The 63,556-nt window shown below is 38.5% G+C and overlaps 5 protein-coding genes across 20 annotated transcripts; 2 read left to right on the forward strand and 3 right to left on the reverse strand.

The window, feature by feature from the left end:
* Positions 1-7,206: 7,206 nt before the first annotated feature.
* On the reverse strand, positions 7,207-20,011 carry LOC131324585 (phosphoribosylaminoimidazole carboxylase, chloroplastic-like). Of its 8 annotated transcripts, none has more exons than XM_058356596.1 (16): positions 19,652-20,008; positions 18,409-18,624; positions 18,164-18,275; positions 17,629-17,691; positions 17,383-17,521; positions 14,184-14,272; positions 12,655-12,728; positions 12,380-12,527; positions 12,105-12,278; positions 11,743-11,830; positions 11,534-11,650; positions 10,403-10,500; positions 9,221-9,338; positions 9,044-9,138; positions 8,383-8,489; positions 7,207-7,809 (listed from the first exon to the last, which is right to left on the reverse strand). In XM_058356596.1, exons 1-16 carry the CDS (start codon positions 19,876-19,878, stop codon positions 7,716-7,718), a joined length of 1,959 nt encoding a protein of 652 aa, XP_058212579.1. In that variant the 5' UTR covers positions 19,879-20,008; the 3' UTR covers positions 7,207-7,715. The 8 variants fall into 8 exon arrangements, with proteins under 8 accessions (XP_058212579.1, XP_058212587.1, XP_058212622.1 ...); XM_058356604.1 differs by having other exon boundaries at positions 14,184-14,239; positions 19,652-20,007; XM_058356639.1 differs by lacking the exon at positions 19,652-20,008 and having other exon boundaries at positions 18,164-18,267; positions 18,409-18,542.
* Positions 20,012-21,340: 1,329 nt separating this feature from the next.
* Positions 21,341-26,308, reverse strand: LOC131325967 (non-structural maintenance of chromosomes element 4 homolog A-like). Its single transcript, XM_058358494.1, has 7 exons — positions 26,093-26,308; positions 25,875-25,955; positions 24,159-24,411; positions 23,952-24,042; positions 22,910-23,123; positions 22,506-22,597; positions 21,341-21,895 (listed from the first exon to the last, which is right to left on the reverse strand). The coding sequence occupies exons 1-7, from the start codon at positions 26,205-26,207 to the stop codon at positions 21,677-21,679; spliced, it is 1,065 nt and encodes a 354-aa protein (XP_058214477.1). The 5' UTR covers positions 26,208-26,308; the 3' UTR covers positions 21,341-21,676.
* A 958-nt stretch (positions 26,309-27,266) lies between these two features.
* On the reverse strand, positions 27,267-39,565 carry LOC131325929 (protein EMSY-LIKE 3-like). 8 transcript variants are annotated; one of them, XM_058358486.1, is made up of 11 exons: positions 39,409-39,565; positions 39,213-39,292; positions 30,767-30,966; positions 30,570-30,679; positions 30,267-30,487; positions 29,664-29,836; positions 29,505-29,573; positions 28,372-28,605; positions 28,229-28,297; positions 27,975-28,038; positions 27,267-27,673 (listed from the first exon to the last, which is right to left on the reverse strand). In XM_058358486.1, exons 2-11 carry the CDS (start codon positions 39,238-39,240, stop codon positions 27,603-27,605), a joined length of 1,239 nt encoding a protein of 412 aa, XP_058214469.1. In that variant the 5' UTR covers positions 39,241-39,292; positions 39,409-39,565; the 3' UTR covers positions 27,267-27,602. The 8 variants fall into 8 exon arrangements, with proteins under 8 accessions (XP_058214469.1, XP_058214423.1, XP_058214437.1 ...); XM_058358440.1 differs by having other exon boundaries at positions 27,267-27,666; positions 29,664-29,849; positions 30,250-30,487; XM_058358454.1 differs by having other exon boundaries at positions 29,664-29,849; positions 30,250-30,487.
* Positions 39,566-45,523: 5,958 nt separating this feature from the next.
* Positions 45,524-55,159, forward strand: LOC131317557 (uncharacterized). The gene is made up of 8 exons (XM_058347099.1): positions 45,524-45,947; positions 49,531-49,640; positions 50,165-50,221; positions 50,311-50,610; positions 51,299-51,546; positions 52,166-52,472; positions 52,549-52,822; positions 54,662-55,159. The coding sequence occupies exons 1-8, from the start codon at positions 45,582-45,584 to the stop codon at positions 54,914-54,916; spliced, it is 1,917 nt and encodes a 638-aa protein (XP_058203082.1). The 5' UTR covers positions 45,524-45,581; the 3' UTR covers positions 54,917-55,159.
* Positions 55,160-56,622: 1,463 nt separating this feature from the next.
* On the forward strand, positions 56,623-59,485 carry LOC131317565 (octanoyltransferase LIP2, mitochondrial). Of its 2 annotated transcripts, none has more exons than XM_058347104.1 (2): positions 56,623-56,737; positions 58,543-59,485. In XM_058347104.1, exons 1-2 carry the CDS (start codon positions 56,636-56,638, stop codon positions 59,251-59,253), a joined length of 813 nt encoding a protein of 270 aa, XP_058203087.1. In that variant the 5' UTR covers positions 56,623-56,635; the 3' UTR covers positions 59,254-59,485. The 2 variants fall into 2 exon arrangements, with proteins under 2 accessions (XP_058203087.1, XP_058203091.1); XM_058347108.1 differs by lacking the exon at positions 56,623-56,737 and adding an exon at positions 57,035-57,167.
* Positions 59,486-63,556: the final 4,071 nt, after the last annotated feature.

Genomic DNA, 63,556 nt, shown 5'->3' on the forward strand with positions numbered 1-63,556 from the left:
CCTAAGGGCAAAGCAGGCATTCAGTAAAAATGCAAATAACCTCTGACATTAGAAATCAATAAATACAGTCAAGAAAGAAGAACATGCATGTGAAATAGGCAACATCCGCCCAATGAGCGGACAGTAGAAGGATAGAAAGTTAGAGTGAACATCCTCTCATGCCACGATCTATTTCATGATTTAAAATGTTCATGTAATAATTCTTGATGTTGATGTGTTTAATGTTAATGTCAAATATCATGTTTATCTGACTATCTTTTTTTATTGTAACAAATATGATTCGTTCACATGAATACCGATGTCCAATGAACGTGATTTTTGACGTGAACATTAAACACATTGAGACTTACAAAATAAACTGTTCGGATTGTTTTTTTTTTGGCATCAAAGAAGAACATCATATATATTAATGAGAAGAAGATTACAAGCGTTTAGCAAACACAAAACAAAACACAACACAACTGTGCTATCGTCTAAAATATAGGACGCCGACGACATGTGAAGGCCGAGAGGCCTAAGGAACAGAACACAGAATGAATACACGAAAAAACAATAAAAAGAAAAAAGAAGAAATAGAACAACCAAACAATACCCATTGCCACCGCCACGAGCAGCCCCAAGACAGGCGCTGGCCTGTCTTGGGGCTGCTCGGATTGTTAAAACACACACTTTACCACCAAACTACAACTTGTCGGTTTGTGAAATACTTGACATATATTCCACTTTTGGAGCCTTATTATTGGGCCAAAAATTGGAGGCCCAAAGCGCTCGTTTTGTGAGCCTATATCCAGGGTCGGGTGTCGATAATAATTTGGTATATGTCTGGAACAGCCAAACATATGAAGCGAGAAATTTGCAAAAAAATATGCCCAAAGCGCTCGTCTTGTGGGCCTTTGCCTAAGCCTGGGCCTGTCCATAATAATTTGAACGGCCAAACATATGAATCAAGAAATTTGCAAAAAAATATGCCCCAAAATAGTAATTTTGATCCGTGTTGACTTGTGAGCTAAACCTAGGAAACAAATGGACAAGCACTTAATGAAGGGAATAATAAGTGGAAGATGATATTGGGGGAGGAATATATTTGTAAATTTGATGAAATGTTCTGGTCTATATTCCACTGTTGGACATGACTTATCATATCATCACAACCAAAAGTGAAAAGACAATAGACTTATCAGAAAAGGAGAAGCTGTCTTCAACATTCTTCAACATTGGCATTTTATTTGAATTTGAATAAAATTCTATTTGTTGGTATGATAATTTTTATTAAACAAAGTCAAATCTCCATTCAAAACTTGAGGGGAAAAAATCATCATCGGCAAAGTTACAAATTTGAGGTGCGAAAGTTAGAGTGACCATTCATGTGACGATCCTTTCATGTGATCTCTCATGTAACGTAAAACGAGAATCATCGGTCTACTTCACGATCTAAAACATTCATGTAGTAATTTTTGATGTGTTTAAAGTTCATGCCAAATATCAAGTTTATCTTACTATCTTTTCGTATTGTAACAAATATGATTCGTTCAGATGCATAGATACTGATGTCCAATGAACTTGATTTTTGACATGAACATTAAATACATTGAGACTTACAAAATAAACTGTTCGGATCGTCAAATAAACTAATGATCGGTCCTATTTTGCATCACATGAAGGATTATCATATGAGAAGATCCTGATACCAAAAATTAGCCTCATTAAATTTGAAAGGTTTGAGTAAAAATTTTGATAGAACGAAATTTGGTATTGATTTTTTGTAATGATTTTAATCAAGAGTTGGAGTGATTTTAAGGTGTTGAGTTTGGAAAAAAATTGTAGAGGATGAAAATGGTCAAAGGAAACAAAATGGTTAGAGCATCCACATTGTAATAAGCAAATTGGTATGGATAAGCAAACTTAACAACAATGCTAAAAAAACACCTCACATTGTAATAAGCAAAGTTACAAGTCTTTTAGCAAATAATCAAATTCCACCCATTTCATAACCAAATTTAATAACTTTTACCAATAACCAAAACTCAATAACCAAACCCAATAACCAAATTCAAAACTAAAAAATTAAAAAACACCTCACATTAGAATCGTCTCATCAAGACGAATAATTTGGTGTGGTCGGGTGCGTGATTGAAACTCGTTTACAATTGGACATAGGTGCATTGCGTATTGTGGGATTTTTTTTATAGGGATACAAAAAAAATCAATGTGGAGGTCAAGTTTGATTATGAACTAAATGGATAATCACATGCTGATGTGGCACATTTTGGTTAATTGATTTTGATTATTCCCATTGCAGATGCTCTTATTTGAACAGTTGAACCGACGAATAGAAATGGAAAAAAAAAATGAAAGGAAAACTAAGAATCCAGTAAGAAAGAAAAGACTCTGAAGATTCATGTCCACTATGTTCCCCCTTATCTCTCACTCATTGTAAATATTCACCTCTTCCTCAACCTCCATCTAATAATGCCCTTCGGCTCAACCTAGTGGTGTTTTATGTTCACCTTACTCTTTTTCTGGACTGAAGCAGATTTTCTTCCTTTGGAGTTCCATAGTTCTCAAGAAAGGACTGTAACGCCCCGATTTCTCAAGGGACTTCGGAAACATTAACCCTAAAATACACTGAATTTTACAAACTATTAGGCCCTTATTTATCCTTATACAAAAATTACAATTTCAAAATAATACAAAAATCTATGTACATTTATTTAACAAAAGCAACTCCAGAACGACTCTAGTTTTGACACGAAATTTCAAGCAATGTTGGCCCAGACTCCGTTTCAAGGGTCCCACCTGTATCAACTGCTCCACTATGAAAGTCTGCACACTCCGGCAAATTGAACGCCGAAGCAAACGATTTGCCAGGATACAAACGTATCCTGAGTGATAATTCACTAAGTAGAAATCCTAAAACCCAATACCACAATATGCAGATCAACAGTATAATAATTCATAATACACCGATGGTACAAAATAATAACACATCGTCTTTTTCTTTACTATCCATCATCTTACATGTAATCTAAGGATTCTCTCCGCGAGATCCTTTCCTCCCACATCCACTAACTACAATCGTCTCATGGGTCCACCCTTCCTCTTGCTTGTCCTGCACCAGGGTCCTAGGTGAGCGCACCTAAGTTATGTACCGAGTATGTTCTCACTTAAGACCATAACAGGAGGATCGAGTCATCCCATGACGTATCGTACATTAGGGTCGGACATCCACTACCCCACGCCAACTATAACCGTCTCATGGGACCCATTCTCTTCCTCAAAGAGAAACTTCCCATGACGTATCATACATTAACGTCTCACTAACTATAACCGTCTCATGGGACCCATTCTCTTCCTTGAAGAGAAACTTTCCATGACGTATCATACATTAGCGTCACAATACTGGGCCCCGCAGGTAACCCATTTCAACACAGGGCCCCATAGGTTACCCTTGCCATTGCCATGACTCAATTCACAATCCACACAGTACTCACACCTTCAACACTTTACCATTTTTCATTTACTTATCATTGTCTACATGATTCACTACTCGTAACCACCCCGGGAACCTATTTGTCCAATCTACAGCCGCAACAGAATATCACACGGTTCAACATTTCAACTAAAAGTACTAATAACACATAACCATGCGATAAAATTAATCATGCGAGTAACAAAATAATATTCAGTCAAACAATTAATTATTACACTTAAAATTAAGTCTATTTCTCTCGTTTAGAAATTTTATAAAACATTTCTATTATTTATACATTTTCTTTAACTCTCATATTATTCATAGATTTTACAAACTAATTTTTATTGGAAAATACTTATTGCTAAATTTAGTATTTACTAACTATATTAAATATTAATATGAGATTTTCATAACAATAAAATTATGCGAGGCTATTCTAGTCAATATTTATTAGAGTTAAAGATTAACTAATATATAATCTAAAATATTTCTTGTTTACAATCTAAATAAATTTTTACTAGTAAAATATTCTTGTGAATATTTCATAAACATTTATTTACCCCAATAATTTATTAAACACGTAAACGTTCACTCAAATACAAATTAACAATGCAACATCAATAATAATTTCACAATCAAACACTTGTTAAACGATCATAAATTTTCACAGGGAATAACACTAATCATTCCAGCACAACCGGACTGAATTTTAATATAAACAGGACTAAAAATAAAGTAACAATTTAACAGCAGATCATCATCTTCAATAAACTTTAAATCTAAGTAACTCCATTAAAATGCAGATAAAGGTTTCGGGTTTCCGAAAAACTACCTCAAACGCGATTCTAAGTCTGAATAAGTGTTATACGATGTCCATAGATCATCATGGTGGTTTTGAAATCTCGAGGCAGCGTCCGGCGGCACTCTGATAGGGTCAGCAGCAGCGGTGTGCCCACGAAACTCACGGTATGCACACACCTATGGCCACAACTCTCTCTCTCTCTCTCTCTCTCTCTAGACTCAACAATAGAATTGGGAATAAAATAATATATTGGTGTTCAATTTTTGGATTTATGTGGGTATGTATAATGAGAGAGAATAAGGTAGTGAGAATGTGAGAGGATAAGTGTAGAAGTGGTGGAATGAAGAAGGAGAGTGATACTGATAATGATAAAAAGATAGGGGACAAGTGCCACATTTGGGGGGGTTTTCAATTTTAATGTATGTGGACGCATGTATGTACATGGTGAGAATGTATCTGGACGCTTTTATATATAGAATGAGAGAGAGAAATGGAGAGTTAGTTTGAATAGAGTTTTACTTAGGGTTTAGATAGGAAAGATAAGAGATGAATATGAATCACTGATTCCCTGTATATCTAAAGTTTAAATACATATCTTATTCAATAGTGCAAATAATATCAATTGTACACAAAATAATATATTTTAATTATTCAATCTAATTAATTATTGAATTAGAAATTTAACAATATAAATTTGTATTAAAAAAAATTGGGTCAAAAATCCGGGTCGTTACAAGGACGACCCACCGTCATAAAATTTCAAACTCCACTACCATTCTCCCTGATGATAGCACCAAGGCAGTGTCAGCGGCGGAAACAGCAATAAATTGGCAGTCAACAAATTCTCTAGCTCAAAACAAAATTCTCCAAATATTGGATTTTACTATTCCACTTGTGACTCTCATAATTCACCCATTCTGGAAAGGAATGATATGACTAGCATTATTTTTACTTTATTTCACTTCACACTTTATATTACATCACACAAAAAGAAACAGCTGGCATGAGTACACCCAAAAAAGACCCACATTTTTAGAGAGGCCAAACAGGGCCTCAGTCTAACAAACGTAGCTTTTGTTTGAATGCAACTATGAAACTTGGCTCTACAATTTACAAAATGCGGTGGTAAAATAGAACTTTTGATGATTTTAAACAAGAGGTTTGCTATTAACACAATACTTAATGCAACAATATGCACATAACATTTAGCAGCGACGGTGGCGGTGTTTGCAGCTAGGGCTGTAAATGAACTGAGCCATTCGCGAACTGTTCGAGGCTCGGTTCGATAAAAGCTCGTTCGAGTTCGATTCGTCTGCTAAACGAACTGAACTTGAACCTCAATTCTAGGCTCGTTCCGTAAATGAGCCGAACCTGAGCCTAACGGTATTCGACTCGGTTAGGTTCGCGAACCTATACTTAAATTTAATTAATAATTCAATAGGGGTCTATTTGTAAATGTAAAATTTTTTAAGGTTGTATGTATAATTCAATACTTATTTTTCTCCCAAATTCTATACGATTAATGAGAGAGTTTGGGTTCGCTTGAGTTTAATGAGCTAAATAGAATCAAACCTGAGTCTTGACGAGCTCAATTCGAGTTTAGATTCGGCTTGGCTCGATTCATTTGAGTTTAACGAACCAAACTTGAGCCAAGATGTTCAAGTTCGAATCGAACCCGAGCCGAATCCAAGCCGAACTTGAGCCAGACTAGTATCTTAACGAACCCAACCGAGCCGAACCCGAGCCTTGAAAAATTTTAACGAGCCGAACTCGAGCCAAGTTGTTCAGGCTCGAATCGAACTCGAGCCGAACCCGAGCCGAACTCATACCTTAATGAACCCGAGCCGAACTTAACAGGGTTCGGCTTGATTCGGTTCGTTTACAGCCCTATCTGCAGCAGCTTCAGCCTTCAGTCTGCAGTGGAAACAAGCTCAAGTTGGTGCAGTAGATCCATCCAAGAGAGTTTGCTCTGTGTCTATTCCTGGTCACTCCATATTTGACCACTCCAACCCTCATTCACGAGTGTGATCGACGAGTCCGACTCCGACGTCTTGGCTCCAAGCGGCTTTTCTTTTTTGTTTTGTTTTGTTTGTTATTTTATGTATTTTCGGACCGGTAGTATTACTGTATTGTGTTTTTTTTATATATAATATTTGGGATGATCTGGTTAAAAAAAAACCATTCAGAATAAAACATATTTATCTAAATTATAAAAATCCTTAATTGACCGATAAGAAATATATTTACATTTGAAAAACTCATATAACTACCTTTTGAGTAACCTTTTTTCTTTACGGAAAGAGTACTCAATTTTATTTTTTTGAATAAATGTATAGACTCCACATGTATGTGAAAGGGGTGTAGTTGAAGTATGATAAATTGATGTGTCTTTAGCATTACTGATTGTGTAATTACTTTCTTTCAACCATATTATTGTTTTCCTAGATTTTCGTCTTCTCTTTACAATCAACTGCATAAATGATTCTCCTGAACTATTTCAATACAAAATCATTTGCCTCTATTTTGCTGCTGTATACATAACCATGAAAACTAGATATGATCTTTTTTCCTTTTTTTACCATAAATGACACCAATTAATCTTCTAAATTTTGTGTACTTGCCATTATGCATATGAAGGCTGTAAACAAACCAAGTTGCTCACAAGCAGCTCGAGACTCAGGCTCGTTTGAACTTTGCTCAGCTCAACTCAAGTAGTAATCATGCCAAGGTCAAGCTCGAGTTGTAGTCTCATTCAGTAACTGAGCAGAGCTCGGCTCATTTGTATAGGCTAATTCGTTTACCTGCTCATTTCGAAAATGAATGGGCTTGGTTCGTTTATTTAACGAGCCTAAAACTCAAACACGACAAGGCTCAGCTCGGCTGCACCCCTCACAGCATAACCAAACCATCGAATATTTGTCAGCCAACTAAATAAAGTACCAAAAGGAGATGAAGCCCGATTCAAGACGAAAATCAGTTAAATCAGCTACAGACCATCTGGAACCATCACAGTATTTGTAAACTTGAGCAAAAGAAAATGCTAAAAAGAACTGCACGCTCGACCAAAAAAATGCCTCTCGATTAATGAGGTTATTTGCGATAACAAACTCCACTGTCCGATGAAGTTTTTCTCAGCATTTGGTTTGACAAGATTTCAGGATTCCACTCTCTGATCATCCCCGGTACCCATTACTCCCGTCTGCAACCCTTGACACAGGCCTAAAGCTATGTAAGATGAGGGTACTGACTATTCCTTTTCATGAGCATTACTGTGTTTGGTAGAACCCTCTCAATGTCTATGGTATATAATGTAAATCTCTCTCAATCTCTTGTTGAGAAGACTGAAGAAATATTTGTCAGAATTCCCTCCAAACTCGCAGCAAGAGCACCAAGAAACCCGTCAAAAGAGGCTAAAATAAACCAGATGTGTTTGGGGGGAAGCTAAGAATTTAAGTATGCTTCCCAACCATCTTCTTCTAGCTTCTCTGCTTTCACAAGGACATCATTTTTGGTGTCTTCAAGGTATTGGGACATTCTGCACAAAACGTAAAGCATTCATTATAAATGGATACAAACTAAGAAATGCAGACACTTCCTAAGAGGTGTGTTGTGTCAGACACATGTTCAAACGCATGTAGGTCTGTCTTTCACGATACAATTCTTATTGTGTGGTGAATTAGTCATCTAGGTATTGTATCTAGCATCCTTTTAATGCCAACCAATGTTATGACGCATTTACCGAATATAGCATTCATATATGAGATATAAAATCATCTACACACTTTATCTTACGAGGGGTGTTGTGTCTAGCATTTTTTTATTAAGGTTGCATCGGAGTGTCAGTGTCGTGTAGCATTTTTGTGCTTCTTAGGATGCAAACAGTCCACCAAAGTAATCATCTCACCAGGAAACTTATAGGCATATTTGCTTTCATTATCCATCTCTCTTTCGAGGGAGGATAAGCAACAATGAAAGTGACTTTTTGATAGCTTTGTCCAACAAAGAAAAACAGAGAGTGTAAACATGGCAGAAAAGCTAAACATGAGAGAGAGAGAGAGAGAGAGAGAGAGAGAGAGAGAGAGAGAGAGAGAGAGAGAGAGAGAGAGACCTTGCTTGTAGATCAGCATCACCAACCCCCAACATCCTTACCGCCAACAAACCTGCATTGGTGGCATTGTTTATTGCAACTGTTGCAACAGGAACTCCCCTTGGCATCTGCATATTGAAACAAAAATTACTATTTGCGGGGATTTTAACTTAGTGTTCTAAAAAAACCCATACACTACAGTTGATATACACAAACCCATACATTGACTTGAAGAAGATACTAACGTGATACCAGTTGGACTGCATGTGAGAATGACAGTGAGATACGAATGAGAAAGCAAAACAAGAACCACGTATCGCAGGTTGCATAATCATCGCATCTGGTTGTCGTCAATAATTAATTAATTATCCCCCTCCCCAATCTATACATGCTGTCAATTAGTTATGCTATTAGAGTTGCAGATTCAAGAGAAAAGAGATAGTACCAGGCAACACATCCCTTTAAAGGCTCGGAAAATTAGTAGCCATAGACAATGGAAAATTGTTATGCTCACTAGTTACTATCAATTCTCACAAAAGTATCAAGTCCATGAAATAAAGATCTCAACTTTAGCCTCCATTTCAAGAAATGACCTACGACTAGTGCAAATTCTCAACATTCTTCCAACATTACATTGCAAAACGCCAAAACCTACTTCAGGAAAAGTTGGCATAAAATATACCTGCACAATTGACAAGAGAGAATCAAGTCCATCGAGTGATGAGGCGCGTACAGGAACACCAATAACAGGCAACGGTGTTAGGGCAGCAACCATGCCTAAACAAGGAGAAAGAGGATGTCAATGCCCACCTGATGTTGAAAGAATTGTAAAATGAACATACAATTCATGAATTCCAACCTGGCAAGTGGGCAGCACCCCCAGCACCAGCAATGATAACCTGGATCCCTCGCTCCCCAGCAGATGATGCATAAGAAAACATGATATCAGGAGTCCGATGTGCTGAGACTATTCTCACCTGCACAACTTAATCCGTCAATACAAATTTCTTTTTTGCTGTTAAAAACAAATACAAATGTCACCCATAAGTGACATTTTCACTTGTGATTTAAGAAAAATGTAAAATATTTACTTGCCCCTTCAACTATCCAATTTTTGTTTACTTCGTCCTTTTACTGTCAATTGAACACGCATGCCCCTTTAACTACCCAAACGTTACTTACTTCATCCAATTAACACATTCCATCCATTTGTTGGACGGAAAAGTTATAACTGAGGGTTGTTAAGTCTTTCACCTGCCAATATATGTATATCTATATCCCTTCTCCCTCCCTCACCAGTCATCGTCCTCATCTCTCTCTCTCTCTCTCTCTCTCTCTCTGTGCACAATGGCAAAGAGCAACGCCAGCAAAAAAAAGTGAAACATTTTTTAATCTGTAAACTGGTAGGTTGGAGAATGGGAGCACAGATTCACAAACACAGCAAGAAACTAGGATTATTATATAGAAACCAGCATTAACACATAAACAAACCCATATTTTAATCCGTAAAGGAAAGGATTATTACATACAAAGTGGATTATTATATATAAAGTGGATCATTTCGCTTTTCTTCCATTTCGGTTTTCTCAAATTCAAAAAAAAAAAGACTTAAATTTCGGTTTCCTTCAATTTGGAGCTCTCAAGATCCATTTCATCCTTAATCATTCACCAAAGCAGTTGTTTCGGTTTCCTTCCATTTGGAGCTCTCTGTGATTGAGTATGTTTCAGTGGTTAGGGTTTGCGGCTAAAGCCCCCAAACCATTTCATCAGATTTTGTTCTTAGGGTTTTGGAGTAAATGTCCAAACTACCCTTCTTTTGGCGCCAAAAAAAGCTAGGGTCAGGTCATAACTTTTCCATCCAACAAATGGATGGAATGTGGTAATTGGATGAAGTAACGTTTAAGTAGTTAAAGGGGGATTTGTGTTCAATTGATAGTTAAAAGACTAAGTAAACAAAAGTTGGATGGTTAAAGGGGCAAGTACATATTTCACCCTTTAAGAAAACAAATTCGAATGAGTACAAGTTATACTAAAATGTGACCTCATTAGGAATGTCAAACATATTCAATATCCTTGCTGCATCCTTCATGACAGGAAGATCTGAATCAGAACCCATAATGATCCCAACACGTGGTGTGACTGTCAAGAAAAAAAGGAGAGCAGCGTGAATGCAAACTTCATGTATCAGAATGATTAATGGAGGCAAAAAATCGAATGAAGTAAGAATGGATAACAGCTTTGTATTTGAATCTCATTTTGGTGAACATGTGACTAGAATCAGCCATGCCGCCAACACTACAAATTACCCCCAAGATCACACAACTTTGTGGCTTAGACTAGGGCAAGTGCTTTACATGCAATCCAGATGTCAAATTTATCTAATCACAAGATCAATTTTTCTGCTAAACAAGTTCCACTGCGATTTAGACTTGAGAAGTGTTTCACATGCATGTGCAGATCCAGATACACAATTCATCCAATCACAAAAGAGTTAATTCTGTGTTAAAAAAAATTCCAATCTTGGGATACAATGACAGATGTGTTGGGCCTCTCTGCATTTTTCCACTCCCTTCCTAGTGGTACTGCAAAATGCACTGCCTCTTTACACCTTTGTTACTCGCTAACATATGTGTAGGAAGAGGAATATGAAGGAGGAGGAGCAAGAGGAATAGGAAGGAGGAGGAGGAGAGGAGGAGCAAGAGTCATTTCAGAGTCTCAGACAAGCATCGGGACCATGCGAGGTAGTAGGCATTTGAGGCACGTCTTCTTAACTTGCAGATGACAAGTTATTTAACGACTGAAGAGCACACTTCGTGCCAATTGAAGTCTCTGTCCACCCAGAAACTGCCAGGAAATGGGCCAAGTGGCTAACAATTGTATAGCAATTGATCTCATATTGTTATTAGATGACAATCATATGGCAATTGATTTCTTATAGTCCTTATCAGATCAAAAAGATGGGTTTTATAATAAATAGAATTTGACTAGTCATGTTATCAACCATTATGCATTTGTAGAATTGTACTTGCGCTATAATAGTTGAAAAAATGCAACTGCCTATCTTCTTACCTGTTTCTGAAGTCATACTATGCCAAACAACATGCAGATTCTCCTAATGTGACACAACTATCAGAATGCATTAGACTTCTAAAATACTATCTAGACAACTGACCTGCTGTATGCCCATCCAATAATTTTGGGTTAAGCATTAACTTGAGTCGTGTTTCCACAATGGCCATAGAAGGGCCAACTATCGTGATGTGACCCATCTTTCGTTGCTTTCTCATTTCTGCAAATACCATTCGAAGAAGCAAGACAGTATTGGGAGAGAAGTGGAAGAACCAACATGATGAACAACTGAATAGTTCTACCTAATCTAACCTGGCTTATCATACCAATGAACAGTCGCCCCTGAAATGCCTAATGCCCTTCCAATAAGTTGATAAGCCAGAAGAAAACCTGGTTCTCCCTAGAGGCATGACAACCGGTAACATATCCAACCTGTTAGTTGCTACCTATCAAGAAGTATAAAAGAAAAGCAGAAAAGATGACACTATGGCTGCTTGGAAGTTCACTGATGCAAACAAAGATACTTTTCCACAGAGAAAATAAGTAACAGGATATGTTTCAAGGAACCCATCTTTCAGCTGTAATGTAACTGTTTCTGAGAAGTCAGCTTTGATGAACTTGTTTTCTAATTGCGACTCTAATGGGGAAAGTTCACAACGCAAAATGTATTTCACCTTGTCTTCACCCAGTATGTTGTACATAATAGCAGCTTGAGTTTTCATTGATGGATCACCTAGTTGAAGACCAAGAATTGCCCGTAAATGCTGCTCATATTGTGAAGTGAAGCATGATTCAATTGTGTGATGGCCACTATTGTGAGGTCTAGGAGCTACTTCATTTAGCAAAATCTGCACACAAGAATAACTTAGATGAGAACATACCATCAGGAAATCTTTTCTGGAACAACCAACAAACAATTGCACAAACAATTGAAACAACATAACGCAACCTGACCATCTTCTGTCAAGAACAACTCCACTGCAAATACTCCAGCACCCTCCAAGGAACAAACTGCTTTATAGGCAACATCAGTAGCAAGTTTCCTGATCTTCAATGGCACATTAGCAGGTGCCTTAACAATGTGACAAATGTTTTCCCTGCAACATCATAAAGATCCACAGGCATATGCATTACATTCAATGATGAGAGAGGTCACAAACAATATGTCATCAGAGGTTGCAATAAGAAACAGGCTGGGTAAACTAGTGAAGCTGAAATATTTACCTGTGAATGGTTTCAACGACAGGATAACATAGGATAGATTTATCACGCCCTCTAGCCACAATTACAGCTAGCTCCTACCCAAAAAAAAATAAAAAATTTGTAATCAGTGACTCTTCCACCATATAACAGATACCTAAATAACAAGACATGACAATGTTGCAAATATACTACCATCAAAAAGAGATTCCAAAAGGAAAAGATTAAGAACAGGAAGCAACAAATTGCATTGGATTAAAGCATAACTGCTACAGGAACTGACTGAAGTGTTCAAACTGAAATTGCAAGCTTTGGTGTGATGGTGCCATAGTATCATGGGTACTTTCAACTTTGTGGACATATAAGCTAAGTGCACTACAGGATTTATTTACTTTTTATTACCAAGCATAACAATTGTGTAAGCTTTACCTCTATCATGCCCTACTTAAAAGTTAAGAACATGCTAGATATTATTTGGTCATTCCTGAAAAGATGTTCTAAACTACCATGACGGAAAAAAAACGGAAAAAAAGTGAGAATTTCTAACATTCTGGAAAACACTCATTTAAAGCTCAAATAAGTAACAGAATATTCCAAAGATCTACTCATCCCTTTGTACCTCACAAGCACACAAAAAATACCAGTTTTGACCTAGAAATTTTGATAAACAAAAATGTAGTTCCATCCCAAACCTTGGAAAGGAGGAGAAAAGCAAAAAAAAGAAAAATGTTTCTAACTTCTAAGGCACTCCATGTGGTAGCAAATGTTTGGTACACCATACTTACCTACAATTAATGGCGTTAGTCAAATTTTAGTTTCTATGTAAAAGTAGCTAAAGAAAACCTTATGCCTCTGTTGAACAGTTACTTTTCAATATTAGTAGGCCTCCAGAGTGAACAGTTTACATATGAGGAACTACTAAACTCCATTAGCTGTCGTTACTTTTCAGTTTTCTGTTGAGGTATCCTTTAGAGGTACTAAAATAGGATGAGTGTAACGCCCTAACTTTTCTTATGCCCCACTAAACCCCTTTCTTTGATAAAGTGCAGACATTGTGTCAATAGCACTAAAGTATCCCATAAAGAGATTCTACTATAGACATTATGTAAGAAGTTAAAAATCTTTGTTCACGTGAGCATATTCACTTCTAGAACTTCAAGAGTAAAATTCTTGATAAAGGTGATCACCACTGTTTTCAGTTCTCAAGCATGAATTGGCCGTCATATGTTGCCACGTGAAAAAATCATGAAGCATCCCAAATGTGACTGCAAAGTCAACAGTTACTTGTCACAACCATAAACTATGTTTTGACAGAGTTGAAAACTAGAGTGGTGTTTGAAATTTCCAAGCTTCTTCCCAAATCAACCACTAAAACTGTTTGTTTGGAACTCATAGTAGCTGAACTCTTGTGCGTCTTACCTTTTTAATGTGCGACTCAACATCAAAAATCACACAAGCAAACAGAAAACAAGCAGAGTTTTTAGGGATACAAAGTAGATGTATGGACCACATGACAAATAGTACTAAGCAAATGGCACCTAGTTGAAACCAACCTTCACAAATGGAGCCCATTGCTCAACATATAACCCATGATCATATCCTCCAAGGGCTGCGAAGAGAGTAGCCCAGATAATTAGGGGAACTGGAAGCAATATATACAATAGAACAGAGGGAAGTTTGTTAATCCACATCAATAGAATATTCTATGGTAGAGATATGACAAAACAAGCTTCTTCATTTTTGAATTTTTTAGTTACTAATTCACTCCCACAAAGAACCCAACTAAAAATAAATGAAAAGAAAATTAGTTCTACATAATCAATAGATCGTCTATCTACAAATAGAAATAAAAGAAAAATCAATAGGCAGTAAGAATGTAATATCCCACCACTAATTAAACGCCATAAATACAAGACATTGTCCGGCAACAATTCAGAAGAACTAAATATGAAAAAATCAGTGACATCGAACATTAAATAGGTTTAGAACTAGGGTAAATCAAGCATTCAACTACTCAGACATAACCTATGGTGCAACCATTTGCTATGGAGCAAGAGAGAATGAACTGATGAGATTTCCAAGGAGACCAGAGAGAGAGGTATTGAGTATTTCGATCAAGTAGAGTTTCGTCCAATCTAATGTTTTTTCATTTAGAAACTTCGCCATTTTTAGCATCACATAGGCAATTTGACTCCCAAAACAAGTTTGTTTTGAACTAGGAAACAACCCCTACCGTGTCCTCTATCATGTCCAACTTGTGATGCGCATGTCCCAAACATGTCCAACTCAAAAAAAAAAATAGTATGTAATCAAATGGACCGGCCACCTGCCATATCCCACAGTATTTTCTTGTGTACATGCTTTGTCCATGCCCGATAACTATTCGAGATGCATCCAACGACCAATAAGGCATGTTAGTTCTTCATAGCATTCATGTGTTACTAATTAAGTATCAACTTGAAAATCTAGTGCAAGTGCAAAAAAAGGATGCAATTATAATGCTTTGAATTTATTGAGACTTGGCAGAAAATTTTATATGGACGAAATACCATAAAATGTTTATGACTTGATTTGAATAATGTCCACCATAAAGTACATCATCAAAAGCATCATTGAGCACTTAAATCGGAAATGCTTTTCTATAAACCCATAATATACTGATTAATATAATATCAGTGTTCTAAAAGAAGGATTTAATCGCCGATTAATTGGAAATTTGGCCTAACCGATTAGATTAATGCCTAGAAGGTTGAATTAGTAGGTCAGGAGGTTAATCGGAGTTAGTCGGCGATTAACCGGCGATTAGTCAGTCGGCGTCTAGCGGCGATAAGTCGATTAATCAGTTAATGGGCGATTAGTCAGCTATCGGCGATTAATAGAGGTAAAATCTATAATTTTGGAAAATCAAGGGGTGTGACTGTTATATACTCATACCAGTTTAAGGGCTTTGAATCACAGTTTTTAGGGCTTGTTCAACACCCAGTCATCGATTGATCGATCTCGGAGTCACCTATCATATCTCTGTGTAAAACACGAGATCTCCGAGCCGCCCATCGCCTCTCTCTCTCTCAAATTCGAGATCTCCTCTCACTCCACGTCTCCACCAACCTCGAACATTAGTGTTTTTTTTTTTTAAAGCCCATACCCATATTGACACGTTAGTGATTTTGGTAACAAAGTGTAGTAATATTTTTTATTAAATCTTAACACGAAGTGTAGTATTGTTTGGTGTATATAAATAAAGTTATTATAATTGGTAAGTGACTAATAAATGAACGGCCCATACCCAGTACCAGCTGGTGTTATAATCATGTTAACAGTTTTCTGTAAAGGAGAGATTTCTATGTCATATTTGAAAAACAATTGATGTCGTTGGATTGATAGATGAATGTTCAATATTTTATGAGAGTTGTCACTGGGGAGTATTTATATATAATATATAAATAAATAAAAACCCGAATAATTGCTACAAGCCGATTAATCGGCGATTAATAGGTCTTGAAGCTCGAAGGTGGTCGACCGAGCGACGAACGCCAAGCGACTTTTAGAACATTGTATAATATATGTAAAACAACATCTACGGATTTAAATACTAACACTACATAAGTATGATAATTCTAGGCACAAAACAACGAAAATCTTGAGAATGATGATAATGTCATCTACTAGTTACGATGCTAGCTTCTATTGTGAGGGGTGGGTTCAAGGTGTGATTGAGGATCCTTTATAACCCAATTGACTGATTATCATAGATGATTCAGAGGAAAGAAGAATTCAAAAGAAAATTTGATTTATTCGTAATATTCAAAGATATGTACTCACATATATAGTTTCTCTTGATTTCATATTGAGTATTATACTCAACAAGATTCACGACTTCTTAAACTTATTTTAAGAACATAGCATCCTGATTCGATCCATATCATATTAAACTATCATATTCCACGAAAATGGAGACAAAAAATCTATGTTTTTAAGTTGTTATAGCCTTAAACACCTTTACATGTATTGTGACATGTGAAGAAAAAGAACGGAAAGAATGGGTCAAAGAACCTGATTTGGATTCTATTAAATACTCTAATCAGGGTTTGATCAATAAATCATGGAAGAGTAAAGAGGTTATTTTTTCACAAAACACTGTGAAATTGTTTTCTTGCTTTTTAGTAACAAAGTTAAGAACGGTTTTGAATCAACTATTACAAATCGCATGAAAAGTAAATATGAAGTGTATCTTTGCACCGCAAATAGTAAGATTTATCCTCCAAAAGGATGGCATGAATCGAGTATTAGTAAGACTTTGACAATTTCATACTTGAGAACCATTAACTACCCCAGCGTATATAACCCAAAGGCTACAATATTAGATGGCCAGAGTAAGAAGACTGATCTTAAACTTTTGTTGCAAAGCAGTCAGGGATAACAAACTTAGAGCTCATGAATCAACCAAAAGTTCGATGCTCCAAAATAGGGAGTCAAGATTCTGTGTGTCAGAACTCAGAATCACATGGAATCTGGTAGGGACTTTAACAACAATAAAACAAATAGTGGAAACGACAAAATAAAAAATACATAGCTAATTAACTACATACTGAGTCTGGAGTAAAATCATGGATGTCTATTCCTTACCAAAATATTACCATATCATTTTTTCCAACTGTGGAAAGCAAATTACTGGATCATTTGCATGGATGGAACTCACCAGAAAAGTATTATGATTAAGTTTCAAATTGTATACAGAAGCAAAGATCTTACCTTGTACTGCAGAAGAGATCTCCTCTTCCCTCTTAGCAACAGCATTTCCACGCCCATCATAAGCAAGCCTTTTGCTCTTTATCATAAAAGGATACCCAAATAGGTCACCTGCCTTCTTGGCACTTTCAGGATCATCTATCTGTCTAAGCCATAGTTTTCTATCAAACACAGGGATATTCTCCACTACCATTTTCAGAAAAAAAGAAAATAATAATGTTCTCGTGACATGGTGAATTGGTGACTAACCTTCATAAACTTAGGAAGTGGGATGCCATGGCGAGAAAAATGAACCTTTTGGAGATATTTATCCTGAGACGGTAAAACCCAAACCAGAAGCAAAGTTCCATCAATAGAGTTGTTGATTTTTAACAACCATTCAGGATATCTATACATCTACTTTCTCATAAACCACTTCTTGGATAGAGTAACTAATAGAACTAACCATGTCCGCATTCAACATAGATCAATATGTCACAATCAAAATTTTGGCATTTCGCAATATATATCTAAGTATAATTAACTTGATTTCTCAAATGGCAAACAACAAAATAAAATCCCCAACAGACAATGGATGCTACTAGTAGCACAAAATTTATGCAAAAGATATGGTTGATCATTGATGTAAATATAGTCAGAACCACGACCACATCGTTATAAAGTCATAGATGCATCCCACAGATTAGTTCAGATGCCTTCGATGACTACTTAATTATTGAGGTCATAATGTAATATCCTATTTGCCCAGTGGTATCCAGATTCGAATTCGAGTCCAGCAACATACCTGTATAATTCGAATCGTAGAGGCTTTAGGTTGGACATTTAGCCCTCGTTGTTCAAGCTTCTCCAGTGTTTCCACGTTAACATGCTCTATTTCAAAGGTCAAAACTGAACACCTAGATACCAAACTTAATCAGCAACCTACAAAAGCAGGTTCTGTTGAATGGTGTAAGTAATACTGCCATCAAGAGAACACGTGAATAGGGAGGAAAAAAACATTAGCTCGCAAGACTCTCATTCAAACCCAACCTTTTTGCAAACTCTTTAACTGTCACACTATCATCATAGCTCCCCACCACATGACAATGTGACAATGCACCAGCTGGGCAGTTCTCCTCTGGGTCCAAAACAATCACCTTGATTGCCATTTGGGATGCGGCTTGACATAGCATCCGACCTAGTTGCCCTCCTCCCAACACACCGACGATGGTCTCTGACACCCCATGTATGGGTAAATCATTCTTCCTACGCAAACATCATTCGGAATCATTCAGGTCTGCAACTAAAAATGTAGAAAATCACACATGTAGATGGAAATAAACGTATAGAAGGATGGCTCGAGGGTGACATGGGACCACCACTAACCCAAAACTTTACAAGATGGTTTTATTATAGTAGTATTGTACACAGATTGTTGCAACTTATATAAGTTCGCCACTCATAATTAATCTGAAAAACAAAATCCACCTCGCCAGGTAAGTTCATATTGAAATGCAAGATACTTCTATTAGCATTCAGAAAACCAACTATTCGAAATCTGTAAATTCAGCAATGCAGTGGACATAAGCAAGTTCCAAACCCTTGAAATATTTATATCCATGTGTCACTATAGACTCATTCGAATAATTATATGCATTGAGAGATAAATATAACTAGAATATACGTCGCCTATGATAAGTTTTACGAGGTGTGTGGACTGGAATCATACAGGGCAAATACAATGAGCGTGGATTGAAATGCAATAAGACTTATATTACTAAGGCAGTGGAGATGCTGTTGCTTGTGCAGATGGAACACAAGGCTGAAAAGCGGGAGGTGCAGAAGTTGAACACTTATCCCTTCTCCCGCTTCCGACCCGGTACTCAAAGCTGGACTCGTCTATTTTTCTATACTGTCTCGGAACCCAAAAACAATCTACTCCTTACTCAAGTTTCCAGTGAAAACCAAGCAAGATTTCATTTCCTTCGTCCTTTTATTTAGAGTTTCTGAATTGTTTGTTCAATCACGAGGTAAAGGAAATGCGAAATTATTGAGTAGTCTACTTCCCTCAGGATTGTCACATTATTTTGCCATCCTCGAGACTGTTCACTCGGGAGTGGTTGCCTAGGTAAGACCAATTCAATTATTCCAAGATATCATGAAAACAATGCGGGGAAAGGTAAAAACAAAGTGTTTCAGTGTCTCGGAAAAGAAGTTGCAGAACTTGCAGAGTATTTCGGGTCTATGTATACGTATACACATTCGTGCAAGTTCTGTTGAAAAGTTTAAGCACCTGTGAGAAGAAGCGTTGCAAGAATCGGGGGATGCTCCACAGCCACAGGTGGTGTGCTGCTTCAGCGCTGTGGAAGAGGAAGACGAAGCTGTGGGGAAGTTGTTTGCCATGGAAAACCCTAACGCGAAGCTTCGGTGTGTACTGAGAGCTGAACCTAAGGCACCGCAATCGATGTGGTGGCCGGAAAGTGTTGCTGTAGTCGGAGGAGGATGGCTCAGGTGAAGCATCCTCTCTCGCTTTTCCTCTCTACGAAAAGACGGCGGCTAGGCAGTCCTTCCTTTTGAACTGCAAAAAACGGGGCTGCTACAAACGATGACACAGTACTGTTCCACTGTCTCCTTTAATCGGAAAGTCTATGGGTATACACAGACCCGTCTCGAGTCCTACAAAAATTATCCGAGCTGTTCATTTTATTTAAAGTCCTTGAAAAAAAAAATCAAACTCAACCCAATATCAATAAAAACGTTTACGAAAATATCTAACTTTATTTTAAAATTCAGGTCTAGATTCTATAGCAAATGTGGATGTTTCATAAATGCCTTTAACGATATCGGATTGAATTATTTTTTATAGAGTTTGCAAACAAACTATTTTGAACAAAATGAACGGCTCAGATCTTTTTTGTAGGACTTGAGACGGGTCTAAAATGTGTATACATGTGGTGTATGTACCTATAGCAATACTCCTCCTTAATCCAATGAAGATATTCAATCAAAAACAACATTTCATTTTTCTCTCTACACGTTTTTAATACATTTTTCTCTTTATCTCTCCACTTATTACATCAAAAATAACTTTCAAAAATTTAAACCAAACAAGACGAGTGTTCCTCCATCTCTTTGCTAGTAGTGTTCCACTCTTTCTTTTCTTGTTTTTTTTATCACAATAAAAAACAATCCGTTCCATTTTTGGCGTGAACACATTAAGACTTACAAAATGAATTGTTCGAATTGTTGAATGGACCACTGATCGTCCCATTTTGCATCACGTGAAAGGATTATCACACGAAAAGATCCTATTTCAAAAAATTAGCCTCATTCATTCAATTAATTTGAAAGGTTTGAGTAAATATTTTGATACAACGACATTTGATATTGGTTTTTTTTTTAATGATTTTAATAAAGAGTTGGAGTGAGTTTTAAGGCCTTGTGCTTAAATTTGGTTTTGAGTTTGGGAAAAAATTGCAGAGACTGAAAATGGTCAAAGGAAAACTACTTTATCAGCTCAAAATGGTTACTTGAACAATTGAACCGAAGAATAGAAATGGAAACATAAAAAACAAGAAATTGAATCTTTGAAATATCTTTTGATGGTTTGTGAGTTAACAGTAGCTAGTAAATTTATGAGCATAGACCATTTTTAAATCACGATTTATCAAAAATTAATACTCCATGGAATTCGTCCGCTAAACAAACCCTTTACCTCTATGTACTATCTGTTTGTTATGGAACTTGTCCTGATCACCAAAACACAAATCCGAGCAATAATCACGACGAATGACTCATCTTCCCTAGCTAGCTCATGCGCAACACCGTTTCCAATACGACGGATAAAACAGAATGAAACTGATCCTAGCTCCTCCACACATTGCGCTCCAACATCACTAACCAGCAGTACCTCATCCTCTTGATGAATGGATTTCATTCACATGAGGCTTTATAAGAAATTCACAAACATACATCCAATATCTTTGTTGGTGTAACAACTATAGTAATTGATTTCGCGTTCAACAGTAATGGATTGGAGATCCAAACCCTGATCCAGCAGTCCGCAGAAATCGGGGCCTAACAAAATAGATGGTTGAAACCCACAAGATCATCCACCCATAAATCCAATGCATACAAAATGTGATCAAGGATCTAACTAAGAATGCTTAATAGATTAGATATCTATCTACCTACCGGGCCTATATTCATCACAAGTAGCAAATTACTACTAGCAGTCAAAAAAACATTTACAGCAGCTAGCCCATCAAACAAAAGAGTAACTGATATGGGCACCACTAAATATACACTCATATTTACCTTACTGAAGTTTAGGCTTGCACCTTCGAATGCCATCGGCAATTTCAGGAGAGTCAACAAATGGTTGCTCATGTTCAACTGGACCACATTTCCTTGCTAGTTTCTTGACAGGAGCCATATCATTTGCTGCTGTTGGCTTACCTTCTTGGGGGCTGCTGTTGTTCAAGAAATCTCTGTGGGGCATCAGTTCCTCCCCCGTTGAAAGAATATCCAGCATCAACTGCAAACACATAGTAATATTCAATCACACATCATCAGTGTTCTAAAAGTCGGCCGCCTAGGCCGATTAGTCCCCGCCTAGGTGCTAGGCACCCATTTTCCGCCCGACTAGCGCCTAGCGATTTCTAGAACATTGCACATCATATACAATCCATCCATGTTACATATAGCTTGCATTCAATGTCTCCAATGCGTATGTGTGCTAATTTTTTTAGAAGAAATTCTTGTTTGCGTGTATTGATGCGTGCTTATTAGTGTGCTAGTAATTTGAGGTACGAAAAGCAATTAAAAGAAGGGGAAAAAAAACTTCAACATAGGACTTTCGCGCAAATTATAGGTAGATTAACAGTTATTACGACAATTACATCAAACCGAAAACTATCCAGTTCTTTCTCAATGGTTACCTACCATCTCATATAATTTATAGGATGAGGGTTTTTATACAGAATAGGAGCTTCCAATGACATAACTAATAACCATACAAGAACTATCTCCCACAACTGCTAAGAGAGGGCAAGGTGTTGGATCTGTTTCATCACCTCGCTCAAACATCGCTAGCATGAACTAATTTATTTTGTACACATCATATCCATAGAATCTCAGTTTCTTACCTTCCAATCGTTGAAATCATATCTGAACACAAAATGGCTGTATGCTTTCTCACCCGAAATGATAGAACTGGTATCAGGGGCATCTTTTGGTGCTGAAAAAAAAACACAACATTAAGAAACATCTCCGGTCAAACAAACAATACTCCTACCGCCCCATTTTGCATGTCTATTTTTCGAAAATTGCCATTGTACATGAGATCAACAAATTGTGCAACCTTCTTCAAATTTATTTCGCCAATCGAAAGATCGCAATCATTTTTCTTGGACAAAGTTCTTACAAACTATCTAAAAAGAACGTAGTAGAAAAAAAATTTGACATTTTTTTAGAACTTTGGAATAGTCAAAATGGACAAACAAAAATGTTAAGGAGTATTCACTACTGGGTGTAATGAGATGTATCTTACAAGCAAGATGAGACCCCTTTTCATCAACAGAAAATTCTACTCGCCCATCTTTAACCAAGAAAGATAGAGCAAATATATTTTCCACTGTTTGCGCAAAAGACTTCCTGTTCAATACGAGGCTTTCAAGTCTAACACTTTTTTTCTTCTTCAAAATCTCGAACATGGTGAACATGTTCTTGTCTGTATCTGTTTTCTCTTCCCCTTTACTATCAAGCTGTTGCACAAGAAGTTTACGTAAGCACACATGCAATATACAATATACATTGAAATTTGAAGTTAAAAATATAGTAGTATACACTACCAAATAGTCAACCGCGCAAACATAGAATTTGGAGTACAAAATGGCCATAACTGAGTAAACAGCTAAAAGTTTTGACAGAGCTAGTAGTGAGCACAACATTATTAACGAAATAATAGCTAAGAAATTCAGAACCTAGTGCGCAAATAAATGCCAAAAGAAAATACTCCAGTAATACTTCCATATGATTATAGGGGGCAGGGAAGGAAGCTATCAAATCCAAGTTCAGGGGTGGCCTTCCAACAATCGACATTTCCATAATCAGCAAGTTTTTTTTGTGGGAGTCCAGTTTTTTGCTTGAGAAAGTCCCTTTCAATATTACAGTCATAGAAGCAGCATTATTCCAAAAACTTGAAATTTTCAAAAATTATTATCCCCAGGACCCCAGCTTTTTGTACTTCAGTTTTGTGCATCGTTAAGTCAATTATAACACCAGAATTATTTGAAGATACTAACATAAATAGGATATTTTTGGAAATTGATATTCACACTCCCTTGTTTGTTATCCACACTCCCTTTTTTGTCTTTTAGCAAAAAATACATACACTTTCAACACTAAAAAACAAAAAAGGGCATGCGGATAAAAAAAGGGAGTTTGAATATCAATTCCCTAATTTTTTTTGTCAAAATTCTCTTTCCTCCATAAACACATGAGGCTTAGAGAAAGACTGAACATGAACTCTTTGTGGGAAAAAAACAACAAAGAAACAATGAAATATAAGGTTAGCTTAAACACAAATATACCTCTTCAGGCTTAGAATGCTGAGTCAGTTTCACCCTCTTTCTATAAACTGCAACCTTACGTTGTTTTGGTTGAGTTTGCATTGGTCCAAGCCTAAGAAAATAAAATAAAGTAAAAGCAAATGACGCGGCAAAGCAATGGCTCATCCTATACAAACTGTGAGAAAGTAAACAATTGCTAATTTTCAGAGGACGGTGTTAACAACTCACATAGTGCAACATCCTTGAAATATCTTGAAAATTGGTGAAACAGCAAACCCGATTTCTTTCAGGAAAATAGAGTTGAGCGCAGGCTCTGAGGTTCCTTGTCTTCCTTTTGTTTTTGTGTAGTTTCTCAGCAAACTTGATATGAAGTCTGATGGGGTCACCTCTCCACTGGCATATGATTTTGCAGAGGACTTCACTATCTTTGCGAGGTCCAATAGTGCCTCTCCATCGGCCACTTGCTCCCTTGGCTTCTCAACTGCAATCCAAATACGTATCCAATTTTACAAGCTAAAAAGGCATGTCAACCAATACATACAACTAAACAAGAATGTTAATGGGCTTATTTTCTAACTTTCTACATTCAATTTCATGACATTACCTCCAATTTTACAAACTAAAAAGGCATGTAAGCCAATACGTATAACTAAACAACAATGTTAGTGGGCTTAGTTTCTAACTTTCTGCATTCAGTTTCATGGCATTAACTAGGTATGTTTTTGTGAAAGCACTCACAAAAGCAGTATTTACTTGCCTGAAGGCAAGATACACCGAGTTCACCAATAGATGCCTCTTAGGTTTCAAGCTGGATCTTTTGAGCCGACACATATAACGAAGTTTTAATTTCAACAACAATTAATTAGCCCTATGCAGACAAACAACCGATTTGTAATGCTATCAAAATACTGAAAGCAAATTGCTGACAGCGTCAGCCTACATCTTGCACAGCATAACCATGCACATTTGGTTATGAAACAGACAGATTACATTCAAGGGCATGTAGAACGTAATCAAAAAATAGCACGCCATAAATACTTCCAAAAACAATAGTATAGCTGTTAAACCTACCAGCAACCCAACAACGATAAATTAGCTTTTGCAAAAATATTATAGATGGCATTGCAAAATATGTTTATCAATTTTTTCCAGCAAAATTGGACTCAGTTATCTACTAGCACAATGGGAAACCATTGTTTCATCACAGAAAAATCACTACACAGTACACACAAACAGCTTTGCAAAAACCCAATATGGGTTATGAGCTCATGCTGGTTCGATATCGCAAAAACCACATCCATGTTGTATTACCATATAATATCAAATGCTCTCTTCAGCTTGTAAAATGTAAGAGGAAGTTTCTACCAAGAACAATCTCTTATTTTAGCACATCCTAAGTAAGTGAAGACTAATGTTGTTAAAATTTGGAAGCAAATGTTCATTCACCGTGCTTTGCATATAAACACCGTGTAGTCGTGTACCAAAAAAACTATAGCCTTGGTTTAACCGTTGCATAGACCTTTCCTTTCAAAAGATGCATAGAGAAAAAGAAGGTAGATTCGCAATGCGCAGCAATGGCCTTAAAATTTAACCTAAGAAACTTAAATAAAAGTTATACATGGATTGCCCAAGGTGGTTTACACTTTACATGATTAGACATCCACTTCAAACCAACAAGAACAAAAGATAAAGGACCGCGTAAATATGTGTCTGAACTTCCGAATAACAGAACAATGACAGCTATGATTATGCATAAAAACCATCAATTTAAAATTTAAAAAAAAAACTACCCATGAACAACCCGATAAGAATTTCAACACAAGCTACAAAACCCTTCATTTATCGCGTTCAATACTCTCCAACCACCGTCATAGATACTCCCATTAACATGTCCTTTTTTACGATACAAAGATGGAAAAATCCTTCTCCGAGAGAGAGAGAGACCATGTCTGTGCAAGTCTTCCACCTTGCTGATGATGACATTAAATTTCTCAGAATCCACGCTGGATATATCCTCTCTATTTTCTGCCACAATGATCAATAGTTCTTAAACATAATAACCAACCATAAGAGAAGGGGGAAACAAGAATTGAAACAAACAAGCAAGTCATCCAAACCGGGAAAACGAAAACAAGATGCAAGTTGAATAAAAGTACTCCCACCATTTATAACTTTCTTGATGACGGTGTACTTTGACCGGACAAGCCTCCGACTGGTTTGGTCCTGATTACTGAACTCGTCGTGACGGTGTCGCGAGTCCTTCGATTTCTTCATCATGTTTTCAAAAAACAAAGGTAAACCAAGAAACACAAGAGAGGCTACATTTAAAAGTTTAAACCAAGAAACCAAAGAAACTTTTCAGATGAAATAATACTAGCAGGCTCTCAACCTTGGGGTTTGGCCCAATGCTTGCACTCTCTCTCTCTCTCTCTCTACTTGATGGGCTTTTTGAAATTTCCCTCCTGTTTTTAACCAAAAATTGTGGGGGCAAAAAGGGAAATATGTCGCCTCCACATCATTTCCTAATTTTTGTTTATTTTTTATTTTTTGTTAGTAGTATTTAGTTTTTAAATTGTCTTTATGACAGATTTGAAGTAAATGAATCAAACTTGACAAAAAAAAGGTCGAAAAGTCTGTTTGAGGTATTTTTGCATTTAGTGGACTCTTTAACTTTTAATTATAAATGTTACTTTTAGAATTTTTTCTCATCAAGTCGAATACGTCAAATAGAAACTAAAAATATTAAATCAAAATTAACAAAATAAAATCAAAATAAAAAAAATAATTTTTTTTTTAATTCATCCTAACATTTGGACTTCTATAATGTAGGATGCTTTCTCCGAAAGTATCTAATTTTCTTTCACAGACAACCTTTAGGATCTAACGAATGTAAATTTAAGGTCTACATGCAATTGTAAAATCCAAATTGATTTATATATTAGAATTAATTCTTTTTTTTTACCATGCACAGTGTGATCAGGTCACTGAGAGATAGGTTCTGTTCTTGCAAAATTACAATTTTATTTGCCCATACCACTTATATTTTATACCTCATTGACACCTTTAATTTGCCCATACCGCTTATATTTTATACCTCATCGACACCATCAACCATGAAAAAAATAACGTTATTAATAGAACGGTTAATACGGTTACGAAATTAATTGATTTTTCAAAAGCTGTTTTACGAAATTAATTGATTTACTTAACATGAAATTTGAATTTGATTGATGGTTTTGATGAGCCTGATAAATGGACATTTTCGATCATCAAAGTGGCTCCAAAAAGGCCTAAAAATTGGGCAAAATCGGCCATTCCTTGGGAGGAAACATCACCAATGCCAACATTACCATTCGTTCTTTACATTTTCACAAATAGTTCCGCATAAAATTTGTTACACAAGCATATTTCCAGCTTCCCCTGATTATGCTAAAAACTTAAAATACAATTGAAAGCGTATTGAAAAACCTCTACTCAAACTAGACTTTATTCACATGTACTACAAACCAGCTCTTCACTCTGGCTGGTGATTATTCAACAGTAAGGCACACTGACCTACAAACTAGCTACTGCTATAACCAAAATGGTCATAACCATCATCTTTTTCCCTTGCATCTCTATTCATCTTGTTTCCAACTGAGCTTTCAAACTACTCTACCTTCTACCAGATGATTATACTTCTGTTTTCTCCATCTCTGCCGGCCCCATTGATCGCCTGTGCGAGAACTGATGCTCTCTATCCGCTTCAAAAGTGGACAAAAACGAAAACAACAAAATCGCAATCAATAAAGCTCGAACATCATTTCTGGAGTTGACTACAGAGAAGAGAACTTTGGATTCCAGAAAGACGCAGAAAGTTGATACATATACCAAAAAAGCACTGCAGGAGTAAACACTATGGCTCTGTTTCTCAGTCTGGATTAAGCATCTAGTTGGATTATGGATCCAAGGCAAAATAAACAAAAGCCATCTGGACTGTTTTTTATTTTCTCTTCTCTTCTTTATATGTAACTTTAGCTCGTGATCAATTATAGTGACTGTTACCACTTTCACAGAGAGAAGCATGTTCAATCCTTGCAATTGCATCAACTAGGGCTTCTTCCTGCTCCTGCATCCAGAACAACATGTCACAATTGCTAAAAGCAAGATGGTGTGAAAACTTTACTAGTGCATACTACCAGAAATATGGGTTATTTTGTTTAAAAAAATAAAATAAAGATGAAATATCTTCACGAAAACAAGATTCTGGGAAAATGACTCTGAAAACTGTACTAAAAAAGAGTGTAGTTTGTTCTTACTTTAAGCACTTTCTTTGCTTTCTCAACCTCCAAAGGATCCGGTTGGCTAGCACTCATAACTTTCTCCACCTATACAAATTCACATAAGTAGAGGTAAGAGAACAGTCCCGAAGAAATGGAAAATCTTCAAGTGGAAACCATACCTCCTTAATTAGAATATCAGTATGAAGTATTTCAATATCACCCAAGGCCGCCTTCCTCCCAATTCCATTTCGCAATGGATATAAATCTTTCTTCGACTGACTCTTTGTCGTCCCTTTACCTCTTCCACCACCACCAACTGCACCACCACGGGCCATAGACTTCTGAAATCCACGTTCGCCTCTAGAAGGAACTGTGGGATCCTCGCCATCCCACCGAATGTCTCGCGGTGACATCTGAAGTCATTTAATATGGATACCCAATTTATAAGTATGTAATTACCATAAGTTATACGATCAAGTTGCGAACAACATTTTGAAACAAGTTGCATCAGCACAAGGAAAATGCAAAAAAATCAAGTACGTCTTCATCTGATTTAGAGTGGCCCCTGTTGGTGTGGAAGTTCATGCTATAATCTGGAATTAATAAAATGTCCATGCCGATAAAGTATGTCCGCACGAGCATGTACACACAGATTGTCAAACAACTAGAGAACTGAAACCCACATAACCCCTCTTCCAGAACTGAGATACAGAAGTTCATAAAATGAAGGTTTGTCAATGCCTGTTTGATAACAAAAAAATTCAGCAGCTCTTGTTGATGATTTTCTATCAACCGTATTTACAAAGTAACTTAGAAAATTATGTTGTCAAACGTTTAGATGCATGTGCTTTGTACAACCATTAGACATGATTCATCAAGAAGCTTCATAACCAACCATTTTCTGCCTAAACAATATGTAGCTACAGTTTGCCCATTAGCAACCTTCGGTGGTTTACCTAAATGTCTGGCACAGAACAAGCTGGATTGGCACAAGAGAGACAACCATTTTTACTCCACAATTTTCAAAACACTAGGACGGTGTAGCGATAAGTTAATGCATTAACTGAAACATGTTCATGACCACGTTAGGAAAGATTAACCAAGAAGAAAGTAGGCCAATATATGCAAATCCCTATTAGGTCCTCTTACCTTAGCTAGTTTTAGGCTTCAGGTCCTTGATCTTTGTATTAGGAAGGAACGCCTTCCTTGTTCTTGGATTGTTTGCTCTTTAACGACACTCTCAATTATCAAAAAAGAAGAAGAAGAAAGTAGGGCATACAATCACTCATCTCAAAGAACACTTGATCTTTACCTCTTTGAGATTGACCCATTCACATGCTTCATCTGCTGTATTAATATCATATAACAGAGCATGCCGGCCCTGGAAATTTTAGAAGAAGCAGATTTAGTTCAGAGCCGTCAGATAATGCAACATTTTTCAACAAACAACCCGACATATGACCAGGTATACCTCATTGGGATTGTAGTCAGTTATAACAGCCTCGTAGAATTTTTTATCTGCACAGCGCCTTGTCCAAACTTTCCTTCCAATTAATGGATCAAAGTTTGCTGCTTTTGCAGGTTTATCTACTGCAAAGGTGTCTGAAAAACCCGGCTTTTGGATTTGGATCCTTCCAGCGAAACCTGTACAAGGGTACTGCACAGACATTACTGAGAATTCCATAGGCGGTGTGTGACTAGTCAACAATCTATCTCATATCCCATTTGCCACCCTTTGCTTGTTTCTTATTTATTGGAATCTTTTCCACTTTAGTGAGCTATTTTATAATTCAGTCAAAAAAGTTCACTTTCCCAATTTGGCTCAACGAAGGTATTGGGCAAAAACAAATGGAACATATTTGGAAAAAGACCAATAAGCAACAAAATAAGCAAAAATCCCATATCCTACTTTTCTGAAATAGTTTTGCTAACAAATTATTTGACTAGTTCCTCTCATCAAGACGAAGAGGCAAAACTAAATTTTGACCAGGATATGAAAAAAGGTCTAAAGACTAAGAGTAATCAAAGATACATTTACTGCATAGTATTCAGCTTACTGATGTTGGTTTCTTGCCTCTGGCTCCTGAAGCAGGACCTCGCTTCAAGGCTGATGACAATGGCTGCATGGATGGATGCAATTCAGGGGATGGTGCATCCAGGGATAACGAAGCGAGTGATTGTAATGTCTTCTGATTCTTGCCTAATGCTGAAACAGTAGGACTACACATGTGACGATGAACAAGTTGGCTATTGCCGCGCATGCCCGGTTGGAGCCCACTTGCCTTCCTCCACTCCCTAATGCAAAGTTAAGACTGAATGAATATGATGACATACCCGATGAGTCAATCAGCATTATAGTGTTATTGCATAATCAGACCTTATTCTCCTAATGATGTCATCAGCATTAACCCTGGATAGAAGATCTCTATGTTCCTCATCAGATACTCTCAGTTCTTTTCTAAGTTCAGTAATTAAACTTTCTTTCTCCTAGAAAACACAGAAATGAAGGACGATTAAAACAAAGCCAACCCGCTTTGAAACACTAGACATCATGTTTTCTGAATATAGCTGTACCCAAGTAATGGCTTCAGATTGTGCTTTAAATGCCCGAAGAACTGAAATATATGCTTCTTGTTCTATGTGGTGGATCTTGATCTCCATATCCATAGGAAGGAATTGAGCAGTACCAAAAACATCAGATCTCACGTTTCCAGCAGCTGAGCCCGCCCTTGGAAATCTATTTGGATGTGAAGGAGGAAGATCATCATCTGTACCTGCAGTTACATCGCGAAGAATAACTACACAAACAAATTCTCCTGTATGAACCTTCAAATGAAGCTTTCGCATCCTTACAGATATATCTAACAGATTATGGGGCATAAAATAAATAGGATTAAAATGGAGTCTACCCTCACAAATTGACAAAAGCAGAGATGACAGAAAGGTAAAATTTGTTTGAAGTATCTAGAGAAGAGGAGGAGAATGCAGAGAACTAGTCCCGAAGAAAGCACCTATTGGGAGCATATTCATCATTCTTAAAAAGTATGCGCATTAACATTCTCTTGCGGTTTGGGGGAAGAGATTGTACGTACTTCTCAAATATACTAGGTATACTTCACATGGGATCAAAGGAGATTTATGAGATATCACTAGTGCAGGGGTTTGGTATTCCTAACATGAAGACAAAAGTGGACAAAGAGGCACCATTGAAGACAAAAGACAGACTCAGAGACTGGAATGGTGTGTAGTTTACAAAAATTTACATGACTTGGAGCTGGAGACACTGATGATCTAATTAGAGTTTATATAAATCCATTATAACAGAGTTGGAAAGCACCTCATGTAACGGAGAGTTTTGAGGAGTGACGAGTTGTATCAAGGTGTTCTCACAAAGCGATAGTAGAGGCAGAGGACTCAGGCTTTTGGTGGAAAGTTGTCCGGCGATAAAAGACGAGTATTCTTCAGGTGAACTGTGTTCAAGAAAACACATGGACTGGACTGGAGAAAAACTAACTATGAAAGGCCAATCTAATTCCAATCTTTTGTCTATGGTAATAATCTATCTCCCATGAACTTCTAAGGCCATCTACAGTGGTATAATCAAAAAATGATAATAAAAAATTGACACATCAGCTTTTGATTATTCACTTAAGAGGTTGCTAAGCTTAACAATGTTGAGCTTCACAATGATCGCTTCAAGTCCATAACCAAAATAAGGGTCCACTACAATTTCACACACACACACTCTCTCTCTCTCTCTCTCTCTCTCTCTCTTCTCTGTTTTTCGCCATTCACTTCCCTTCATTTACGTTTTTTTTGGGCAAAAATATATCGATTCTCTCTCTTAATTTTGGGCAAAAATCGGTAACTTTCTTCCCTCCTATTATGAATTTATTTATTTATTATTTATTATTTATTTTTATTTTTTATTTTTTATTTTTTTGTTGGGGGGGGGGGGGGGGGGAAATAAAAACGGAAAAGAAGAGTGAAATACCTTAATCCAGCGACGATGGGTTGAATTGTAGATGATTGAAAGATATGAGCTTCACTTTTTGAGAAAAATAAAGAGAAATAGTTTGTAGGTGAAGTGAAGAAGATATAGAGTAGGCGAAGAAGAGAAGAAGAAAATATCAGTTGAAACACGCGTGTATACAAATTTTGGAACTAGTTAACTTATGTAGTGTGGGGTCATTATTGAAAAATGTTGCTAGTTTTGGTTTTCCAAAGCCTAAAATTTGATTATTTTTAAGGATGTTACTAAGTTTGATTATACCATTGTGAGCCATCTTTTGCACTAACATTGTTAACTTTAAAAACAATTGATTTTTGATTATACTACTGTGGATGGCTTAACAGCCTGTTTGTATCCATAAAACAATCTTGTGTTGTGTATATGCAAAGAAAATGTGAAATTCATGACTCACAAGTTACTTCACTTAGAGGTACTACTGACTGTGGGACTTGCTGCAATAGCTATTTGGCTTCTAAAAGGCAACCCCTACTTCATCAGTTGAGGTCATATTGACCATTGTGTACAAGAAATTTGAAAGTGAAGAAGGTTACACGTAAAGATATGGCAGACAGTATCAGAAGACACAGACAAAGGCTGATTTCACGGAGGGGATGACATCTGCAGTTCATTATCTTGGTTTACTAGTATTGCCTTGTAAGCTTCTTAAAGAACATATTTACCCAAAAAAAACATTCCCAAATAACCACTTCTTCTCAAAATCTTCCAAACTACATACTTTGCTAAAGTGGCATGAACAATCCCCGCTCGGGCTGCTCTATTAATACGAGGAAAATTTGTATGGTGAAGATATGAAACTGTTAGGATCGTCACACACACACGCACGATTAACGAGTATAAACAGTAAAGAAATCAACACAGAGATATACGTGGTTTTCCAAAACCGGGTACGTCCACGGAAGCAAGAGCGGCTGCTGTTCTTTATTATCACAGTATGGAATAGGGTTTACAACATAGAGTAGTTATAACTACTCTATTCTAGCCATAATCTGGTATTTGGTTTGTATCCCAAAAATACCCTTGTACGAACCGTACTATACCGCGGGGGGCGTTGCCCCCTGCAGCCCCCAATTACAAAACGCCTAGGCCTTCGGCCCAGTCTACTTTCACTGGATCATTGGCAATGTTCGCTCCACTCGTTCCGCTACGCTCCGGCATCTAGCCTTCTTTCTAGACCTCCTTAGTATCTCTTCATACTTAACATATGAGCCCACAGTTCTAACAATCTCCACCTTGGCAAATATACTCTCACCCCTTCAGAAGATAACCATCACAATCCAGTAAGTTGGGAGATGCCTCTCTTTTCCTAGCACCGGGAGACATTAACCAAGTCCAAGCAATGCTCGAACTTGTCTACAGTAACCGTCTTTGTCAACATATCAACTGCATTCTCAGAAGTGTACACCTTTTCCAGTATCAAATCACCTGCATCAATCAACTCTCTCACCTTGTGAAACCTCACGTCGATATGCTTGGTTCAAGCATGATACACCTGATGCTTTGCCAAATAAATGGCACTCTGACTGTCACAATGCAACTGAACTCCACCTTGATCTATGCCAAGCTCCTTAACGAACCCTTTCAACCACAATGCTTCTTTAGCAGCCTCAATCACCGCCATATACTCAGACTCAGTAGTAGATAGAGCCACCAGAGGTTGTACTATGGATCTCCAACAAATAGGCTCACCCACAAGTGTAAACACATAACCAGTTGTAGACCTTCTGTCATCCAAACCCCCAGCATAATCCGCATCCACATACCCCACAACTGAAATTTGATCCCGTTGCCTACCAAACATAATTCCGCGATCTGAAGTACCTCTCAAGTATCTGAACATCCACTTGACCGCCTTCCAATGATCTCTGCCTGAATTGGCCATGTACTTGCTAACTGTGCTAACTGCATGTGCCAAATCGGGTCTCGTACAAACCATTGCATACATTAAACAACCCATTGCACTCGCATAAGGCACCCTCAACATATCCTCAATTTCTTCATCTGACACTGGACACTGAGCTGAAGATAATCTGAAATGACTTGCCAATGGAATGCTGACCGGTTTGGCATTATCCCTACTAAACCTCTCCAACACTTTCACCACATAATTCTTTTGAGATAACCACAACTTACTAGCTGACCTATCTCTGCGAATCTCCATCCCAAGTACCTTCTTAGCTGCTCCCAAATCCTTCATGTCAAACTCTTTACCCAATTAATGACTTCAACCTGTTTACCTCAACCATACTCGTTGCAGCAATCAGCATATCATCTACATAAAGAAATAAGAAAATATAGGAACCATCATCAAGACTCCTAACATAAACGCAACAATCATACTCACAACGTGTGTACCCAATCCGTATCATGAAAGAGTCAAACCTCTTGTACCATTGTCTTGGAGACTGTTTCAGCCCATAAAGTGACTTCTTCAACTTACAAACAAGATGCTTAGTCTTTGGCTGCATGAACTCCTCAGGCTACTCCATGTATATGACTTCCTCCAAATCACCATGGAGGAATGCCGTTTTCACATCCATCTGCTCTAACTTCAGATCATAGCTAGCCACCAATGCCAAGATAATCCTGATTGACGTATGCTTCACCACATGAGAAAAGACCTCATCAAAATCAATCCCCTTCCTCTGTGAATACCCCTTTGCCACTAACAGAGCCTTGAACTTTTCCCTCTCCTTTTCTGTTGCTGCCTCTTTCCGCTTGTATACCCACTGGCTTCTTTCCCTTGGGCAGTTCTTTCAACTCCCAAGTTTTATTCTTATGCAAAGACTCCATTTCCTCTACCATGGCTTCCATCAATTTGTCCCTTTTAGAACTTGTGATAGCATCCTGAAAAGTAGACGGATCCCCACTAGTAGTAGTCAATGCATAAGGAACCAAGTCCTCAAACCGATACCTCACTGATGGCTTGATAGTGCGCTTGGTTCTCCCAGCGGTCAAGCTTTGCTGTTGCTGCTGCTGCTGATCAAGCTGTTCATCTGGCTCTGTATCACCTCTATCAAAACTTTCCAGCTCAATCTATATGCCCTGCTGTCTACTGCTCACTTCCTCTGACTCAGCTTTTTGAACCTTCCGATGTGCCTTGACCATAGAGTCCTCATCAAATACCACATCCCTACTGATCACCACTTTCTTTGTCTCTGGATCCCAAAGCTTGTACCTTCTGACCCTTTTCTCATAACCAAGATAGATACACTGTCTAGACTTCGCATCAAGCTTTGACCTCTCATCACTGGGAACATGAATATAGGCCGAACACCCAAATATTCTTAACCCTGAGTAGTCAACCTCTTTCTCTGTCCATATCTCCTCAACTAACTTCCTATCCAAAGCAGCACTTGGTGACCTGTTTATAACAAAGCATGCCATACTCACTGCTTCTGCCCAAAAAACCTTCGGAAGTCCTGCATTCAATCTTAAACACCGTGCCCTTTCTGCAATGGTTCTGTTCATCCTTTCTACCACCCCATTCTGCTGTGGTGTCTTCCGAACAGTAAAGTGTAACTGAATCCTATGTTCCTCACAAAACTTTAGAAAAGGCTCATTCTTGAACTCCTTCCCATTATCTGTCTTGAGGCACTTAATCTTTTTCCCTGTTCGGTTTTCCACTTCAGCTTTCCACACTCTGAACATAGCAAAAACTTCAAAATTGTGTTTCATGAAGTACACCCAAGCTTTCCTCGAAAAATCATCGATAAAGGACAAGAAATACAGAGATCCTCCTTTCGAAGCTACCCTCACTGGCCCCCAAACATCTGAATGAACGTAGTCAAGAACTCCATTCGCTCTGTGAGTTGCATTCCTAAACTGCACCTTACACTGTTTCCCCAGAACACAAAACTTGCAGAAATCCAATTTACACGATTCAACCCCTTTTAGCAGATCCCTCTTATGCAGCTCTAACATCCCACGCTCTCCCATATGTCCCAACCGCATATGCCAAAGCATGGTATCATCAGTATCATCCGTTGTAGTGACAGCAGCTCCACCTACAACTGTACTTCCTACCAACTTGTAAATATTACCAGGAACTTTATCATCACCATAGCACCCTTCATTACCTTCATGACTCCACCCTCTGTTTTATACCCATAGCCATTGGAGTCTAAGGTTCCCAAGGAAATTAATTCTTTCTCAAATCTAGAACATGTCTAACATCCCCCAAAGTTCTCATAACACCATCATACATTCTGATTTTAATTGTGCCTATTCCTATGACTTTACACGATGCATCGTTACCCATAAGAACATTACCACAATCCACTGACCTGTATGTGTTGAACCATTCCTTGATAGGAGATATGTGAAAAGAACATGCTGAATCCATAATCCACGAATCTGTCATGTGATCTGAACTTGCCGAGACCGAAAGCATATCACCATCATCTGACTCCTGCTCCACAACGTTTGCAGAAGTTGATGATCCATCTTTCCTCTCCCCTGCCTTTCCTTTCTTCTTCCAGTCAGTTCCCTTTCCCCTCTGCGGACAGTCTTTCTTCATGTGCCTCGGTTCATGGCACCTGTAACACTTGAACTCAAACGTGCCCTCGGACCTATTCTTTGACTGAGACCTCCCATGCCTCCAAACTAATCTACCCCTCTCCTTCTTCCTGCCTCGATCCCCGTACCCCTTAACCACCAGACCTTCACCCTGTAGCGATTCTGTTTGTTGCTTGCTTGATTATACACCAGAAGGGCTGCAATGACTTCCTCCAGTTCTAGGGTTTCTTTCCCCCAGAGTAAGGTTGTAACTAGGGTTTCGAGAGAAATCGGTAGTGAACACAATAACATCAGCGCTTGGTCGTCCTCCTCAAATTTTACGTCATTCCGTTACAGGTCGCTCACAACCTGATTGAACGTGTTGATATGATGAATCAGATCAGCACCCTCGGCCATCTTCAACCCAAACAGTTTCTGCTTTAGAAACAATTTGTTCATCGACGATTTTGACATATACTTGCTCTCCAATTTAGTCCAGACCCCAGCTGGCGAATCATCACCCAACACGTGATACATAACTTCTTCTGCAAGACAGACGAATCGTACACACCGCCTTCGTTTGGAGTTCTTCCCAATCATCGTTAGACATGGCTTCTAGCTTCGCCTTCAATCCCTTGTACAAGCCCTGCTGCACCAACAGATCCTTTATCCATTGTTGCCACAATCCGAAATTCAAAGTTCCATCGAACTTCATCACATCAAACTTCGAAACAGACGAACTCGATGACATCGTTCTTCTGTGAGATCTAAAATGGCCTGAAGCTCTGATACCACTTGTTAGGATCGTCACACACACACGCACGATTAATGAGTATAAACTGTAAAGAAATCAACACAGAGATATACGTGGTTCCCCAAAACCGGGTATGTCCACGGGAGCGAGAGCGGCTGCTGTTCTTTGTTATCACAGTATGGAATAGGCCACAGGGGGCGTTGCCCCTCGCACCCCCCAATTACGGAACGCTTGGGCCTACGGCCCAATCTACTTTCACTAGATCATTGGCGATGTTCGCTCCACTCGTTCCGCTCCGCTACGCTCCAACATCTGGCCTTCTTTCTAGAACTTCTTAGTATCTCTTCATACTTAACATATAAGCCCACAGTTCTAACAGAAAACACATGGAAACATAAATCCTAATCCTGGAATTCGTTCTCGTGAAGACAAATAATACCAATTGAACTCATGGAAACACAAATCCTATATCAAAACACAGCTATACATAACCCAATGAAGATGGAACTTGGATTCTAAAGTAACAATGATTGACAGTGGGCTAACTGTAAAATGTCTTGCGGATTCATTCTTATATCTTAAGCATTTTAATAAGTAGTAGTGCACGGGAGTCTGTGAGTCTATGATTGTGGTGAAAGAAGTTCATAGACATGAACCATGGAGGAGCCTTCTACTCTCATCTCTTTCTTTCAGGGACTGAAAATATGAACTGTGGGTGGAGGCCTCCTATTCTCTTCTCTTACTTTTATGCTACTAAGTCTAATAGCACTGCACAGTTTTAGAGCAATGGCAATATTACTCCTATCCAAATACAATTAGTATATCAATTAACCAAGTACACATACTAGTGCAAATGAGCTGAGTCGAGCCAAGCTTTGTAGTGTTCAAGCTCGGCTTGTTTACTAAACGAGCCGAAAACTCGTAAACGAGACGAGTCCGGTTCATTTACTAAATGAGCCTCTATAAACGAGCTGAGCCTATACAAACAAGTAGGCTCGTATACTAAATTATTACTAAACGAGCCGAGCCGAGTCTTGTTCACTCGAGCTCGAGTTCTGCTCGATTACCAAACGAGTCAAGCCAAGCCCTTAAGGCCGGCTCATAGGGGAGGCGAGACAAGCGACCGCTTCCGCCCCCCCGAATGTTGGTCCAAAATTGAGGCCCACTGTAATGTAACTTACATATTAAAATTAGAATGTTTCCAAATAAATACAAAATTGTATCTTATTTTCTTCAAAAACTTTGCAATTATATCTTTTACATTTATATTGTGTCATAATTGTATCCTTTTAGTTTGATTTTTTTTGTATTTTTTACTTTTATCATTTTTTGTAAGAAATTCATGAATATGTAAGGGGCTCAATATAGAAAATTCGCTTCGGGCCTCCAAAATATATGAGCCGGCCCTGCCCTTAACAAGTAAGGGCAGCCAAGCCACGAGCTGCTAAGTTCGTTTTCAGCCCTAAGTACACACCAGTAATAGAACTCATCCACGCTATCTCCCTATACATGTAAAAGAATAAGCTGCAGGGTGCCCAAACCCCAATAACTAATAGTTGATCCCTTATTAACCCTTATTGCCTAAAAGCTAATCTGGTTTTTCCCAACTTTAAAACATAATTCACAACTGTTGGTCCAAAAGCAACATTGGGGCTAACAACAACACTGTCCAAATTAGTGTAACAACAACACTGTCCAAATTAATTCACAACATTGGGGCTAACCCTTCTTACACTCACCACTGCTATCAGGAGGATCGTAATCCATGGCCCTTTACTCCAACAGCAAAAACCTTCAGTCCAACAGAAAACCCCCAAAACTGAAACCACGACCTGAGTGAGAACAATTGATGAATAACTGAAACAGAAGCAAGGAACAAAGTCTGAACTACACAAAATCGAGTAATGTAGTATTAGTGTTGGATCAGAGTAGAACCTCAAGTAGCCACCGCACATGTGATCCCGGCACCGACGAAGTAAAGAAACAGAAGAAGAAGAAGAAGAAGAAGAAGAAGGAGGAGGAGGAGGAGGAGAGTAACTGTGAGTAGAGAGAGAGAGAGAGAGGAGCGGCGGAGAGAGAGAGAGAGAGAGAGAGAGAGAGTGGTCGTTCACGGTGGCTATTTGACGACGGTCGGTGGTTCTTCAATTCATTCAGTTCCCTCAGGAGGTTGGAGAAGGGGAAACGACGTGGTTTGGAGATAAGATGAGGGAAACCATGTCGTTTTTAAAGGAAACGGGGTCCTGTAATGTAAACCCTGTGTAGTTGTATCTGAATCGTCCATTTCGACAATCAATTATTCAGATACATGTTTGTTAAGTCTTACAACTCTTACCGATAATAGCCGATAAAAAAAGAGGTCTTACCAATAATAGATAATTTTGTCTAATAAAAATGTTTCAGTTAATCTGAACTATTAATTGTAGAAACTGTAGAAACAAATAGTCAGATACCGCACTACCCGATCTGCATTGATCCCTGGGTCCGTTTAATTCTTGGAAAGGAAGACTACACTGTCGGCCCATGCGGGCGTTGTCGTTTTCGTAAAATAACTTTTCTCCCATTTGTATTTCTTTATGAGAGAGTGAGAAACAGTAATTTGTGGGGTGGGTTTGCAATTTGCATTAATGGTGAACGAATGAATTTATTATCATGCATTTTTATATTCTAATGGATCTTTGAGGACTGGCCACGGGTCCCTGAACTAGTCGGTTGTAGGTGGACAACTCGAACTGGACTCGCTGTGAGAGAGGATCGTCGCGTGCCGGTTGGGATGAGCTAGGAACGACTTTTCGTGGGGCTTTACTCCATGCCTTGGCCGATAGACTTGGGTGATCTTTGAAATTTAATCATAATGAGAATAGATCATTGCGATTGTTGGTCTTCAACAAGGAATTCGAACATATATGTCTGGAGAAAATTTCAAAACACAGATGCTTTCGGAACGATCGATGCAGATGAAATTCTTTTTTTTTTTGGGGGTATTTTGGAATTTCAATGCAGATGAAATTCACGCGATGGACATTGGTTCCATATTCATCAGGGACTATTGTAGATAGATTTGTGCCTCTATGGCTCTGTATACAAATAGCTAGCTGTGTTCAATTTGTTTTTTTATTGTAGATGGAGAAACCCATCGATGGATCCTATTCATTGTAAGTGTAAGAGAGAGAAAGAGAGTAGGGTATCTATTCACCTCCTTCCCACTGCAACGTGAGAGAAGTGGAGAGGAGGTGAATAGATACCCGTTACATGAAATACTATTGTGGGGTTATGGAACATTGGAACTCTAGTTTTAAGAGGCAGGAGTGAGCCGAGAAAGAAATGTGGAGAAGAAAGAAATAGTAACAAGGATAGACCATGTAATAAATGGGCAGATGGAGGAGACACAGAAGTCAAGAGAAAATCAATGAGTTTGTTGTTGTAACAAAGGGTAACATGGTAAAAAATTAATTCATAATTTTTGTATTTTTTTCAAAACGCTACTTAGTATTTTGTTACAAAATATATCATGCACATATCTTTCAGATACTCTACCAGATTCATAATCTATTGTGCCCACAATCTAAAATAAATAACTCACAATTCAAAATGAAAAATGCAAAAATACTTAGACTTCCAAACGGGCCCTACTTTTAAGTTATAATAAAATTGGTGGCATGGCATATTCATAGCTTTCCGGTCAGGCCTTCTGGCTATGGAACTCTACATTGGCTTTGGAATTTCCGATTTACCAAAAACGATACTTTTAACTCTTTGTTTGGAATAACAAACTGTCGTCCAAATTTATGAATCCTGGACGGAAAATAATGTAGGACTTAATTTATTTAATTGTTTTGATAATCGGATGTCATGGTCAACTTGCACACACCTACGTTAGACTTTATTTTGTTGTACTAAAAGATTTCCAGGCTATGATTATGACGAGTGTCTCGTTGTTCTCTAATAAATCCGCCATTGATCTAGATAAAAGATCGTAGTGTTAAAATTAAATTTATTAAGGGAAAAACAAAAGTAATAGGTAAGCATGTCTACGTCGGAGACGCATATAAAGAGGAAAAAAATAAAGTATTGCACGTTAGGTAGTGCATTTTGCAAAGTAACGTAGTTCAAAAGGAGTTTGGCCAAATGGAAATGATAAAGTTGTCATTGATGAAGTCGCGTATTCGAACTTCACAGAGGTCAAACATTTCAAACCCTTCTTGAGTCACTGGAGAGTTTTGCCCAATCGTTAATTTAGAGGTCCTAGATTTAATCGAGATGTATGCAAGCTGCCTCAGTCTGAGGCCCTCAGACATCCGATTGTAAAAAAAAAGAAAAAAAGACAAGTAACATAGGGTAAAATTCGAGTTATTTACTTCGAGTTGTGCTGTTCATGTAAGGAGCTCAATAGACTTGGACCACTTGGTATTAATGAACTGGAAATATTGATCATAAATTGTAATAAATAAATGAGTGTGAATAAGCAAATTTAACAATAATACTCAAAAATCACATCACATTCTAATAAGCAAAGTTATAAGTTTTTTAGCAAATAATCAAATTTCACTCATTCCATAACCAAATTTAACAACTTTTACCAATAACCAAAACTCAAGAATTGTCTCATCAAGACGAATAATTTGGTATAGTCAAGTGCGTGATTAAAACTTGTTTGTGATTGGACAAATGTGCATTGTGTACTATGATTTTTTTTTTGTTAGAAATGAAAAAATAACCAATGTGGAAGTAGAAATTATTAAGTTTTGATTATGAACTAAATGGATAATCAAATGATGACGTGATACATTTTGATTATTACCTCTACGGATGCTCTAAATATAAAATTAGTGAATGAACCACTTGGTAGACAGCAATCAATTTGTAGATAAAGGCGTGGTTAGGGTTTCACCCCACTTGAGAGGAGCTGCGGCTCTCTCTCTCTCTCTAGGGTTTCATCCCTCTTTTTCCTACCTTAGTTAGGGTTTCACTGGATTGTTTCTTGTTTTGATCCAGTTTCTCTGTCTTCCTCCAGTCCAACCCTCTCCTCTCGCCCTTCTTTTCGCTTTTCTCGGCCTCAGCTTCGGGGAGGTGGGGCCGCCACCCTCTATGGCCCACCTCCCATCCCTCTTTGTCTACCGACCGCCCATCCTCAACCCCAGGCCGGTTTTCCAGACCGGATCCTCTGCCTCCTTAACCTCTTCCACCACCTTTCTCTGACCGCCTCCGCCGTTCGTCCTCACTGCGTCTTCCCCACCGCAACCACATCTTTACACTGCTCTTTCCCCACCTCTCCTCCCCAGTGGGTCTGTTTTGGGTTTGATCAGACCTTGGGTTGATGTTGGGTGGCTTGTGCCCCCTCCGGCGAAAAAAGCTTCCAGATGCCGACGGCGGCGGCTATGGAGCTTGTTTTTTCTTCTGGGGAAGCGGCTGACTGTGAACTCGATTTCACTCGGCAACTCAGTGGGGCGACTCAGTGGGTCAAATCAATGCAGGAAATCAGTGTTTTCTGGGTTCCCTTCAGTTGGTTTTATTTTCGATTTTTTCCTGTTTTTAGTTTATTGGTTGCATCTGCGATTATTGTATAATGGTTTGAGTTGGTTTCATTCCTGTCTTCGGATGTAATCGATGCCGATTTTGTGCGGCGATTAGTTCTTGATGTGTTCGGCTTCAACGACCCAATCCGACAGAGGAGGAGTGCAGATCTTCGGAAGCCATGGGTGAATCAACCATTTAGTGTTTACTCTGGCAGGAGAGCTGATCTTTTCTTTAGTTGTTTCTTGGTTGTTGTTGGTTTTTTTTTCCAGATTTCAGCTGTGCTAAATGTTAAATGTTTATTGCGGGTTTGAACTGGGGGTCCGTTGGGATTTTCTACTATCTGGACCTGGATTGGTTCCTAATCTAGGCGTTTCGTCGGTCATGCTTCTGCAGGGGGTGTTTGTGTCGAAATCTTGGTAGTTTTGGTTCACTCTTGTATATTTGATGGAATCTGTTTTGCTTTCAGGCTTTAATATGATATGAAATTGACATCTTCAAAAAAAATAAAAATAAAGAAGTAGTGACAATATGGATGGCAATTTCAAATACTAAGAAGAGAATGAGGTCCTGTTTTGTTAAGAAAAATAAATAATTTATCTCTGCACGTTTTTCGATAATTTTTTTTATTTATCAATCTCAATTCATTACTATTTATTATATCAAATTTTTTTTTCAAAAATGAGAACCGAATAAAGGCTAATGAGAATATAATCGCAAAATAATCTTCCCGTCTTGGTACTCCATAAAGTTCTCACCCGATCAAACATGGCACGTGGGCAGGCCTTGCTATGCAGTGCGACTGGCTCGGGTTGACTCGCACAGGCCACACACCCGGCCCAGCGCGTGGGTCTCGTTGCGACTTGTTCGGCCCAAACACCTTTGTGATTTAGGCTGCCCGCTCATTAGGCCTAATACGCGTTTCGGTTCGACCGACTACAAAATCAATTAGTACTGAGGAAAATGACGGTAAAGGATATGTTGAAAACATTTGTTAAAATTGAAAATGTCTCTGACGGGTATTAATTATCAAAACACGTCCTTAACCGTCATTTTTCCTTAATACTGTACATTGAATTAGGTCCAACAAGAGGCCCAAAAATACCGAACTCCTTGGGGTGCAAATTTTAGAAAAACTGTCGGCAATCCATTTCCCTTTTCTCTTTTTTTTTTCCCGGCTACAAAAAGCTAATTATGGAGATCACTGATCTTACATATATCTAGTTTGGCCATATCGTTTTTAGCACTCCATAATCTTCAATAAGCAACCTTATCACACATACGTTAAAGTTCGATCACATTCTTCGAACGCTAAATAGTATGCTAAGCACTTGTCAAGCATCCTGTGTAGACTTCAAATAAAGTATTGAACAAAATCGTCTATGTATGTATCCATTGATCCAACCACTCGGGGTATTACCACGTGAACACCTGTTGTTAATTTGGTTACATTAATAAACATCTAATACATAGGACCAAATTAAGATACTCTAAAGTTCCCAGTACAAAACCAATTGACTAGAGTAAACATTAATTTCCCTTGATTTACCGTTCGACAAGAGAAATAAATAATTAAAAGATTTAACATGAATCTAAATACTACTACTAATAAAACTTTGGAAAACCTTCCTGTAGAGCAATGCCGAGCAGCCCATTTTGCTGTTTATCTTGATACAGACGGCTCGGATTGAATTTGAGCGCATACAAACTTAAACCATCCGTTACTCGGTCAAGATTTTAAGCCGTCGATTGTAGAGATGAACGGCCAGATCAGACGCTCTACACCCGCGGCAACATCCCCCATTCTAGAAAACTGACCCAAGAAATCATTTAAATAAAAATAATGATTTTTATACTACCCTTTTAACCATCTGCACTATCTTTTTCTGTTTTTATATTTACAATATTATTTTTGAATGTGTAAAAAGAGTACTGCTATGGGTACCGACGGTATCCATAGGGAAAATGCACCGACGGCCACCGGACGGCCGTCTCCGGTCACCGGACGGCCGATCCGAGCCGTCCAAAAATTTTAAAAAATAAAACCGAGTGGGCTCACGCGAGAATCAATGGCATCCGAGGTGTGTAGGGTACTTGATCCGAGCACCCATTTTTCGTGTATATTTGTATATACGTGTATATACACGAAAAAGGGGTACTCGGATCAAGTACCCTACACACCTCGGATGCCATTGATTCTCGCGTGAGCCCACTCGGTTTTATTTTTTAAAATTTTTGGACGGCTCGGATCGACCGTCCGGTGACCGGAGACGGCAGTCCGGTGACCGGAGACGGCCGTCCGGTGGCCGTCGGTGCATTTTCCCTATGGGTACCGTCAGTACCAATAGGATTTCTGAAAAAAGTGTATTAAATGAAAGGTAATATAATAAATTCAAATAGATAAAAATAAAAAAGGGGATGTGAATCGTAAAAGTGTGAAAATTAATTTTCTTTTAATAATTTCCCCAAAGAACTTCTTTTAGTATTATTAGCGTGCAACGGTAGAAATCCACCACGTATTTTGTTTTGACCAAAACGACATACGCCTCTTTCATACACTAACCAATACTATAGCAGGAAAGATAGAGAAATACGCGATGCTTTCCCACTTGTCAGCCTCCCTCTCTCACTCCTCCCCCTCTCTCTCCTCCACCGCTCTCCGCGTCCGCCCCCTCTTCCCCAAATCGCCGCCCTCTCTCCTCCCCCTCCTCTCCAAATCCCTCTCTAATTTCCACTTCCACCCCTCCAACATCCATACATCACCCCCCAGACCCTCCCCATTCTGCGGCGTCCTTTCTGGCTCTTCCATGGAGTCGCCGTCGGTGGAATCCATTTCCGATGAACTGAAGAAGCAGAGTTTAGGTCCGGATGAGGTTAGGTTGAATCTCGAAGATCTGAGGTGGGACAATTCGTTCGTCCGAGAGTTACCTGGAGATTCCAAGACTCTTAACATTCCACGACAGGTTGATTTTGTTTCTTTAATAGGCATGTACGCATACATCTTGTAGCTTTTGGATTACATGTTTGATTTTCTTGGATTATATGTTTGGTTTTCTTGGATCATTTGTACTTTTTTTTAGTGGGGTTTGACCTAAGTCACATATAATGCGCGTGCCTGCGGGGGCATGAGCGTGTCTTTTTGAAATGTTCCCAACGCACTGAATTCGCAAGAACGAGGATTGAGAGCTGGAGCGGAGGGGCTACTGAAGTATTTTGCGACTAAGGTTTTGGCCCCTTTTGTGAAGTCAGGAATGATTGAGTAGTAATTTTTTGACTAATCTTTGCTCGGGGCTCAATTTTTTAAGTACCAAAATGGGTGGTCCTTTAGTTTGACAAGTTTCAAGATGAGGTGTGATACGAAAACAGGGATACATGCGTGCTGAAGAAGTTTGGTTTGTGTATTCTAGGACCTAGGTTAAGATTATGGATAATTTGCATTGGGATGTCGCTTACAATCCGTTAACGTATCAGATACATAGTTTCCGCTTATTGCCATTTGCCTCAGATACTTCTAGTAAAAATGTTTATAAAACATCTAACTTTGCTTCATAATCCAGGCCTAGTTTATGAAGAAAAGTTGGATGTTTCGTATATGCCTTTACCGATTTCGGATAGAGTTTATTTATTGAAAGGGCCCTAAACAACCCATTTTGAACAAAATGAACAGCTTGGATCAATTTTTTGGGACTCGAGATGGTAAAAAATGCATATGTACACGATGTATGTACCTATGTGTATGTACCTCTACCAAAACTGATGCAGTGGCCAGTTGGATTTTTGATGTACTACTATTTCTTTCATTAGCGGAAAATTTCCCCCGATTATATTAGGAAATGCGCATTAGTTATTTTAGGAATATATATATATATATGTAAGGGCCGGTTCCGTGGACACAATTTTGAACACAAATTTTGACACTCCATCTCAGCCCTTGAAATGGAGGGTTGAGATTAAAAAACATAAGGGCTCCCTCTCTCTTCCCCCTCTCAATCTCATGGGATCATGTTTCCTCTTTCTCTCTGTCGCCTCATCACCCACCACCAGCAGACTGCCCCATCTCCGGTGGTGACCTCATCACCCACCTGCGCCTGCGACCTCATCTACGGCGACCCAAGGGCCAGCGAACAACAAAGCTGCTGCCAATTCAACACAATATCTTATCTAGTGGAATAATTTAACTGGAAAAAATTGGGAAAACCAATAGGGAATTAGAAAGCAATTCCTTCAATTGGGTCTTTTTGTTTATTAGCAGATCCAACAAAAAGAAGATGAAACACATGATAGCTTCTGACCCAAGGGCCGGCACTCCACATCCGACGACCCCGGTGGACAGCTGTTGTTCGTTCGTAGGGTGCGTGTGTATGGTGTGGTGGTTCCTTTTATTTCCATTTCAACGCGTTGCTGGAGGCGTTCTTGCAGACAGATGCGATAACGGGTCGTTACCGGAGGAGAAGTTGTAGAAGGGAATGGATCACTGGAGATGGGGATCGATGGAGATGGGGTCGCCGGATAATAGGCTCGACGGAGGTTGGGTCGCTGGAGAGTGGGGTTGCCGGATATGGGTTGCTCGCCAGAGATGGGTTCACCGATGAGGATTCTCACTTGGGATGGAAGGGCAGGAGAGGGATGTGTCGTAACACAGAGAGAGAGAGAGAGAGAGAGAGAGAGAGAGAGGGGGGGGGGGGGGGGGGTACGCGTGCCATTTTAAGAGTTCTAATCTCAACCCTTCATTTCAAGGGTTGAGAGAGAGAGAGAGAGAGAGAGAGAGAGAGAGAGAGAGAGAGAGAGAGAGAGGGGGTACGTGTGCCATTTTAAGAGTTCTAATCTCAACCCTCCATTTCAAGGGTTGAGATGGAGTGTCAAAATTTGTGTCCCCGCAACTGGCCCCATATATATATATATATATATATATATATATATATATATATTTTGCCATATGTTATAGTTAGCGGGGGTCAGTGGGAAGTTAGTTAATGAGGGGGCTCAGAGGCTATCCATAGCCTTGAAACCCCAATCCCTACCCCTCGTGGGACTCAAACCTTGGTACCCATGGAGGGGGGACATGAGCAAACCATCTCACCAAGCATGGTTTCTCAATTTTAGGAATATTGAACTAGGTGGAATATGCAGGTAAACTGGGTGCATATGTTACATTAGTGCCCAAGAGCCCATTGATGGTTACTGAACATTAATATATATATATACACTCGGGATCCAATGAGGGATCCCGCATGGGCTTACCGTGCGGAACTCCCCTTTCCCGATCGAATTGCGACGATCCGAGCCGCTCAAAGTGTGCAGAACATGATTTTAAGGGTACCCGCGAGAAATCGGCAAGAAAAGTGATCGGGAAGAGCTTGATCCGAACAGTTTTTTACTGAACCGTTCAATAAAAAACTGTTCGGATGAAGCCTTTCCCGATCATTTTTTTTGCTGATTTCTCGCGGGTACCCTTAAAATCACGTACTGATCACTTTGAGCGGATCGGATCGTCGTAATTCGATCGGGAAAGGGGAGTCCCGCACGGTAAGCCCGTGCGGGATCCCTTAGGAGATCCGGACTCTGTGTGTGTGTGTGTGTGTATATATATATATATTTTTTTTTTGTCGTTGTTATAAGATGGTTTTTGCACCTATCTAGTATAGTTGGCCTAACAACTTTTTATTAATCATGTACTGTTTACTCTATTAGTTTGATGGATCACAATTATCCAGCGAAGCATATATGGCTGTATAAGTTACATAGAAGGTGCTTTTATGTAGTTCAGTGAGTGCTGTTTGCAATTTTTCCGTTCTGTTGGATTTTTAGAAGTTATCGAATTTGCAACGTTAGCAAAGCAAATTATGGCATCCTAGGAGATTCTGCCTAAATGCTGTCCGTGTCTCCCTGCTTAATCACGTAAAGTTTAGTAAGTGTTGTCTTGCATTTTTCCTCTGTCTGTGGAATTTTAAGAAGTTATGGAATTTGCTCTATTTGCAAAAAGCAAATTATGGAATCCTGGGGATCCTGCTTAAGTGAATGCTGTCTGTGTCTCCCTGCTGAATCACAAAGTTTAGTAAGTGTTGTCTTGCATTTTTCCTCTGCTTGTGGAATTTTAAGAAGTTATGGAATTTGCTCTATTTGCAAGCAAATTATGGATTCCTAGGGATCCTGCTTAAGTGAATGCTGTCCGTGTCTCCCTGCTGAAATCAGTTTTGCGGTTGTGCCTTTCAATTACGCTTGTTTCTCCCTTTTGATCTGATGAGTACCTGTACTCTTAAATAGCATATTTCCATAGCCTTCCGAAAGAAAAGAGGCACCGGAGCCCTTTTTAGGACTTGAACTTTATGCAAATGGTTAAGTTCAACCAATCTTGAAACTGACCAGAAGAGTGCTTACTGCGGAGCCAGCTCCTTTTTGCGCTCTTGCTATGGTTAAGCAAATTGCATTCACAGAACCATTAGCATGTCTTATAATTTGTATGCTGTTTTTGTATGGATTCCATTGCTGTGAGCTGATTTATGATCTACACTCATGAGGTTATACTTTCTGCTTTCCATTTTGTAGGTCTTTCATGCTTGCTACACAAAAGTAAACCCGTCTGTTGAGGTGGAGAACCCTCAGCTTGTTGCATGGTCAGAATCTGTGGCTGAGTTGCTTGATTTGGATCCTAAAGAGTTAGTAATTTCTTTTTTTGCGCAGTTTGCCGAATTACCCATTCTAAAAGGTTGCATCTCTATATATTTGGATGTAATTAAAAAAGTATTTGCATCAGACAATTGAAACGTCCTGTGAGCTCTCACAAACCAATTCATCTTGGTTACTTTTCCTATCAACTATTTGGGTGAGATTTGTCAACTTGAATCTCGGGAGGCATTGAGAGTCGTTGCCTATTGTTATACAGTTGTAGCTGAATGCTAAGAAGTTGAAAATTGTTTCTAAAGCCCCTCGTTTAGCCCCTTTCCTCCTAGGATTCTTCTTTGTTCTAGAGTAACTTCCAGCTTTTGATTGATCATGCTAATTTGTTCCACTGACCTGAACCTTAACGGTCTTTTTTTGGCTCGTAATAAGCATTGTTCTCGTTAACCTGATGGATTTTTTCATGTCCAATTTTATTTTATACTTTGTTTTCCCTGAATTTTTCCATTTTAATTTCTACATGTCCAATTTTCCGGATTGCTAACTGCTGCATGTGTTTCAGATTTGAAAGACCTGATTTCCCACTCATCTTCTCTGGTGCATCCCCTTTGGTTGGAGCGTAAGCGTCATTCCTCACCCTTTTTTTTTCCTTTTCCTGTAATGATTATAGTGAAGCATTTTCAAAGTCACCACTTTGGGGTTTTACAGAGTGCCCTATGCTCAATGCTATGGTGGACATCAGTTTGGCATGTGGGCTGGTCAATTGGGTGATGGTCGGGCAATTACTCTTGGGGAGGTTTTGAATGCGAATTCTGAAAGGTGGGAACTGCAGCTTAAGGGTGCTGGGAAGACGCCATATAGCCGGTTTGCTGATGGCCTTGCAGTTCTGCGCAGTAGCATACGAGAATTCTTATGTAGCGAAGCGATGCACAGTCTAGGCATCCCAACCACTCGTGCACTTTGTCTTGTCACCACTGGAAAATATGTGACTCGCGACATGTTTTATGAGTATGTTGTGTCAATCTTTTGTCATGAATGCATTGCATTGGAATGGGTGATTCATTTTCTGTCGTTGGCTCTATCTGCTCCTTCAGTTTTTTTTTTTGATCCGCTGCTCCTTCAGTTTGGGATCCAAAGTTGTAGATTTGAAGAATTTTTTATTTTATTTTATGGTTTGACAACTTAAAGTTACCTAATGAGTTAATTTAGGACATTAATTTCTAGTATCAACAATTTTGGAAGGGAAGATTATGAGTGTTCGTTCATAAACTCTGGTATAACTGAGGATTAAAATTTTGTTTCGGTATGTTGTTGGTTAGCTAGGATAGAGAAAACATTTCGTAATGTAGCTGATGGAGATGTCCCAGTCTATGCAGATGTCATTGTTGGATGTCTCAAATAGCTGTTTAAAATTGCTCAATGGTTTGTATGCCACATATAGAATTTCAACATGTTTCGGTGCATTTTGGAGTGGTGTTGGTGGAAACATCGGAATTGCAGGATTCCAATGTTTGGTGGAAACATTGGAAATAAAAATGTTTTCGAAACAAAATAAAATTTTGTTCCTTATGCAGGGAGACAAAATTTTATGAACTTAAATACAAATACTTGGGATACCTCGGACTTGAAGTAGTTGCTAGTCATGTGATGAATAACTGATTTCATTGCTCCTCATGTTTTGTTTGTTCCCATGCAGTGGCAATCCAAAGGAAGAACCTGGTGCAATTGTTTGTAGAGTTGCGCAGTCCTTTCTGCGTTTTGGTTCATACCAGATACATGCCTCCAGAGGTAAAGAAGACCTTGACATTGTTCGTACTTTGGCAAACTACACCATTCGGCATCACTTCCCTCATGTTGAGAACTTGAGTAAGAGTGAGAGTTTGTCTTTTAGCACAGGAGAGGAGGACAACGAAGTTGTGGATCTGACCTCCAACAAGTATGCAGGTGATTATTCAAATTCGAAGATATTTAGTGGCACATACTAGTGATAAATCTAACAGCATGTCTGTTTTCTGGTGTAATGTCATCTTGGGAACTATTATTGAATCCTTTGAGTAGGTGTAGTGTTGCATTGATATTGAGAAATTACTCTTCTGTTCCTGTCCTGGTAAAGAATTTATTCTGCTCCATGGATCTTCCATATTATTATTGGAGGAATTTAAAGAACAGGACTCCCCTTGGTCATTGGCTGGAACTTCAAATAGCCTAAACTGGTTTCCTACTTGCATAACATAGGCAAGTTCAATCTTAGAATTATGTAGACTTGTCCGGGACACCTGTATGGCCATTGTGGATGCCCACGGATGACTGGGCTACTCACTTACCTGTTAATTCTGTGGTTTTCTGGTTCAATCAAAGAAGGACCTGCTCTATGTTGAGATTGATTTCTCAGATATCGTCCTTCATATCATACTGAAGTCTTTGACTCCTCACTTAGTGATCACAAGCAGTTTTCATCTGTTTAACAGTCCCACTTTGATCGTGTTGTAGTTTACATACACTTCAATGCAATTTCTATGGTCATTTTTGCTCATCCTTTTTGTTTCCTGTTGGATTGTATTAGCTTGGGCAGTGGAAGTGGCTGAGCGTACTGCTTCCCTGGTAGCAAGGTGGCAGGGTGTTGGTTTCACACATGGGGTGCTGAACACTGACAACATGAGTGTGCTAGGTCTCAGTATTGATTATGGTCCTTTTGGTTTCTTGGATGCTTTTGATCCCAGTTACACTCCAAATACTACAGATCTTCCAGGGAGAAGGTATTGTTTTGCAAATCAGCCTGATATTGGTTTATGGAATGTCGCGCAGTTTGCCTCGACTCTCTCAGCCGCTCAGTTAATAAGTGATAAGGAGTCAAATTACGCCATGGAAAGGTAATTTCTGTTCACGATAAAAATGGTTTGCTGGTTGGCTTATGTGTTTGTACTTAATGTTTTTTATTTGTTACAGATATGGAACCAAGTTTATGGATGAGTATCAAGCAATAATGACCAGAAAACTTGGCCTGCCAAAGTACAATAAACAGTTGATTAGTAAACTTCTTAACAACATGGCTGTGGACAAAGTCGATTATACGAATTTCTTTCGATTGCTGTCCAATATTAAAGCTGATCCTAGCATTCCAGAACAGAAACTGTTAACTCCGCTAAAAGCTGTTTTGTTGGATATGGGAAAGGAGCGCAAAGAGGCATGGACCACCTGGGTTCAAACCTACATACAGGAGGTACAGTGACACTCTCCTTGATTTTTATAGCATATCTTTGGCAGACCCGTTCATATTTTTGTGTGAAGATTTGAGCATTTCCTTTTGTTCTTCAAATTATTTCAGCATCACACTAGTGAAGGATGTAAAGTGGGAGTGTGAGCTACACAAGTATCAATGGGTTTTGAGTCTACTGGTTCTCATCATGGAACTAATAGACCCTTTGTAGGATTCACTCTTGCTTATCCATGTCTGTCAGTGGGTTATTCACCTTGGTGGATGTATCTGGGACACTTTGATGCATACGCTTTTGTTTGGATCCCATTTCGAACATCCAATCACATTTTCAGCCGCTAAAATACCGCGAAAATGTGTGTTGCATGTGTTTAAGTGTGACAGAGGGAGATGGGGAAGGATTGTAGCCCCCATCGTCCTCACATGAAGAAGGAACTGACTGTGGGTACTTGGAAGTCCTCCGCCCCCTCAGGCTACTGGAGGACCATCCTTACCTTCTCGGCCCCCTCACACCTCCGCACCTATGGTGCCTCCACACTTGTGGTGTCTCCTCATTCCATAGTACTTACGGCGACTCTGCACACCATGCATTTGAGGTGCCTCTGCACTTATGGTGCCTCCGCGGTTGAAGTGCCTCTGCATTCAAGGTGCCTCTGTACTAACTGGCGACTCTGTGCAACATCCTAGGCCGGGAGCAGGGCCTAGGTACCTTACTCGGGACCTAAGGAGGAATTTGGATTGGAGGCTAGAGTAAAGGGATTGTCAAGGCTCACCTCCGAGGTGAGCTCCAACTTGACCGGTCATAGAGAGAGAGGGGTTCGCCAACATCATCCCGACGTATGAAGATCTCTGCAGTATTCCGGCTGACAAGCTGATGCATAGAGGCCTGTATCATACCTACCACCTGGCTATGACACAGGCTTCCATATATCACTCAACTGTGTCTGCGAGTCCCTCGCTGTAGAACTCCAGCTCTTGTTATAACACTAAAAGAGAAACCCGTACTCTGGTGAGCATTAATGAGTGAGAGGCACACTTCTTTCCCCTCCAAGGCTCTAAAGCTCCTATATAAAGAGGAGTTGGCTCTTATTAAAGACAAGCATTCAATACACACCTAACAGACCTACTCTCCATTGCCATCCCTCTCTCTCTAAGGCTGCCCCTCTCTCTCTCCTCCTCCACCTCTGGCGGTCCTGAGTCATCGTAGTAACCACCATACTCCCAGAGGGCAACCTCAGGTATTCTTCCCACTTCTCATACCCACACTGACCAACTGTATTCTAGTGCCAAAAGGAGTAGAATTTTCTCCCTATATTGTGTTTGTATCATTGACTTGAGTAGTAGGGATGTATCGATAATTAAAATTTTCATTATTTCCATCCAACATTAAACGATTTCTTCCCTTCTCCTACGTAGCCATTAGCTACTTTCCACTGGATCTCAGAAATGGAACTTAACTAATACTGTGCTGGTAATTGTAATAGTCTTTAACCGAGTCAAGGACATTTAGAAACCTATTATTTGGAAATCACAAGCTTAATTCCTCATCCATGGACACTGAAGATTTTCACACTTGCCTTGTTGCTCATGACTAGAATTTGGTGAAGATGACTTTGCACTTCTTCTTTGGCAAAACATGTTCACAATGTTGCCTTTATCATGAGCAACTGACTTTGGAAATAAAAGAGCATGGTCGTGTTTGAGTCATGCAATTTAGATTGGTAACAACTACATATATATGCATTTTCTCTTGATTGAAAGTAGAGGTTTTTTTGTTAGATGATTATCGGGCTACGAACCTTCTTATCAGATTTGCCGTTTAACACTCTCTTTTTCCTTCCACAGCTTTCTGCCAGTGAGACTTCAGATGAGGAGAGAAAGGCCTCAATGAATTCTGTAAATCCCAAATATATTCTCAGGAACTATTTATGCCAAAGTGCAATTGATGCAGCTGAACAAGGTGATTTTGGAGAGGTTCGACGTCTGCTAAAAGTAATGGAACGGCCCTTTGATGATCAACCAGGAATGGAAAAATACGCTCGGTTGCCCCCAGCTTGGGCTTATCGTCCGGGTGTGGGTATGCTCTCTTGTTCTTCATGAGCTGCAACTCTCAATTGTTTACTATTAAGAAGCATTTGTTACCAGGAGAGGATATAGTTTGATGTATATACACTATACAGTAGCTAAATACAGCTTTTTTGACCTCACGACAAAGTTCACTGTATCTTTTCTTCTCGTTTCTTTTTACTTCCTTTCATTTGCTTTCAGGCATTATTAAAACTGATGTATTTGCACGTTTTCTTCTTCTTCTGGTTATCATAGTACACAGTCTGCTTGTTATCATCTTGGATATTTGATTCATTAGGGTGAACTGTTTTCCTGGATCCGGGTTGTGCTCATGAGGAGCGAACTTGGCTGGTGATTTAAGCATTCTGTTTAACGCAGTTGTTGGAAGGTCCTTTGCTGAAAATATGGTTTCTTGTAACATTTCCGGTCAGGCGACGAGGAAAGGCATGTCCACGTTTTGAATGTGTAGGGGGAAATGAGAAGTGATGTGTTCTCCCCTTTTTATTTTGCCTTTTAACTCTGCTAAGTTTTGTACAAGTTCAAGATTCAGACACAATGGAACGAGCTAATATGGATATGGATCGGGGGTGGTTATCGTGCTCTGAAGCATAGCAACGGTGGTTATGGCGGCTTCTAAATCAGACGTAAATAAGGAAGGATTGATTGTAGGAATATGCATTGAAGGTTCCATTAAATACTCTAAATCACTGGGGACAATCTTTGAAATTATAGGCAGTGCAGATTTTAGGGGCATAGAAGACCTTTTCAATGCCCCTTTTTGCCCCAAAAATTTCAAGCTCTTATTCAGAATTCTTTCTAGTCATCCCAAGGGTTCTTTACATACAATCGCTTGGGAGTTGGCACACATTGTCCGTGTTTACAACAAATTCTAGGAGTATATTTCGAGATTTTAGTCTTTAAAAAATTGTTCAGCGTTTTAATTTTTTATCAATAGATGTTGAAATTCTAATTGTACAGATTCCATAATAGTTGAAAATACTCTAAAATCTGATCAATTTTTACATGCAGTTTAATCAAAATTTCACAGCTATGGTTACCATCGTAACCGGGTTTATCAATTCTACTAAAATCTAAAACTTATAACCTGTAGAATCTGAAGTTATATTTTATAATTTCTATCTACAACTATCGCAAACAGGCCATTGTTTCGTTAACTTTTACTACCATTTTTTCCCCTTGAAATAGAAAAATTCTAACAAAAATCAAATGATTTGTTGTTTAAGATTTAAAAAATTGCATCAGAATGACAGAAAACAAATATATACAAGTATATGGATATTATGTTCATTTCTATGCAAAATATACAAATTTCTTGATTTAGGCCTAGTTTGGCATTATAAGCCAAATGGCTTGTTTTTTTTGTCCTTATTCATTTTTTTCCGCATTTGTTACTTTTTTATCGATTTTTTGAGAATTATTTCTTCGTCATGACAAGAGAAATCTAAAAAGTAAAAAATTAAGATTGAAATTCAATTTTTTTGAATTTCAAAAAAATTGACTTATTGACTTATTTTCGTTTTTATTTAAAATAAATTAGATTTTGATCGTAATTTTTTACCTTTTAAGATTCCTTTCATCAATAATATTTAAAAATTAACAAAAAATTAACAAATGCAATTTTTTTTAAGCAAAGACAAAAGAATAAGCCATTCGTTTTTTTTTTTTTTGATCCGCAAGAATAAGCCATTCGTTATAATGCCAAAACTAGGCTTTAATCGCAATGACTATCATATGGGCTTTACCAGATCCCCAGCCCAACGAGAAGCAAATCCTTTTGAAACTCTCTCTCTCTCTCTCTCTCTCTTGCTTGGATCTTGTAGAGCGTCTATCCAGGTAAGCTTCCGCTGCAGCTATCTCCTATATCGTGTCCTTTCAGTTTTATAAAATCTGGGATTATGTGACCAAAATTTTTTTGAACTGATTTTTGTGTTTGGTTTGGTTTGGTTTTTGAATTTTTTTTTGAAAAATAGCAGAGGTAATAAGTGAACAGAGATAGAGATAGAGATAGAGATAAAGAAAGAAATGTTGGAAGTAGAGGAATCTATGGGATATTTTTTGAATTTTTTTTTTGAAAAGTGAAGCGAACAAGGCAAAATTGTGACTTCAATTCGATCTTTAAAGTTTCATTGGAGCAGCTAAGCCAAATCATTCACGAAATCGTGAACGGTCTTCTTGTCTCAAGTGTAAACCATTCAATTCAATGTAGTGCACGAATGGGATTCAATAAACAATTCGCTCAGGTATTGTTTGATGAAATGCCTGTGTGAGTTTTACCATATACACTGTTGAGGAGTCGGCATTTGATTGCATTTGGGGGGGGGGGGGGGGGGGGGGGGAATTTTGCTAGTTTTTTTTTTTGATAACTTAGGTGTCTCTGGGCTAGCATACGCGCGCCACGACTAATCCTGGGGCCCAATCCCACCGCCTACTTGCGGGAGCCCAATTAAAGTTGGAGTAAAGCTTTGTATAGACTGGCCCCAAAGGAGTTGATAGCACTTGAGAGGCTTCGAACCCGAGACCATAGGAAAGAGCAAACCCTTATGTCTCAAGCCTTGACCACTAGGCCAACCCTTTGGGGTTGGAAATTTTGCTAAGATGGATAGCCTGCCAGTGTGCGCTTGCATATTGGGAGTTGATTGAATCATATGCCAAGTTCCAATTGTATGTAGGGGTAATTCAGACTATTGGACTTGGAAATCATTTGCCAAGTTCTTAGTCGTCTGAATAGGAAGCTTTTTTCTTTCGCATAATGGCCTTCTTCACAAAATCTGATGTGACATCCTTGGGGTTTCTTGTATGAAAACTAGACCATCTTGGTATTGGAGAAAATGCTTCTGTGTAATTTTTATAGGTGCCCATATGTTCTAATTAAAGAGTACGTAGGGGTAATTCAGACTATTGGACATGGAAATCATATGCCAAGTTCTTAGTCGTCTGAATAGGAAGCTTTTTTCTTTCGCATAATGGCCTTCTTCACAAAATCTGATGTGACATTCTTGGTGTTTCTTATATGAAAACTAGACCATCTTGGTATTGGAGAAAATGCTTCTCTGTAATTTTCATAGGTGCCCATATATTCTAATTAAAGAGCTGATAAAGGTAGTATTGCACCTCAACTTGGATTATCCTGTGCTCTTTGGTTGACAACCTTAATGGTTTCTATTTGTGCAATTTTACAGTTTGAAAATCTATTTGCTTGTGGGGCGCGCAGATCCGAAGACATAATAACTTTGTAAAAGCTAATTAGAAAGTCAATAAGTGACACCTTCGCTTGAAGAAGCCATCTTGGTCAAAACACTCAAAACACACTGAAACTCGTTACGCGCCTCCGCACGCTCAACATAATCTTTTAGTCCTTGGAATTTGGAAATAAGCCAACACAAATGTCTTTAAAGAAAGAAAAAAAGTGAGCAGTCATACTATATTTTGCTCAAGTCTTTTGGTTCTTTTCTGGAAATTTCTGTTGGCATGTTGCCCTTTATCAATCCGGAATCCGGACAATATTGGCACACAACTGGCATTGTGTGCCTAATTTATCACATAATTGCACCTTGACTTTGCTTGGATATAAGATCTCTGAACTTGAAACCTGCAATTATTTCCCATGAGTTTGAAATTGATGATTTCATGATTCACAGGGAATGAGCATTTCTCGGAGCCTTGAAGTTTGGAAATTGGGCACTGTCAACTACTTAAAGGCACTCAAGCTTCAAGAAAAGCTAGTATCAGATAGAAAAACCGATATTATTTCTGATACTCTGTTATCCCTTCAGCATCCACCTACATACACCCTTGGTAAACGGAGAACTGACCACAACTTATTAGTCCCCGAACATGACCTAAAAGACATAGGAGCAGAACTTCACTACACGCAGAGGGGAGGAGACATCACGTTTCACGGTCCACACCAAGCTATCTTATATCCCATTGTCTCCCTTCGCAATATTGGACTCGGTGCCCGGAGTTATGTGGAGAAACTCGAGTTGACTATGATTGAATTGGCATCTTTATACAGTGTCAAAGCTTGCGCTGGAAAAAGGTGTGAGACAGGAGTGTGGGTAGGAGAGAGAAAGATCGGTGCTATTGGAGTCCGGATTTCGTCTGGGATTACTTCTCATGGCTTGGCATTTAACATGGATCCTGATTTGAGCTATTTCAAGCATATCGTGCCTTGTGGGATTGCAGATAAGGAAGTTACTTCTCTGAGAAGAGAGACTGGTGAGGTGCTTCCTGCTGAAGAAGTGATCCAGGAGCAGTTGGTTTCTTGTTTTGCTAGAGTGTTTGGTTATAGTGATGTTATTTGGAAGGAGAATGCATCAAACTTGTGGGGAAACCCAAGTAATGAATGAGTGGTTTCCACACGTACTGTATCACCAAAATAGAGACCTGGATTATGTACTTGTAAAGTCTAAGCACACAACTTTAGAATAAAACTCCGGACATAACCGTGCCCAGAATCGCTCAATTCATGTAGACCCATGTGCACCGAATAGTTCCAGACAAGTTTGTGTCCGGAGTTATGTTTTAAAGTTGTATGCGTAGCGTTGCTCGTATGTATTCACATCCATTTGTTTTCTTTTAGTTCAGTTTCTCCTTTAGGTCATCCTCCAGATAATAAAAGAAAAGAAAAGTGCGCATCAATCTCAACTAATTCACCCAACTGAACTTGAACTAAAGATGAATCGAAATTAGAGAGAGCAATTTGAGTAAACCATCACATAGTTATGACACTGGATCTTCTATGCACATCCATTTGTTCAAATGAGGCCTTTTCAAGAAGAAATCACAGAGGAATAACCTGAGTCACATAATAATATGTGCATGAGCGAGCGCGAATATAAAAACGTCTTTGAATCATATCTCAAATTACTAAAATTTGTGAGAGAGATGATAGAGAGCACTAATGTAGGCCATTCCAAAGGATAATGTTATTTTTCTTTTCTTTTTTTCATTGTTATTTTTTGGTAGAAATTTTTTTTCCCTCGGTAATACAGGGTGTCTTGGGTCAACTTGCGAGCACCTCGAACTGGAATATTATTTGGTAGTCACGTAGTGTCCCAACTCTCCTGTCCACCACACATTTTCGTGGGATCCGTACTCCCATGAAAATATGTGGTGGATAAAGGTGTTGGGCATCACGTAGCGGTGCCCCAAGACCACTCAATAATTACTCTGTTGGACTAATTCTTACAAACCTGTCTCAAAGTCTTGTCACACACGTGTGTGGAGTTGAGGTGACCCAAGAATAACCGGGTAGTATGGGTGTTTTATAAGAAAAAAAATTGTTCCTTTTCCTTTTTCCCACTGTAGTTTAGGGTGGCGCAAGCAATCGAAAAGAGAAAGTGGGGAGCAAATTTGAAAGGAAATCAACAACAAAAGTTTCGTTAAGAGATTTTTGGTTTTTTTTTTATTGTCATTATTTAAATTTTTTTCGCGTTTGTTAGTTTTTGCGTTTAATTTTTTTGGTTTTTTGATGTGTCCGGCTTTTTGGGCTTTATTTTAGATATTTTCAAAAATATTTGGATAAAAGTCATAATTTTTAAGTTTTTTAATTCGTCTTGACGAGATGAATTAATAATTTACAAAAATTAAGCGCAAAACTAATAAAAGCAAATTTTTTTTGAAAAAACTTAAAAATCTAGCTGAACTCAATACTTTGTACTTTATAATTACCAAAAATTGAAATACGATCCATATTGTTAGCTTTTTCTGAATATATTCAGGTCAGAAAAATAATATCCAGAGCGTAAAGCTTCGAAAACCGATCGAAAAAGTGTCTTCTAGAAGCAAAGAGTGATAAACCAAAATGGCCGAAAAGGAAGGGGAGTTGAAGTCTGTCAGAAAGACGCACGATCATCTCTGGCCACTGGAACTTGAGGAAGCCACAGAGGCTGTTAATCACACTCTGATCATGCGGCCACACACCAGCCGCAGATCTGTTTGGGCTTGAGAGTATATTTTGGTCATTTTATACTCAAAATTTACCCAAACAGATCTGAACCGTTCAAAACATATTTGGATGACCAAGATGGTGCAAACTTGAGGGGGTATTTTGGTCATTTTACAAAATGTGTTCAAAACTTATTTAGATGATATTCTCTGCCCACAGACAGTGGTCAAATTTTTCTCTTTGGCAACCTACAGTGTCATACCCTATTTTTCTGGCTCTGTCTTTCAAATACAGGCCTTTCTAGAGTTGGTTTCTCGATGTGGGATGGGATTTTATAGCTTCGTCTTTATGGTCGACGTCCTTTGGCCAAATTTAATTATTCTGTCTCCAAACTCTACCTTTTCGTTTGGTGCGAGTTGTCTCAGTTAATATTCTTATTTTTTTTAAGTACGTGACAGGCCATTCTTTTATAATATCTCATCTTTAATTTAAAAAAAATAAGTACTTAGTATTATTTATTTTAGTTAGTGAAACACATCTTAAGTCTAATACGTAGCCAACAGCCACAGCAGGAGAGATTTATTGGTAAAAGTTGAATCAAACTAAAACTTATTTTTTAAACAATAATTCTAGCACCACACCCACTTTCACACTCGCACTCTCACAAGTGGCACCACCCAAACTCACACAAGTGGTGTGTGAGTGTGGGTGTGGTGCTTACAAGTTATTTTTGAGATTGTTGTTTCCAGTAAAATTAAAGTTACTATAATACTTGTCTTTTTGTTTTGTTTATATTGATTTTTTTTTAATGTTTGTTAGTTTTGTGTCAAAATTTTATGAATTATTAACTCAATTCGATGAGAGAAATTGGAAAAACAAAATTTTTTTGACATCGGGAGTGATTTTGGCACTCCAACATTAACCTCATGTGCTCTACTTTTTGTCTCCATTAGCTGAAGTGCGTAAATTACCCTCTCATACCAATATTTTATTTTGGTGTTGTTTCACAAGGTCAAAATAACCCATTTATTCAACACTTTTCCAGTGTGTGCTTTTTAGAGTAGGATTATTCTACCATCCGCCCAAAGGGTGTAGAACAATAGGTAAAAGGTATATTGATATCTGAGAAAAGTGTATTGTTATTTGTGAAAGTGTATTCATATCTGTGAGTTATACATTGATATCCAAACTTGTTTAGAACTATTGCTATATTATCCTCCGCCTAGTGGACGGAGCCTAGTAGACGGAGGTTAGCAAGACCGTTTAGAGTAAAACCACTTCACTCTCTTTCGTCCTTCAGCTAACCCTATTTTGCTCAGAGAAGAGTTCTCCTCCATTGTTCATTCTTCTCTGTTTTGGCTTATCTGCTAGTTTGGTCCATATAAAATATACCAAGTTTCAATTTCATCCTTTCAAATTTTTACCTCTACACTTCCATTAGCTTCAGGACGGAAATTGCTTATGTGGCTAACGAATGATATAAAAATGATTAAAAACACGCCCTCGTATCTCGTAAAAAGAAGAAGATAGAATTACTATCTCATCAAAGTCAACTAATAAAATGATTATGTCAAGAGCTAATCTTAACAAAATAAAAAATTTAACCCCAATAATCTCTTTCTCCCCCTATATATCCATCCATCCACGACAACCATCATCATTACGGTTAACCTCTAAAGCAATTGCAATTTTACAAATCCCAAATCTTATCCTAGCATTTTCATCTCACTTTCCTCCTTCCACATCTGCTGGCATGTTCTCCCTCTGCCAAGTCGTAAGGGATATAAACAAATCCAATTTCCATTACCCATAACTCAAACAGTTGAGTTCAATTCAACTCAATTTAGTTCTCATCTCTCCCTGATTGACTTTGGATTCCTATTCCCACACACACACAAAAAAAAAAAAGAGGATTGACTTTGGAGTCTCATTGACCAGTCTTCCATGTACTTTTGCTTTCGCTTTTAAGGAATGTGACCATTTTCTTCCACGTTAGGATTGGATCTTAAATAATAGTACTATTAGGGCCCGATTGGATTGGATGAGGAATGACTCATCCCCCGCATAACTCCTCCCATAAATAATATCCCTACGCCCCCCTTCGCCCGTATAACTCATCCCCTCATCCAAAGGCTTTTCAAACCAAGGATAAGAGTGGGTCTCATCTCCTCATTCTTCCACATAACTCATCCCACCCCCTTATACCCCATTCAATCGGGTCCTAAGAATATGCAAAATTTATACATATTAGATTAGAATAAAAAAAAAAATTGCACCAGAGATGGCATGTGCCACGTACCCCTCTAGTCTCTCTCTCTCTCTCTGCAAAGGTGGGTGGCAGGAGGATGCATGATGGGGTTGGTGGGTGCCAAATAAAAAATGCTTCCAAGTTGTTGACAAACATGTTCTGTCTTCAATCACCTAAAGGAACAGAAGATACCATAAGAAGAAGTTATGCTTCTGTTCTACTAATTGACTTGGAAGAAACAGACAACCTGGTAGTACCATTTCGTGAAACCAAATTAGGTGTCATATAAGTAGGATAAAGGAGTCAATTATGCCATAATCGTTGACAAATATATAACAACCAATCATAAAAATAAAATACTCACAAGAAAGAAAATCTTGAGCGCAAATGGCTTATTGTACAAGGAGTTTGACTCTTCCACCCCTGTAATTTGTGAAATGTTTTGTCTCTATTATAATTCAGAGAGAATGCCGATCGAAAAATATACTGTATATATATGTAGAGAGAGAGAGAG

The sequence above is a fragment of the Rhododendron vialii genome, chromosome 1a (assembly GCF_030253575.1).
Source record: "Rhododendron vialii isolate Sample 1 chromosome 1a, ASM3025357v1".
Lineage (NCBI taxonomy): Eukaryota > Viridiplantae > Streptophyta > Magnoliopsida > Ericales > Ericaceae > Rhododendron > Rhododendron vialii.

Excerpts from the sequence above, each read along its gene's own strand:
- LOC131324585 (XM_058356596.1), bottom strand. The coding sequence starts at position 19,878 with ATGCTTCACCTGAGCCATCCTCCTCCGACTACAGCAACACTTTCCGGC. Across the intron at positions 12,279-12,379 it reads TCTTGACAGAAGATGGTCAG|ATTTTGCTAAATGAAGTAGC; the intron begins GTTGCGTTATGT and ends TCTTGTGTGCAG. Across the intron at positions 9,139-9,220 it reads GGGTGCTGCCCACTTGCCAG|GCATGGTTGCTGCCCTAACA; the intron begins GTTGGAATTCAT and ends CTCCTTGTTTAG.
- LOC131325967 (XM_058358494.1), bottom strand. The coding sequence starts at position 26,207 with ATGATGAAGAAATCGAAGGACTCGCGACACCGTCACGACGAGTTCAGT. Across the intron at positions 24,412-25,874 it reads GGAAGACTTGCACAGACATG|TTGAGAAGCCAAGGGAGCAA; the intron begins GTCTCTCTCTCT and ends TTTGGATTGCAG. Across the intron at positions 23,124-23,951 it reads AGCATTCTAAGCCTGAAGAG|CTTGATAGTAAAGGGGAAGA; the intron begins GTATATTTGTGT and ends CTTGTGCAACAG.
- LOC131317565 (XM_058347104.1), top strand. The coding sequence starts at position 56,636 with ATGGGCTTTACCAGATCCCCAGCCCAACGAGAAGCAAATCCTTTTGAA. Across the intron at positions 56,738-58,542 it reads CTTGTAGAGCGTCTATCCAG|GGAATGAGCATTTCTCGGAG; the intron begins GTAAGCTTCCGC and ends CATGATTCACAG.
- LOC131317557 (XM_058347099.1), top strand. The coding sequence starts at position 45,582 with ATGCTTTCCCACTTGTCAGCCTCCCTCTCTCACTCCTCCCCCTCTCTC. Across the intron at positions 49,641-50,164 it reads CTTGATTTGGATCCTAAAGA|ATTTGAAAGACCTGATTTCC; the intron begins GTTAGTAATTTC and ends CATGTGTTTCAG. Across the intron at positions 52,473-52,548 it reads TCAAATTACGCCATGGAAAG|ATATGGAACCAAGTTTATGG; the intron begins GTAATTTCTGTT and ends TATTTGTTACAG.
- LOC131325929 (XM_058358440.1), bottom strand. The coding sequence starts at position 39,240 with ATGGATTACGATCCTCCTGATAGCAGTG. Across the intron at positions 30,488-30,569 it reads GACATCATTAGGAGAATAAG|GGAGTGGAGGAAGGCAAGTG; the intron begins GTCTGATTATGC and ends ACTTTGCATTAG. Across the intron at positions 28,606-29,504 it reads AATGGGTCAATCTCAAAGAG|ATGTCACCGCGAGACATTCG; the intron begins GTAAAGATCAAG and ends AAATGACTTCAG.